Here is a 62997-nt window from a genome sequence, read left to right on the forward strand (position 1 = left end):
TATGCGAGCAAAATTGAAAGTTTGGAAAACTCATACAAACCAATATAAATATCCAAAGAAAACATAAGTAAACAACTAGTGAAGAGAAGTACTAAAGTCTACAATTCATTACACAATTATAAGATCGAACGCTATTAAAGAAGTACAGCAATGTAGGTAAGTACATAGAGTCATCTTGTTAAGTATGACTCATGTTTCACATTCTATTACCAATGAACACAGGGTCTGGGAAGGCCACCCGACGGAGTTGTGGGGGCAGTGCCCCTAGAGCTTGTAGAGGTCCTACGTCCTTAGGTGGAGAGAGAAGCTTTGGGAAGCTTTGGAGAAGAAAGAGAAAATGGTAAATAGAGTGAACATTCACTGAAAATTCGAAGGTTAGCGATATATGGCTGATTTCTCGGTGATATATCATCGACTGGAAATCTCATGTTGATCACATTTTTTGAGTCATCCTCCATTGACAAGGCAATATATCACCGACATAATATATCATGGCAGCAACCCAACCTTGGTCAGTAGTGCAATTTGTGAGAGGGCATGCTTGGGAAATTCTTTTTCTCCTCTGTTGAAGGTGTTGGGTTTAATTATGTGCAACTAAAGGGTTCACATCCTCTAGAATTCTCACCCCGTGCAATTCCCTGTAATTCCTATCTAAGATTGCGACACGTGACAATTAATTATTCAAGGGTCAGGATTATAACCCAATTAATAATTGAATCTAATAAATCCCTAAAATTAAGCCTGAAGAAAATTAGGGATTTATTAGATTCAATTCTTAATTGGGTTCTAATTCTGACCCTTGAATAATGAATTGCCACGCGTCACAATCCTAGATAGGAATTACAGAAAATTGCAAGGGGGGGGGGGGTGAGAATTGTAGAGGATGTGAACCATCTACTAACTAAGTGTGAGGCTTTGCCGGTTAGAAAGCATTGCTTATCATTCATGTTAATGGCCACATTTGGAGAAAAAAATAAAATAAAAATTTAATTAATTTATTTATTTCCCTATAAAATTATTCTATTCCACTCTTTTTTTTTTTTTTTTTGAATCCGAATAGTTTATATATAGGGTGGGGGAATATTATTAATATAGGTGCCGCCGGATGGGTGCGAACTTAGGACCTCCCCGTGAGAAGTTGGGCTTTTTAACCGCTCTACTATTCCACCATTGGCTCTAATCCTCAAATTGCATTATCATCATCATCAACCAGTCTCAAACTATGTTGAAGAAAATTAAACAATTGCCCATCTTTAATGAGATCATATAAACTTAATTGGTTTCATGATGAACAACTTAACTAAAAGGACTAAATTTTTTTTGTATTTAATGAGATGATCTTGGAAGCTGTGGATTTGGCAACCGCAGCAACAGCTGGGGAAGAGAGGACAATGGTGGTGTTAGGACTGGAAGGCTTGCAGACAGTAGAAATTAATCTGAAGTCTGATCCTTCACCTTTTCGAATGCAATTAATCGCCTCACAGATCTAGTAGTCTCTTCCACATGCTGCTCCATCACCCCAAATGTCTTCTCCTGCTGCTCCGAACAGAGAGCTTTGAACAAACTCGCTGCTCATAACATTACGGTAACAAGCCGTCGCTGTATGATTGACTACTTCCATTATTATCATCACATCAGACTCAGAAACATTATTTGTGACGATCAAATAAGATTTCTCACATATGAGTTCTAGTTTTGTCTGTACACAGTCAAATACATGTCCGTCAAGAACACCAATTTAGGTGATGTTTTAGGTCAAACTAACAATATCAGTATGTTTATTACCATCAATTAGGCTAGACATCAAATTTAAGCCCAAAATAACCTAAAATACCTCTCAAAATGGGGGGCTAAAATTTCGGCAAATTTTATTGTTTTGCTAGTTTCTCCAAAGGGCGAAAGGCGAAACTCACCAAACTTTCGCACCTTGGATAAAAGATATAATTGTTTGCAATTATACGATTATATGTAATTTATTTTACTACTTGACTAAGAGATATTAGGTTTTTCGAATTGGGTGTAAGTGTAACATCTTTGACTCTAAGTGGTGCAAAGAAGAATAAAAGGAATGTTTATTTTGTTTAGGGTAATTTTCATCTGGACCCTGAGGTTTGGTCTATGTAATTTCTAGTGCAAAAAAGCTTCAACTTTGCATCTGCCTCCATTGAATGACAAATTATCATTTTTATGACTAATTTGCCTTTTTTTTTTTTTTTTTTTTAATTTAAATTCTTTACGTACGCACCCCCACCTGCTATGAAACTCTTGACTCCCCTTTTAGTCCAAAAATTATAGAAAAGTCCTAGAATTCAATTTAAAAATATGACCAAAATACCCTTATATGTTAAAATGACTCAAGTACCCCTTAGCTTAAACCCTATTTGCAAAGATTAACCTTAAATGGAAATGAGTGTTTGCTCCTTAGTTGAGTTGAGGAAATGGAAGATCAAGAAGATGGGTGAAGGGAGAATCTCTTCATCCATCTCAGCTAAGATTCTACTTTGCAAATAGGGTTTAAGCTAAGGGGTATTTGAGTTATTTTAACATATAAGGAAACTTTGATCATATTTTTAAATTTATTTGAATTGTAGAATTTTTCTATAATTTTTTGACTAAAAGGGGAGTCACGAGTTTCATGGCACTTGGGGACCTTGGGGTGTGTATGTGAAAAAATTTAATTAAAAAAAATAAGGGCAAATTGGTCATGGAAGTGATAATTAAATTGACTTTTCCTATAGTACAACGGAGGCAGATGCAGAGTCTTAGTTTTTATCTAAAAATAGACCAAATCTCAAGAGTCGGGATGAAAATTACCCTAAAATCACACGACACTCATTATATCAGGAGTGAAACTAATGACCACCCAATATTGTCTAAAAGATTACATGGCACCCACATGCATATTTACAAGTTGCTCACAGTTAAATTTGTAATTAAGAGGATTATATTACCAAAATGCCCTTACTTTTATTTAAGCCATTTAAATTTTTATTTTAAATTACCTAAATGCCCTTTAGACAGGAAAATGACAATAATACCTCCATTTTGATTTAAAAAATGATACTAATACCCTTATTGTCATTTTAGTGATTCAAAATCTGAAGTCATATTACGTAACCGCCTTTCAGTAAGCAAAATTCTCTCTCTCTCTCTCTCTCTCTCTCTCTCTAACCCATCTTCTCCGACCACCACTCTCCATTGTATAACTCGTCTTCTCCGGCCACAACACTGAGCACTGAAAGTCTTGCAACACTCATCAAAGTTAGAGTGATTCCATCGACTCTATTTACGCAGCCTCTACAACTCGCCTTGACCATGATTCCGTTGACTCCATTAGAGCAACTCAGTGAAGGAATCGCATCCACCGACTAGGTTTTTTTCTTTTTGCTCCTCACCTCAAGTCTGCAACACTCACTACCACTACATCATTGAAGTTTAAGATAAGATTAGGGTTTTTTCTACGCAAAAATGATTCGCAATGTTCCACCACTCCTGACATGAGCTTCTGTGACCATGCTATTGGTCACGTTGGGCCATTATAGGCAACCTAGTGCCCCACACATGGTGCACGCATGGTGCTCAACCAAATGCCTTTGTGAGCACCATGCGATGTACCCACCCAATGCACAGAATCAAGGCCATAGCCACCACCCTCACGCCCACTCCCACACCCTCACCCTCAACCCCACCTAGATTGTGTCACCACAAAACCACCATTTGAGTCCCAAATGATGATACCACGACTTGCAATTTTGTTGGACATTTTCCAAGAGCCATCAGTAAACAACTATACAAAGTCTTCATTTTCTACAAGGCCTAGATTCAACTTGTTATCTTCCAAGACGGTGTCAGTTGATTTGTTACACCACATACGTAATTCAGCACTAAGACAATGTAAGGGCAATTTTAGCAATAGGACCAGCATGACACATTTGTTCTACTTGAGTCATCATAACTACTTTTTCTAGCAGTAGTTACTCCATCATTGTGTTTTCCCTCATGCATTGTAATTTGAGATCATGTGAGGCTTTTTCAACATGCTTCCTCCAAGTACTTACACATCAAATTTCCTGTGAGTGAAAAATTGTACTGTAATAGTTTTTTAAACATGGATTAATTCTTAAAAAATGAAGTTAATCTCAAGGAGAATTTGGGGAAGAAGATAAGATGGACATGGATTAATTCTTAAAAACTCTAAATTGCAGAGTTTTGTGTCATTTTAGTGAGAATATTTGATAACCAGCTTCAGTTTAAGCCTCTGAGAAAACTTGAGTTCATATATTTATAGCTATTAACTTTTTTTTTTTTTCTTTTAATAAACATAATACACCATGTACCTACCTTAGATCCGTCAAACAAGTGTGCAAAACAATGTAAAAGAAAATACAGAACTTGGTAAGAACCTCAACAAATGTGATTTTTTTTATTGGGTAGTGCAAGAAACATGAATTTACTTCCATGAAAAATGAACTACAGAGAGCAGAATAATTTCTTTCAATTATGCAACAAACTGGAGTTAAAATATTTGGAACTGCTATAAAGTTCTCATCAATTATCGCAGAGCTAGAAAAAATAAAAACACACATGATAGTTAAAACCAAAAAATCCACGAACTTTAATTTCTTTGAAATTTTTATCTTAAAGGTCATTTCGCTTCAATCTGTTCCTTATACAGACCATAACGACCATTGAACTTGGTTACCGGAAAAACAAAAAATAGAAGGGACGATTGAACTTTGCCACCTGACCTAAACTTTGGGCCATCTGGCCCCTAACCCTAAAACCTCCCACTAGATTGATTTTGCTTGAAAGAGCTGCTCCCAGCAGTCAAAGGCCCAAATGTATTTTAGACTTCAAAGCAAATCTGAGCCATTAAAAATAAAGTGTTCATTCAACTGTCCAGATTTTTTCTAGACCCCAAATTGAACCCAACGCTGCTCCCAAGCACGATCCAAGTCTAGGTTACATATGACATCCACTGCAACTGAAGATGCAATCCTTTCCTTATTTGCCTTCTCAGCTCGAAAGCATTTGCCTGGTTGTGTTGTTGCCTAAGTTTGTGACTATTTATACATGGAAGAATACTAATGGTTCAATGCTAGTGTTAATATACCTTTATGCTATCACCCAAATCTTGGAAGATGGAGAGACTATAGTCAAATCAATGGCATTCATCCAATCGTCTCTTTTTGCGAGAACCCTTTGTTTTCCAAAGTTTTCTTTTTGACAAGATGGCTATAAAGTCAAGAAAGAGAAGGGATTCGTGTAAAATTGTAGTTTTAAGTGACAATAATATTATTGAAAATTTGAAATTATATAAAGAAATTTTAAAATCTTAGACATAAATTATTTATATACACTTATTAGTGATAATGGTTAATTTTGGAAAACTAGAAAATTTTTAGAAAAATTTGAGAGGCATATAAGAGAAGAAAATAAAAAAATCCAAGTAGAATTAGAAGATTTTTTTTTTGGTTAGTCAATGAGATTTGAAGATTGCATACAATTTCATTATTTATTAAACCAATCAATAGTATTTCTTAATATTAATTTAATTTAAATTAATATTAGTAAAATTATTGAATTATTATGAATACACTTACAATTATAAACATGTTAATTATGTTCATTTAGTTAATGAGACTAAGGGCATTCTAGCAAAGAAAATGTAGCTATCTTCTATTAGTTCATGTTTTTATTATAGTAGTATGATAATATGATATATACCTCTTCAAGATCAAGGTACGAAAAGTTGCCATGTTAATAGGTGCAGACACAAAACAAGGTTCTGACATTGGATTTGCCAAATGTTGGCAATATGTCACCAAAAAACAGGCGATATATCATCAAATGGTCAATTTTTCGATTTATTGCGATATTTTGACAATTTCTCATTATTTTGGCACATATATTAGTAATATTCCCCCCCCCCCTATATAAACTCGCCGGCTACAAAAAAAAATCTTGTTGTGTTTCACGATAAATTCAGCAATAATCTTAAAAATTATCTAAAAATTTATAAATATGAAAGGATTTTAAAGCAAAATCTTCAAGGTCAACAAAAAAATCTTACCAATTTTGTGCCAATGATTCAAGCATCAAAAGGCACGGTGCCAAATATGGTTAGGGAGGAGAATCTATATGAAACAATTTTTAGAAATAGTTCAAATTAAGAAGGCATTTTGTAGTGAATCTTCAATTTCAATGGGCAATCTTATCAATCCAATTATTTAGGACTTAATAAACAACATACCAAATATGATGAGGGAAAAGAATATATATGGAAGAATTTATGAAAACAATTCAAATTACAAAGAAATTTTATAACAAAAATTTCAAGGTCAACAAGTATTCTTTCCAATTATATCCCAATGATTCAAGCCTCAGAATATAACATGCCAAATGAGGATAAGGAGAAAATTTTATAAGAAATAAATTAAATTTGCCAAGTGCCAACTCTCCAATTGACCGACCCCCCTCTCCGAAATTTCAGAAAAATTATGCCGACATTTAGGGTTTCGGACTTTCAGTGGTGTCGACAGCCACCGACACAAGGGTGTCGGCAATATTTCGTATGTTGCCTAGGATTAGTGGAAATCCATGCAAAGTGGCCCAAACATCTCAATTCTAAAAAAGAATATTTTCTACACCATTTTTATATCCAACCGTAATTGCAAGCCCTCAAAGGCGAATAGAGAAATTCACTTGATAATAATGGGAAAAAAATCATCTTTTGTGCACAACAGTGCATTTTTATACCAAAAGATTGGCTGAGATTAAAAGCTTAATCTTAAATTTAAAAAATTCTCAATAGTCATATACTTTGTAAGTTTGTTTTCTCAGCCAATCATTTGGTACATAGCACTACTGTGCACAACAGAGACTTATGCACAGCAGAGGATGTTTTCCCGATAATAATGCTGTTAGTTCTACCCCCAAAAAAGATAATAATGCCGTTAGGCTACACCCTGTGTGACATACCTACACTCCATTGGGGCAAAGGGTCGTTAACACATGCAGAGATGCTCTAAAACATACCATACAAATGGGAATATGGTAACTCAAGCCCTATGGGCTTTAAAGCACATTCATTGGGAGGAGTTCAATCTCTTCATTGAGAGTCTGGAGATCCTTAGATGAATAAGTTATTGGAATCATGAGAAAGCTCATTCTTGGTTCAGAAGTCCAAGATGAAACTTCCGAACAACTAAATACATGACAAAAAAAGAAAGATGACACTGTCGACACGTTATTAGTACCAAATTGATACATGATCAATCAAATACGGTAATCATACTACTCAAGAAAAACATCGACAAACAATTTCAATCTCTTTTTTCTCAGTTACAACTATCGAATCATCTCAGACCAAACAAACAATAGTAACTTTTAATAATGAGCACACCTAACCATTACTCTGGAATTTTGTCTTTCAAATACTTCAACACAGCCTTAGTTCCCCTACTCAGGATGGCACGCCTAATACTGCAAAACAGTCAAAATGAGATCAATATGGTTAATAAAAAAACTATTGATTCTGTTTTGTCATTAAGATTTCTTTCTGCCAATGTCATTGAGTGTTTCTGTTCTTAATACTCTCAAAAACACAGTACTAAATCAAAAAACATGGCCTTCAAAAATTTTCAGAATTTACTTCACGGTTTAAGTTTTCCAAGGGTGTTTTCCTCTCTGCACAATACAAGTTCAGAGCTTTTGAAGATGTGAGTACAATCACAAGGTCAAATCACCAGGGGTGAGAGGATTCCTTCTCCACCGCAATTGCCGTTACTTTAGTTATCAGCAGGCCAATTTTCTTAGAAATAAGAACAGATTTACGGTGATAAGATGGTGGTATTAGAACACAAGAATATTATCAATATCAATATAAAGAACGGGTTTCTACAAGGGTCGGGAATCTGCACATTACAACCAACAGTGGGTTTAGAAATGGTACCATCCACATGGTAAGAATAGCAAAAGGGAAATGTTAGTGCGGGTCCCACTGTTTATTACGAGGAGAGCATATAAAGCAATGCAAAGGACAGTAGCAATCTTTTCTCAATAATGTATAGAAAAAGCAAATCAATAGAACAAGATACTTGACTTGATGGTCAAATTGGATACCAGCTTGGTTGTGATGGGCCTTGAAGACCAAACTATAACTCATTTCAAAACTGTGGGAATTCGGCTTTACTAAGCTGAATTTAAGATTCAATTAACAGTTCCCAAGTTGATTACGTACTCTACTATATTTGTGTTACTATAGTCACAAGTCTATAACAGTCTTTATGTCATATTCCCTGTTCAAGGAAAAAACAGAACATAATTACCTTCTTAATGGGTTTCCATCAAGTCTCAAGGCCTGTAGGCTGGGTTCAAGCAACCCCTGCTCAAGAAACATCCCGATTTAGAACAAGAAGAAATGGTCAAGAAATCATAACCAGATAGTGGTGGTTAGTTCATAAAATCCTTCACAAGCTAGTGTCAGTTGGGCACTTAAAGATAGTTCGAAGTACAGAGTAGGAGAAAAATAATAAAAAGGCACGCTTGGTTAAAAAACAGGACAGAGTCATTGTATTCAGTATGTGAAATTTCTTAATGATTTAATCTAAATAATGGTTGATCTAGGACCCCCTTTACTAACCCTTCCCCCCCCCCCACCCCCCCAAAAAGAAGGAAAGAAACATAAAAACAAATAACAAATTTTTTTTTTTTTAACAAATAACCAACAATCATTGGGAAACTGTCCTTACCAGTAAAATCAAGAGAAATAGCATATTAATTAGCAAGATCCAATGACTATTTGTAAAAGCAGAAATTTGATGTGGGTTCAGGACATCATGACATTGAGCACCACCTTATATATAAGATCTAGAAATTCAAACAAAAAAAGATGCAAAGAGGGCTCTACAATCTGACCAACTCAGGAGGCAACGTTCCAATGTTGTTATCAGAGAGGTTGAGATCAACAAGAGAAGTGAGGTTCTTGAATCCCTGCATCCCAATAAAACAACAGTATAAACAGAAAGTATCCACAAAACAAAACAACAACAACAAAAACAGAAAGAGGAAGAAGAAGAAGAGAAAGAAAAAAAGACTATAACATGTCTATGTGATCAGAAAAGATTATGGATGGCCATTTAGGATTAGTTTCATCATGATATAGTAACCACAACCTTATAATATGAATCCATCGTCCAGGGTGGTTAATCATATCAGCAAATAAGAGCAACAGTTGTAATGATATTTGTCAAAAGATGTGACACAAGAATCCGAATCCTCACAATGTAATTCTTTGAGCAATAGGAAATGACACCATCAATCATGTGTAACATGGTAACTGGATTGAATTCAAATTGATTGGACAACCCAAACTGACAAGCAACATGGCCAATGCCAAATTGTGTACTATTGGAGTTTTGGTTGGGGGGGAAGCTGTGTTTTGGACCTTGGTCGACCATAAATTTATCATATAGGCTATGGCAGCTTTTTTTCTGTGGAAACTATGATAGTTCATTAACTAATTACCAGCCTGTGATTGATCAAGTTGATTCAAATGGGTCTGAAGTTGGTTCATGTGATTGTTAATTCCTGTCTTCAGCATAGCAGTGCCTTTATTGGATGGTAGCAACTACAGTTTTGTTATCCTAGGCAATGATATTGACCCCTGGTCAAGGATTTAAACTGGGAGGATAGATTGTCCTGGATCAATTTTCCAAACCAAATCATTCTACATTGTTCACTGATTTATTCCAGACAAATTCATATCTTTCAGGATCCTCCAGAGCATTCAGATCCAATGCAGGTCTGGATCAAGGTATCCAGATAATCTGATTTCAATCTTTAAATCTGTGCGTCCACGCCGTCCAGTCCGTTCATCAGCTTACGAGGCAGACATTCTTTACACATAGATACAGCTAGGAGTTCTTGGAGTATGGATCAATTCAACTAAGAAGTATTAGGCTAGACAAGGAGGAAGAAGAAGAGGAATGAGACAAATCATGGTAAGTGGGAGATGTTCCCCTTTAACCTATAACGAAATAATGTCCTTGGAGTTGCCTCCTTAGGGAGGCAAAATAAAAATTAACAAAAATTTAAATTATAACCAAGTATACTTGCATTAAACCAGTGGTTGCAGTTTCCCTATTATCTAACTCGGTTAAAGTGGCGTACGAACTACTAGTTTATGTTGCTATGGGTATGTGACCCATAACCTCCTACAAACTTTCTATTTTGTTTAGTTTCTATTTTGCTCACTATTTTATGTAACTAGATTTTAGAATATTCCTTAATTCCACTATGTTGTATTCCCTGAATAAGTCAGTTGTGTGGGGGAGATATCGACTATTAAGTCTGCTTCTTCTCTTGGCAGTCTCTTCCTTATTTCTCTTCTTCTACTGGTTCTATTATTTTTGGTTTATCAACTTGCTTTATTGTCACCTAACTGTTAGCACTTAGACCATCCTGCCAAACTGATCTGAAACTATCCCACAACCTATGACTTTGGGTCACCGCTTACGAATTCAATATAAATAAGTTAAATTGGGTTGAACAAATAGCTCTTACCCTTGGTACACAGTCCATGCCGATTTTAATCACCTACAGAAGCTGGGATCTCACAGTTGGTCTATTCAAAACCCAAAGAAACCACTAACAACATCTGAAATGAAAAAATTGAGAAAATAGATTTACTTGTCAAGATCGAAAGGAGACACCCTTATTTATTGATAGATGAAGCGATTACAAATAGGGAATGTTATGTAAGGATGACTCAGCAAAACACATACGTGTACAATGAATCCAGACACCTGCATAACACACCTTCTCAACTGGTGCATATATATCTCTAATACCCAACTCGCATAAAATAGGGTGACATGCCTTACAATGAATGTAATCCTTTTGAAAACAGTGTCTTTGAGAACACATAAAGTTTCCATCCCGAAAGTTTGAACTGGTAGGTGGAGAAACTCCTAAGTATCTAAGGATTATTGTGGGCAAACTAGTAGCAGATATGGAACTAAACTCCCAAACACCCTGCCCTCCCCATGTCATAGTACATACCGCAGACACATGGATAAGGTGAAAAACCACTTAAGAAGAGATTGAGATAAAAGCTTGGTATGTCTAGATTGACAAAGGCCACCACAGGTTTTGCATTGCTCCTTCAGTCGGTTGATATGGGCTGCATCTTTACAAAGTTCTCTACTGAGAGGAGGGCAATCACAGGACTGAATGAAGCTGCCTTGTGGATGCGATACAAATGTGGCAGAGGAAACAAAATATGTGGAATGGTTGCATAACTTGCATTCTGTACAACTATTCCACAGATGTGGAGTCAAAGAAAATTTTCAATAATTAGAAACAGAATCAGATCAAAAGAGCAGATGGTGGCAGCAATTATGGAAGATGTCAAGACAAAGTCTGGTGCTGGTTTTATTGCAAGTGACAGAAATGTCCATTTTATTTATTTAGCTGAAAAGTGGAATATCCAAATAGACTGGAGACCGGTGTGCCTAGAGCTTGTTCTTGGGTTAATCCTCCTTCCTACATTATTGCTCTACACTGTGATGGAGCCTTCATAAACTCAACAGCCACCTTTGGGGGTCTAATCATATCTGCTATGGGCAAGCCTATAATAGCTTTTTCAGGAAGGGTGACTAGCTGTCAGTTCTAGCAATGATGGAAACGCAGACTATCCTTAGTAGGCTTCAAATCTGCACTCAAAAAGGATTCAAGGATATTTCCATTAGACCAGAATCCAAGCTGAGGCGAATTTCGTATTTAACTTCGAATCACCCAGAAAGAAGAAAAAGAAAAATAGATCAAGAAACTTGGGTCTGCAGTGTCCTTGTGACTTGTGAGTTTGGTGAACGGCTTTATGCCATTATTCTCTTCCTTTGTGTTGGCTGGGATCTGGCCTTCATCCCTTTGTATTCTTCCCCCACCCCACCCCCTTTTTTCCTTTTGGTTAATGAATGCTTTTGATGCAGCACAATTTTGAGATGTAGTTCCAATCACATGAACTTTTGGACACTTTCGAGGAACTAAATTGTCAAGACGATAACTAATTTGTGCAGGCCCATAGCTAGCCATTTGGGATCAAGACTAAAGTGGTTTCGCAAAAATAGGACTCTTGGTTACTGTCTATGCTACGAATAATTTTTTATGGGGTTTTTCCTTGGTTATTTTGGGATAATTATGTAAGCAGTATTTAATTTGAGTAGAAAATTAAGATTAGTTTTAGATAGTTTTTTATTGCTAGGAGTCCTAGTATGGTTGTTTTCTTAGTGGAGTATGCCTCCTTTTTCAGTTAAACACTAGTAATCAGCCCCTCTTTCTTTTTCTTTTTTTTTTGGGGGTGGGGGTGGGGGGATGAATAAAAGCTTTAGCTTTGCACATTTGTTGTAGCCCCCTCCTCCACCCCTTTTCTGTCTCTCTCTCCCCTCTTCTTTTCTTCTTCTTATGAGTTTTCTTCTCCATCATCCCCTTCTTCAAGTCTGATTCTTCTCAGACCCCCTACCTTCTTTAACCTTCTTCCTTCTCCATTCTGTCCCTCATTAGTTTCATTCATCCAAAAAAAAGTTGGCAATGGATATAATCAATGGGGTTGTTCATAGGCCATGGAAGAGAAGGGCACAAAAGGGAGAATTTTACAAGTGGCGGCCATGCTTCATGACAAGGAATTTAGGCATGTGTAGCAAGAATAAAACAAGAAAGCAGATTACATGGCATGGACACAGCTGGTACAAAATCATATACATTGAGAACGTATGGAGTTCCCTGGAGAGTTTTGAGGATCTAATTAAGAAGGATACAGAAGCACATGTTTATTTTAGTGTCATTGAGCCTGCTTTCCTACTTGGGTTACTGGATAGGATGGAATGCCCTCCTTTGTATGGGGGTTCTAGGAGAACACCATTAGTTAATGATTCCTTTCTAATACAATATGATTACCAATTAAACAATACTAAAAAATAAATTAAAAAAAAGGAGGAAGTGATGCAGATTTCAGAGCCAAAATGGGCTTATTTTCCTCCATTCCATGGTTTCAATGGTAAACCGATTTAATGCATCTAAAACCTGGGTATATGAGTTAGTACAACAATCCCATACTTAGTTTATTTCACAGGCGGACGATTTTTTGGTGGACTTTTTCAACATATACATTTGTGGCTCATGCTGATAATAAAGACTCAACTATTTCCTTTCCGCACTCACTACTTTACTTAGACTTAAGCCTAACAAGCTGCTGACCCAACATTTATTAGTTCAATCAACATATAGACTCATACATTCATTCGCTTTCTTTCTCTAAAGACTGATTTTAATGTGGTATTCCTTTATATACTATACGTTTCCTTTAGTTTGTTAGCGTAACTTTTTCTAGACTTATACATTCATTCGCTTTCTTTCTCTAAAGACTGATTTTAATGTGGTATTCCTTTATATACTATATGTTTCCTTTGGTTTGTTAGCGTACACTTTTTCTTCTTATATATTCCTCTTTTATGTTTTGAAGAGAATCTTGGTCTAACTTATCCATTTTTTTCAAGTTCTAATCCAAATTTAGTCAAGGTCAATTAGGTCATTTTTGTTCTTACTTAAATTAGTATTAGGACCTGTTAAAGTCCCTACACATGGGAGGAATTCTTTCCATTTTATTCTAAGACTCTAAGGCAATAAGCCCTTCATTTAATACCCCTGCATGGCAATAAACACTACACTTGAGTAAGTGATTTTTCTATTGAGCAAACGTGGCTGCTGTTTCCTTCATTATAAGAGAGCATATTCTGGTGCTTGAAGTGCAGACTACTCCGCTGCTGGTGGTTAAAGTCCAGGTAGCTGATGGTGCCTGTTCTTAAAGACCAAAACACTGTCTTCCTCTATGTTTAAAGTCCAAGAGGAGAGTGGTGTTAGGTGGCTAAAGTCATAACTCCAGTACTGGCTGTCGAATCAGCCATGATTGAAGATCCATGCTAAATGACTGCCACCAGTAGAGGACTGCAAAAGAAGGTAAGGAGATCCAACACCCATACCCTAGTTTCCCCCTTCTTTTGTTTGTTGATCATCCAAGAATGCCCCTCTCCCTCATCCCAGCACCCAACCCTCTCCCCCTTCCTTGAAAAGGAAAAAAAATGCTCAAACCCATTCAAGAACAGAGCTGCAGATTCATTAATCCATCAAAGCAGCCACTAGTTTACCTTAGGATGAACATTCCCCAGGTCCTCCCTGTTCCCCACATCAGACCCATAATTGTACTCCCCTTCTCTATTGAGAGAGAGAGAGAGAGAGAGAGAAGGAAAACCCAAAAACCACCCTTTCTTGAATTTCTGGATTCCCCAAGAAATCCAAATTTCTGTCAAACCTGTCCTTAACTTGAAGCATTATCCCCCATCCCCTAAGTTCAGCCCAAGGTTCAGGTCAATCAGTCCACAAGAACCCTATTTCTTGGTTGCCCTGTCATCTCCCAAGAACCTTACCTAGTTTCAAGAAACTAACTTTTGCCCAACCATTGTGGCTTCAAATTTGAAACACCATCTCTAATGAAGACTACAGACATCCTCCAAAATTCTTGGCAGACCCTAATTCCCTGGGATGGATTCTAAACTACCTTTTCACCCAAATTCAGGTAGGTTCTTAATAAGGTTGAAGATTTTGTTTCGTCTTGAGGTTTCAGCCACCTTGAGACAACCAAAATCTCGCCAAAACTTGGTGCAAATTCTGCCAGGTTTCAGTCATATGTTTAAGTGGGTTTTATACATTTTATGGGTCTAGTTCTTTTTGGAAAACCTATTTTAGAGCACCTACAATGAAAGAAGAAAAAAAAAAGAACAACCCACAATGGTCTTTTGTTTGTGTCTACGTGGTCATATATGAATGTTACTTCACACATCTAAATATTCTTAAAGAATAAGTTTGCATTCATGGAAACCTTTTTTAGGCAATATTAACACATTTAAATGATCATATTGCAAAAACAATTACCCAAATAGGTCTTTTGTAATCACCCTTGATTGGTTGTATACTGTTACCTCCCATGCACAATTCCCAAGATTTCAGCCAAAATTTTGGAGATTTGACTGAAACTTATGAAATTTTGAGATTTTGGACTGAAATACCAAAATTTCATCAAAATTCCAGTCAACCGGTCAATTTCGTTTCACATGTATGTTTCTCCTTGGAGACCTCAAAACATCCAAAATCTTGCAATATTTCAAACCATGGTTCTTATACAGATCCAGGTAGTTGGTGCTCATTCTTACTGAGGCTACATCATGATGAGTCAAAATGCTTCAATCATTCTAGACACATAATGTAAACAATATCTACAAAGTATAAGAGATCGAGGAGAAGAAATTTGCTGAACAACAATAAATCCAAATTCTCTCTATCATGGACTGCAACCTTTAGTTTCCTTCTTGTGCGGGATGAGATTGACCAGATGAGACAGCTGATACCGAACTACCGCTTTAACAGTAAAACAAATAGGCTAATAGTATACATCAGTGATGTAGTATCAATAGACTGGTTCAATCGGTTCTGGTCCAACCCCAAAAAGAACCACCCCTATTGGGTTTGGTCCAACAAGAGTTGGACCTGGTTAAATAAATTAGTTCAGTTTCAAATCTTAGTATAATTTGTTTTAGTATTCCTAAGTAAAAGTGAGTTAGACTTCGGTTTGTATTTGTTTTGGGTTTCACATTTCAAGTAGGATTTTTGTTTCTTCTTTTAAATAGCTTGTATTAGGATGCAATTACAGATTGAATAGAATGAATTGAAAGATAAGCTGAGTGTTATTTAATTGTGAGATTTCCTTCCCCTGACTCTACTTTCCCCTCCTCTTCTTCTAATTCCCCACCCATGAAAGCCCACAACAGAAGACCATTCCTACATCAATCAGACAAACCTAAGATTAACTACCAGAAGCTCCATATTAACAAGAAGAATGGATAATATAGTAACACCAGTCCTGAATATAGCCAGCAGTTGTAGAAGTCAATGAGTGCAGAAAACTTCATTCGAATAGTAATATCAATCCAAGCACACCAATCATCAGTAGCAACGGAGAACAAAAATCTCAGGTCAATTACTTCCGCACAAGCATCACCAACACACAATTTAAGTGGTAGAGAACACCAACTGCAATCCCAAAATCATAGCGGCAAAATAACATCATAAGCCCTTCTCAGAGAAGGCAGGTAGTAGACTATCAGCTTCACAACGAAGATAGATAATATTACAAATAGCAATGGCTGGTAAAAACTGCAGCATTTTTGGTGCAAATTGGGAAAAAGTGTGGTATCAATTAATAACATCAGGTTGCTGGGAACCAAACAACACAAGGTTCTTGTCAACCAAACAACACAAGGTTCTTGTCAACCAAACAGCATAAGGTTGTTGTGGACCAGTCATAAATTGCATTATTACTAGATACCAGAAAGAACCATCTTCATAGATAAAACTAAAAAGAGGTAGCATGGCTGTCTTCTTCTCCTTTACAGTCATGCACCTGACAAACCATTGATTACATCAACCTCAAAACGAATAAATCAAACGAAGGAATGGAAAGAGAACAATGAAACCTGCAGGAAAAGCAGTGAAAAACAGGGAGGAAAGCTAGTTTAGCAGACATGTTTGGAGATGAAAGAAGGTAACAGAGAAAATGAAAGGCACATTTGAAACCAGCAACCACCATCAGCTCTTCTCTCAGTTGTAGCTACAGTATATCAATTAGCAGAAAATAAATCTATGATCAACTAGACAACCCTAGATACTCAGAAGGTAGCATTCACAAAACCCAAGTCCATTTACCAAGTAAACAACAACAATATGTCCAAAGGCTATGGGAGTTATATCTCAGACACACATCAAAAGTAAGAAGTCATTTGTTTTCTCCAAATAAAAGAAGAAAAAATCAAGAGAAAAATGCTCTCACTTCCTCCTCTACTTCTTTATGGCTGTCAAAACAGATGTCAAATAGAATCAGTTACTAGTTTCAGATGAATCACAATATGAAACCAGCACATGTCAAGTAAAAGAAAGGGGAGAGACGGTCCTGCAGAAGGAAATAAGAGATTTGTTGAACCATGATAGATACAACTTGGCCCTATCATGGACCACAACCTACATTGATTGCAGTAGAACAAATAGACTCCTAGTAGGAATCTACCCTGGACAAACATAAAACTAGCCACCAAGTAAGGAGACACAGAAAGAAAAACATGTTACCAATCCCAATAGGAACCCCCCTCCCCCACCCCAAAAAAAATATATCATGACCACTAACTAATCCTAATACCATTGAGCACCACAACTTGACTCTATCATGGGCTAGAACCTATACTGATTCCAGTAGAACAAATAGACTCCTCGTAGGAATATACATTGGACAAACCTAAGACTAGCCACCAGCTAAGAAGGAGACACAAAAAAAGAAAAACATGTTACAAATCACAACAAGGAGACCCCCCCCCCCCCCCAAAAAAAAAATGAGAAAGAAAAAAATATGACCACTAACTAATCCTAATACTAATTAAGCACCAAAACTTAACAAATACATTGGTTTCATATTGGACATTTATATTTTACACTACCCAACTAACTCAAGTCAATCCAAATAAGACCCATTGCCTCCTTTACGTTAAAATCCCTATGGTAGATTTCTAAGTCATGCATATTTCTGGACATTGGATGTAGGCTCCTTTATCAACTAGAATGCTACCTCAGGTACTGATTGAAGGCAATTTTGGCTCAAGTCCAGAATCCGCAGTTGATGGAGGCTCAGTAACTCTGGAGGGACTTCATGTAGCTGCATTTTTCTGTGGATCAAAAGAGGGGGGAAAAACAAATTGATAAAGAAAGAAAAGAACATATCAACATAAATGCAGAAAATTTCTATATTTTAAAGACCAAACCTCAGGTAAAGCTCTTGCAGATGTGGCAAGCTGGCAAATGCAGAATCTTCTGGCAAAGAAGTTGCATTACCACTTAAATCCAGAATCTGGAGCTTCGAGAGGATTTGAAAGCCGTCAGATGGGATCTGTGTTAACAGACAAGAATATCCAGTAAATAACCAAGGACCTGATGAAAAGCTACAGCTACACATTAAATAAGACAGCATAGTTATTTTAGATTGAACAGGAATTGTGGCCTCACAAAGAGTTCAAAGTGACAAGTACATTTACTTTGAGTTATCAAGTTTCCCGAGGGATTGAATTGTTTGAAACCTTCCTAATGCTTGAATGGCTGGAAATCGAGTAACAATGCAGCTTCTGTTTTAGAGTTCAATAGGGCTCTATTCAGTTAGATGGAGAATGGGAGAAAGTCTGGCAAAGTGCAAAAGCTGGTTTCCGTCCTGCACCTTCCAAACATACTAAACACTTCTTGCTCACATGCCCAAACCCTTCAACATGCACACTCTTCTACTACAGTGCCAATTTTGTTTTCCTCTCAATCAGAGGAAAGTTGAGTCAAGTCAAACTTTCCCTTGTTTTGCATGCATCCATTTAAAAATCATAATTTCCTTTGCCTCCATCTATTTCAACATAAAATGCTTAGACATTAAAAAATATTAGACATTAAAAATAAAGTGAGGGAATTTCACATTTTCTCAACATATAACAGCCATGCTACTGTAAGACTTAATGTTCCTTATATTTTACCTCTGAACAAGCAAACCTTTTAATAAGATTTAACTGTAACTCATCTTCTGCCAATTTTGCATCAAAAGATTAACTAACTTCTTTTCTTTACTTCTTCCAAACTGCCTGTTATTCCATTTCCTTAAACTTTCAACCAACCTGTCAAGGATGGCAGTTCTGTCCCTAATAGTTCATTGTACAATATAAAGTAATTATCACATCTATCCATCTCATAGTACAACAGCATATCAAAATCAAATGTGAATCACCTTTCTGAGTGGATTATTGTCCAGCTTCAAACATGAAAGACTTGAAAGTGACTGCAAAACAGCACCTGGCCATTCTTCTATCTTGTTCCCAGACAAAATAAGAGCCTGCACATTGTGGTAAGCGTGATGGAATCAGAAGCAAACCAAAATATATAGATGTGGCTTTGAAACCGCTCTAAGTTTTCTGACTGACTTGAACCTAAGCCAACTGAACCAGATTTTGCCAACCAAACGGAATCCTCACGAAGTATATGCACACCTGATGTAAATAGTGGGGAACAAGAACATAAAAGAATGATTGAAAGGTTTCACCAACATTATCAATCATAAGAAAGTAATAAGTACAAAGAATTTGATGACTTATGTTTTTAGAACATATTGTCATGTGTGGGTGAACATAATTAAGAGTAGAAGTGAAATTACTCAGCTTGAGTAATTAATCTATTACAAATATAAGATGTTGCTACCGATTGGAAGTACCTGACTCCTTTCTTCAAATTGGCAGTTCTTTTATCCATTATGTTCTTTTCTTCCTGTCCATTGTATGAAAGAAGCACTATCCATTCCCAAGGCGAATAGTGCCCTAGGGGCCCGACACCGACCGAGTGATACTCCCACTCAGTAGGAGTGGACTGAGTTGGTATTTGTCTAAAGGCACACTCGTATACCTTTTGAGGCTTCCCCCTTGGTTTATTATCAGGTAAGTAAGCAGAACCTCACCAGATCGACTGCAACTGCTGATTCAACTTCAAGTAAAACAAAAAAAACCCACACTGCAACCTAGGATGCATATGGAGGCCAGAGTTTCTTTTTGAACTTTAATGGACTACCACTTAGGAGGCATTATGGCAGCACAGAACTCTAATTTTCTCCCCAGGGTTCAGTTAATCAAGGAAGACTAAGTAAATGATTGACAGATGAAGATGCTCATATTTAACCAATAGTCCAGAGGTATAACAGTGAACATAAAATGCAGTTAAATATTATGGAATGATCTTTTCACATATTCTGACTGGTTGTCTTCCATAGCAATGTTCCAATGCTCATGAATAGAAAAGTAAAGCATTTGATTACCTGGAGGGAACCACACAGCGACAACTCAGTTGGTAGCTGTTGGATTGAATTTCTAGAAAGATCAACCTTAATAATTTCTCCTGATTCCCATACTGCTGGTGGTACAGCAGTCAAGTCCAAACCAACTAAAGAGAGTTCCTGAAGATGGAATACGAGGGGGGGGGGGGAATAACAGAAATAAGCACACATGTAGAACCTTAACACTCCTGGGGTTAGTCATACATGTGATGCACATGCAATGGAATTGGACTTTGGAGTTAGAACTGGGGGACCCCATTCATGAAATCTCCCATCTGAAAAGCAGGATAACTAAACAAAAATAACTGTACTGCCCAAACTATGAAAATAGTGACAGCAGTCCTAGCCCTATTGCAACCTAGTTGGTCATGGGTTGAAGTCAGGAAACAGCCTTTCACTGAAACAAGGGTAAGGCTGCCTATATATGACAATCCCAAACCCCCATAGCGGAGAAAGCCTCATGCACTGGGTATACCTTTTGCTGTGTCCAAGACCACAGGACAAGCAGGAAACATTTGTTAACTGCTCCCGTGAATACATAAATGAAATAAAATGATAGCAGATATATGGTCAACAAAATTTCAGTGCTGGCGAGAGGCCAGGTCAGGTGGGATAAACAGAATAAAAGGTCACAACCTCCAACTATCTACCAAGAGCATGGTTATATTAACAGTAAATGTATCTGTCATCCATGCCAAAGGAGATTAATCTTTTTTTGGATGAATGAAGGAGAATAATCCTATCCAATGCTGAACATGCGCAAATGACAAACCTTTGATGAGACAGATGATCGAGCTGCCATAGTAATTTGCTGTTTTATTGGAGTAGCAGCCACAGATCCAGATTCTGCATGAGAAAATTTTTCTTCAATCACTTAAACCATCATTCATCATAATGACATCAAGACTGATGCTCAGTAAACCAGCCTCATAATCATGACATTAAGACAGGATGTTCAGTTAGGAACCACAAGCGTAAGATTTGGTCACCAACCACCCTTCCAGATCAGACTCAATTTAATACTTCGGTATTCCTTGGCTTTTCTGGACCCAATTGAATCCCCCTAAAGAGATTTGTAATTTCATGGGGTTTTGGCAACTACCCCCCATGGTAGCAGGGGTAAATCCATTTGGCAGTTCATTTTCACAAATGGAATCTGGACAATTTGGAAGAATGAAACAATAGGATCTTTAGAGTACGAGTGAGATCCATGTTATCTCCACTGGTTTATCTTTTGAGCCACTGGGAACTTGTGGCTGCCTTTAGAGCTGATCTATTTGCAACCTCAGCATACTAGGGTTCCCTCCTGATTCCATAGGCTGAACATGAATAATAGTTCCATGGAATAGAGGGGCTTTGGCTTATGTTATGTTCAATATCCCTTGCACATTTTCATTTTCAGGGAAATAAAATTTGTACTATCCCAGGAAAACAAAATCTTACCTTCATCAGTAGAAAGTCTACTACGCAGATACTTCAATAAAGTGGATGTAGGCCCAGATACAAGTGAACTGAGGAAATCTAAATATCAGTTACATAGACTTATAAATTTGTGTACACTTAGCAAAGTAAATGACCAAACATTGCATCAAACCTTCGCAACGTTCGCAGAGGATTGCCAGCAAGCAGAAGCTTTCTAAGTGTCGTCATTGTTCCTGTAACATGATCAATGAGGACCAGAATGCTGCATCAAGAGGTCTATGGCAATAGTTATATCTGTCCAACCAAAAAACCATGTAATCTGAAAGAATGGCTGCAGTACCTTGTTCAAATGTATACGCAAAGTTCCTAATCTTACATGAAGATGTATCTATGTGCAAGCATCAGTATCAGTTAGTGAAGCTTTTGTTTGATTATGTACCATCATCCTATCACAGAGAGAGAATGAAACTCTCCTTGCTAGAGTGAAGTAATACGCACAAGCTTTGGACTGAGAAGTATGTACAGCTGTATGCACAAATTTCGGGCTAGGCCTGGGAATCAGCTAGCACATGAGAGTAGTTGTGCATTGTAATGGCATGGAAAACTGGTATTCTAAGCTAGGATTGTTTTAGGCTATAATGATCATGCACTTTGATGGAAAGAACCATTTAGAAAGCTATAACATGACACAGTTGTTGATGCAGCTTTGGCTGCATAAACAAGCCTCAAGTGTAGGTATTCCTCCCAACACCAGCACCACTAGGTGTAGCTTAGGTCTAGGGAGCACCAAAATAGTAGACTGTGCATAGTATGGTTGTTGTGATCTGAATTAGTCCTTCAGTTAAGTCTGGGATGTGTGATTTGACCTTTGACTTACCTGTGCATTGCTTAGCATCATGAGAGCTATTAGTTCCCCCCCCCCCCTCCATCAGATTTCATCTCTCCCCAAGCTGCTAAATTTGATCTCCATTTTTATTTTATTTTTTTGGTTAGGGTGAGGGAATCCTTCAAATTGCTGGGCACCTTCAAATATTCAACCTGCTATTCTTCTTAAAACTGTAAGTTCAATCATCCCCCCCCCCCCAATCATCTTCTTCTAAATCCAATTCTCTACAACCCCAAACCCTGGCTTCACCTTTTGCGTTTTTAGTTTCCCTCAAACTAATCCTGCCGTTCATTCCCCCCCCCCGAAATCTCCCCAAAATTCCCTTGGATCATCCCCGCATCCATTCAATCCAGCACTCAAGCCCATCTCCTCATTTGAGCCCTAGATTCCTCCACCCCCACCTCCACGGGGGGGGGGGGGGGGGGGGGGTGGGGGGGGGGTTTGGGGGGGGGGGGGGGGGGGTGGGGGGGGGGGGGGGGGGGGGGGGGGGGGGGTTGGGGGGGGGGCGGGGGGGGTGGGGTCCCCCCCCTCCCCTTTTGGGTTTTTTTTTCCTTCTCTAGTGTGGATTGTGGGACTTTGTTGAGAACCGGCCCCCAAAATCAAATTGAAAGGTGAGGAATATACTTAACCATGTCTTGTATGTGATAATGTTATTTTAATTTCAGTATATATATCTTGCTATATTTTTTATAATTATCATGTGATTGTGTATGACTTTGCATAAATGAAAGGTAAGAATGTACGATTGATTATTCTCTTTTCTTTACAAATCTTATGTTGATGATATGAGAATGTGTGGGATTGGTTTGAGATTAGTTTCTCTTATTCTATTTACCAACTAGGGCTGTGGGTACGACCATTAACCTAGTGACCTTATGTGAATATGCATTTAGACCTAGGTATATGAGTGCTAGGTGTCTAGAAGTGTTGGGCTAAATGACCATATGAGTGCTAATACCCTTCCGGTAGGGGTATTGAAGCTGGTTAACCCGTGATGTCAGTGGTTGGGTCCTGTGAGTGCCGAACAGACCCACTAACATCATAGAATGGTAAAGTTACCCATAATAGATAAAGGCTCATGGGAGCTTAAGACCGGTAACCAACCCATGAGAGGACATGGAGAGCATCATGTCCATTACATGTGGATGACCATTGGGTCAAGGAATGGGAACCAACAGATGCCTCCTGTTAAAGATATCATTCATAGGTGGGAAGTTATCGAACCAAAAGGGCACTAGGCATGAGGAGCGATATCTTGACCATATGTAGTACAAGACCGTATGACTGTGCATTGGGCCTAGAGTTGTCCTTAACACAAACCAAATCTCATGCCAAACAATGATGTGAGAGAGTGGTGACTTATACCCCAACCATGCATTGGCATGACCTTACCCAACAACCACGGAGAACCCAATACACGTCTCTTGCTGAGGGAGAGTGACTGACACCGCCCAGAGGAGATTGATGTTTAACTTAAAGCATGTCTACCATAGAGACTTCATGATGGAGTTAGGAGCATAACATCATAACTATTCATTTATCATATTATTGTCATTGATTACATAATTAATCTTTTATGTGTGACGTGGAAATTGTGAACAAATACATGACATGATTGTTGAGTTGACCTCACTAAGTTCTGTGGAACTCATTCCTTTGTATGTTTCTTTAGATTATTCTACAAATAATAAGGACTCCATTCAAATGGAGGATCCGTCGCCAGGAGATTATCTTGAGGTAGCGATTGGAGAGGAAGTGGACACGCATGAAGCTCCGTGCCTATGCCACGACTGCTCCGATGGAGCCGGATTCCAATAGAGACCTCGCCATTCTTAGGGATTCTATAATGTCATTTATGTATTTATACTCTTATATCTTTTGAGAGAGGAAAGGGTATCTTCTATCAAGATACTTAATCATTTTTTGCCCTGCAAACAACTATTCTTTTCTTCCAAACTTTGATATTTATTTGGATTAACCTTAATCATGGATGATTGTAAACAATGATTATTTCAGATGTTATGATTGAACATTTAAACTTGATTTATTCATGTCCTTAGATTATGCAATATCATATACTTGTATGGGTTTGTCTCTAAACCTTGGTCCTGTAGTGTATCACTCCCACAAGTATTCGGGTACGACCGGATCTAGCTGGGTGGGGTGTGACACTCCCTCTCAAGCTGGAGTATGCACAAACAACGCTCTAGCTTGGACACATAAGAATAACCTTGAAAGGTAGCAACTAGAAACCAACACGCCTCAAATCAACATCCCAATCCATGTCTTCACAACAACAAACAAGAACGAACACCAAATACCGTTCCCAATGAACAAAAGTCCATCAAATGTAGCACCAACCAACGATAAAAATTCCACCAAAATCTAGCATCCTAACGGCTACATAAAAGTCCATAAATTGCAGCTCCAATGCATCCACAAAAGAAAATATATCGAAAGTGTAACTCCCATGGTTACGTAAAAGTCTCCATAACAGTATAGCTCCAGTTACTACACAAAATCCAGAAAAGTTTCTTGCACATCTTCCTCCCCCTCATGTATCATTAAAAATTACCAAAAGTAACCAATAATTACCTCAACTTTCATAGCGAAGATCCCATGAATAAAATCCCAATGTCTTCAATCATCCTCAACAACAAATAAATCCCAAATGGATGTGATGTCCACCAAATTAAGATAATGGCAAAAACCAGAATTTTCAAGGACTTAAATGGGAAATAAAGAAAAATAATGGCAAATCTGAAAATAACCCAAGATTAAAACGAGAATGGAATGAATGTAATTAGAGAAATCCCTGAAGGAAACAAAAACAAAAGCCAAAGAGTAAAACTTGGAAGCCTAAATTTAAGAAAACACTGTGGGAACCAATCCTAATTAAATATGGAAACAAATAACACAAAGTAAAGCAAGTCTAGGAATCAGGAACATAATCAGAAAATAGAATCAAGAACAGAACCGAATCAGAAAACAGAATCAGGAAATAGAACCAGAAATTTAACCAGAATTGATCCCAAAACTAAACCAAAAATTAAACCCAAAACTGAACCAGAAATTCAAACCAACTTCAACATACCAGAACTGAACCAACAGCTTAAACCAAATAAGATCAAACCAACTGACCCAAACACCAATCGAACCAGTAGTTTTAAAAATAAACTGCAAACCTTCATCTTCTTCCTCACGGAACTATCTTTCCACCAAAAGTTTGAGACAAAGAACAGCCAGAGCTGCTTTGGAGCTCCAATCAACAGATCAAAACTAGCCGACATAAATCCTCAAATCCACCTCTCTGAATACTTCAATTCTCTTCCAAGATCTGACTGCAAAAGAGAGCCTGCAACTCCCTCTTCAATCACCAACCAAGATTTTTTTTTCCTTCCCTCATGGACTTTAGGGTTTTTTTTGTTTTCTTCCTTCCGATCACAACAGAGTCAACTCTCACAGTCTCACTCACAGTCAACTTCCTCCTTTTCTTTTCAATCGGAAAAACAAACCCCAACGCAAATCTGAAGTTCTTCTTCTTCTTCTTCTTGATTTCGGTTCACCATCAAAATCTCAAAATTGCATATTGCATATTGCAAGGTTGATAGAAATTGCACAGTGATAGAACTCCAAGCAAACTCCAACTGAAGCGAAACCTCAGAGCAAATTTCAAAAACCTTCAATGGAAGCAAAGCAAAAACGAAGTGCTGAAATTTTTATGGGAACCTTAGTTCATCTTCTTTATTGAACTAAGACCCCTTCTTCAAACAAAAAATCTAAATGGCTCTCAAACTGGCAATAGATTATGGCTCTAATACCATGTAGACAATCTCAAGATATGTAACAAGTACTAGGTAGAGAGAAGAAGAAGCAGAGAACTTGAGGGAGAAGAAGAGAGAATTATTGGAGAACACGACTAGGCGATAGAAGCTGTTTGTTCTACCGTACCAGGCTCACATATTTATAATAAACTAAAGTAGACTTACAAAAGGAAATGTAACTCAAGTATAACTCCTAACTCTTGCCTAATTAAACATAAAGCTAAATGGAAACTCACTTAGACTATGATACTAAAAACCATAGTCCTAATAAGGAAACCACTAACACCACAAACCCAATCCAATATGGAAACCAGTCTAGGGGGACTCCCCCTATCGTGTTATATAATATTTACTCTCATTATCTCTAACAATCAACAAAACCCCGAAACTTCACCAATAGAAACCTCTCCCCCTCCCCCATCATTTAAACCTAAACATGACCTAGTTTTGAACTAAAACCCTTTTTTGACTTACCCTCGAGCTCACCAGTTCATTCCAAATCCTGGATACGGGCTTCCTAGTTATTTCCTAGCAATCTATGACTTAATTGATCATACACGACATGCATACCAATTTTGTCAATCATATGTGTATATCTCATAGTTTTGGCCTGGATGTACTTGATCAAAAAATTCAGCTATTTTCAGGGCAGGCTGGTCTATCCTCAGGTAATATCCACACAAAAGCTTGCATTATGACCCACTCCAGCACTTCAAGCCAAGTGAGAACTACACATAACCCATGGTAGAAGATCTCGCTCTCGAGAGAGATCTTGCCACCTTGAAAAAGAGAGATCTCAACCATCTCGGTGAGATCTCGGTCAAGATATAAAATTTTTTGGCGTCAACTCGGTGGCCCATCTCGGTGGGTCCTAGAGTCCCAATTGGGTTGAAACTTGGTATTTAGCTTATTTAAGGCATTTTGAACACGTTGGTGGCCTTGGATTTGTTAGAAACAACCCTATGTATGATTTCTAAGTCTACCCATAGTGTGAAACCGAAATGTAGTAGGATTAGGGAATGCAATGTTATACAACATGTAATATAGAACCTTTAAGGCATATAAATGAAAAGCAAGTATATCAAATGCATCAACTAACTTAAATGTTATCAAAATTCCATCCATATGAGTATCACAATCTCAATTTTCAAGAATAAAATAATTATACAACCATTAGAAGTTCTATATAAGTCATTAAATCATAAATTCATAAGACAAGTAGAGAATGATTGATCTTCCTTGTTGTAGATGTGCTAAGAGTAGTTGCAAGTGAAAATTCAGCCAAAATCCACAAAAAAAGGTAAAAATTGAGAGTTCCAGCGAGATCCAGGGCGAGATATCCCAACTCTCTGCTCTCGCCCTCCATCTCGTCTCGCCAAGGTGAAAAAACGAGATATCTAGATCTCGCGAGATCTCCCACCATGACATAACCTATATTGATTTCTACAAAATAGTTTCCTGTTAGATTTCTTACTATAGAATAGCTTTGCCAGCATTCCCCCCCCCATGCAGTGGTTTCCTTCTCCTTTCTAAAGTAAGAATGTAGATAACCTTATATTGTTTTTTACTTCTGACAAACAACTATAAGACCTGCTATAGTAAATTTTTAAAATTATATATATTTCTTCTAAAGTTTGGTGATCAATTTCCCCTTTATGGCTTAATCAGAAGTTATAGACTTAAATGGGGAGGAAAGGTGGGGGAAAAGGAAGATAATAATTCCTCCTAATGAAGAACCAGGATGAAATCCCCTTCCAAATAAATTGCAATACATATAACACATGCTGAACCATAGATTATGGAAAATGAACTCCTAAAGACATGTTTTGATATGACAATTCCAAGAGATCTGATGCTCCTCAGTTCATTCAATTGAATAAATTTTTTATGGCTTAATCAGAAGTTATAGACTTAAATGGGGAGGAAAGGTGGGGGAAAAGGAAGATAATAATTCCTCCTAATGAAGAACCAGGATGAAATCCCCTTCCAAATAAATTGCAATACATATAACACATGCTGAACCATAGATTATGGAAAATGAACTCCTAAAGACATGTTTTGATATGACAATTCCAAGAGATCTGATGCTCCTCAGTTCATTCAATTGAATAAATTTTTTGGTCTAGAAGATCTCATAGATAACAGTGTCAATAACAAAAAACTCTCATTCAAAGTTGAGACAAATAATATTACCAATCTCAGGTGGCAGACCAGACAATGAATTATTCGACAAATCTAGGACTGAGAGATGCAATCTACATGCCTCCACTGGATACTCCTTCAACTGCATTCATTAGGAACACTCAGCAGCTAGATTTGACGATTAGATATAATGATTTTTTTCACGTCAGTACTGCCATTAAGAAAAACCACTTAAGCTATAAACCAAAGAATCATGTCCATGCTTTCAGTTACAAAGTCAAATTAAGAATCCCAAACCATTCATTTAGGAGCCAAGATTGTGCAAGAGACACAAGGCAGAGACAGGACAGTCATCATCTTTCTGACTCTCTCCATCGTGTCTGTTGTCAAGTTCGCATCATTGATAGAAAGATAGTTTGGGTATTGTTTTGGATACACTAGGATACCTTTGGGTTTTATTTTGGGATATGGTTAGTAAAATAAATACACCCTCATAAAAAATGAAATAGACGAGATCTCTGCAACCACATTTCCAGCTATATTCTGTCATGACTCACAGAAGATCACTTCCTGATGAATTTTAAACAGACATGGGCCTTTACAGCAGTGTTGTCAAAGCATCTGCCTAGGCAGCAAGGCAGTTTTTCAACCGCTTAATTGACGTGCGGTTCTTTTGCTGCTTTGTCATCTTGTGTGCCTTATTGCCACCTAACGCTAAAGCAGCCACTTTTTTAACATTTTGTATATAATATTTTACTCTTAACTTTTTTTAAATCAAAATTCATTCTACAAAGCCATATAAAAATTTAATAACTTAGTGATTTCGAAATCGAGACCCAAGTTGCAAAGGAACTCCGAGGCCCAAAGTGACATAGGACCTCTACAAGCTCCGGCAGCACTGCCCCCACACCCCGCCGGGGTGGCCTCCCCAGACCCTCATTAGTTCACCAGGGAGCGGGACCCCAATGCCCATCAACAACAGAATGTGAAGCATGAGCCATACTCAACATCAAGAGTCAATGAATCATTAAATGGACAATGAATTGAAAATCGGAATAATGTGATCTATTAATTTATCATGTTGGCCCTATTAGTACATAATCGTTGTTATGATGCTTGATGAGATGAACTTATGTTTGTGTTCTTTTTTGGATAATTTTTCATAATTATGATTCTTGAATGCTTTCTTTTTTGGATGAATGTGAATATTGAATGTTTGTTTTGTTTATTATAGAAAGTAGTTGCATTAGAAACTAGAAAGTAGTTTAAAAGTAGTTGCATTGAAAATTTTTGACCCAACCACTTTGGTCGCCTTATTGCCCCCTACGCACTGCTTTGTTACCTAAACGCATAGGCGGAGCCCCAATCGCTTTGATCGCCTTGCTGCCTTGGCAACCTTGCTTTACAACACTCAAATGAAACTCACAACAATGGATCAATGGAAGTGAACGAAGGACCTCTTCGACAAAGAGACAGAGTGCAATAGCTTTGTTACAAGAGATACAACAGCCGCTGACACAAGATCTGAACAAAGACCATATCAAACGGCGGATCGACAAGAAGAATCGAAAAATCACTACTAACAGCAGACCACCTCAAGGGGAAAACTGAACAGCAAGAAAGAAAGCTGGAAGAGGAGCCTAGAGGAAGCTAGAATGTTTGGCTCTCCTGGGGCAAGAAAAACCATAAGAATGTGGTGTAGGACTTATTCAAATTTGATTATTTATATATAGATATAGAGTACCTTTATACAGCTGTACAACCAGAAAGAACAGTTTGCAAGAAGAATGACAACTCCGTCAACAAGAATGTGGAAGAATCAAACAACTACAACAAGACATTTGCTTGTGCCATACCAAGTCAACCAGGGCATATGAAGTCAAAGAATAACTATCTTTAACTTCCAGGTAATACAGCCCAAGATATGTTGGGTTGTGCAAAGACACAGGAAAGTGTCACATTGGATCAGAGTTTGTCACATATGATCATCTATTCAAGGTGACTTAGGAAACTATCAATTGAGTCGCCACAGTATGCTAACCATAAACAAAGATGGTTTTTGTTCCTCAGAAGATAACAGGTTGTATGAAATGGATAGTTCCATCAAGGCACTTATTACTTGTAAACCTAATACAGGGAAGATCATTTGAACCAAATACATTGCATATGAAAGGTAAAGAATTAAATACTACAGTAAAGCACCTGGTTTGAGTGAAGATTTAGTGTCCCTAAGGAGGACAGTGCCCCAAACTCAGCCGGCAAACTAGACAGCATATTGTTTCTGGAATAAAATGAAAGAATGAGTAAGAAAGGTATACAAGGAGGGGAGAGGGGGGAAAATTAAATGTAAGTTCATTAAATCTACAGCTGTCGCATGTAAGAATGAAAGAAAGCCCAACCCCATATAGAATTCTGTGAGAGACCGGCAACCACCGATTGATGATGGAATAGATGATATTCCTGCGCAAATTCCATGTACATTCACATCGTATCAACAGAGCATACAAGGAAAACAATCAAACATACCAAAACCTGGAAGTACATTTTTCTGCTTGCTTAAAGTAGTTTATATAAGGATCTATAATAATCTGTTGAAAGTGAACAGCAGATTTCACTCACTATTCTGATGCAAGTCAAGACGAATCATTCGTGAAAGGATTCCAATATTTTCAGGGATACTGTTCAGTAAATTTTTAGCTGCAAAAAACAGAAAAATACACATTCAGAGTTGTACTCCAAGAAAGACTAAGAGAACAATTGGCATTGGAAAACCAACTTACAAGCATTGAGTTCTGTAAGCATGGTCCATGATGCAAGCACATTTTCAGATATCACTGTTAGTTTGTTCCCCTGAAGTATTATAATTAAATAACTCAGGCCCTGAATGAACTAAAACAAAAAGTATAAAAGTGACTGCCATCAAGTTTAGATTGTAATAGTGGGAATACCGCCACATCCAGTTTCATCATTTTTGAACAGTTAGCCAATTCCTCTGGCAATCTGGTAATACCATTGTTGGATGCCTAAAAAGAACAAGTCATAACAAACTATAAGGTCTGCAACTATTATTGATCTACAAGAAGCAATAGCATACTCTGGACATTTCAAATTTCTTTCATAATGATTCAATTTTTTAGGAATTAAAGATGGTCTAGTAACAGCAATTAGCAGTTCATATAGCCCAGGCCCAGGTCTAGCATTTCTTAAGTATTGCACAGGCCCAACTCAATCTTATTCAAATTCAAACATGGACTACTTCATGGCCCAGGTGTAGCTTCTACTTCTGCTTTGCATTTTAAATAGAGAGAAAGCGTTCAATACAAACAGATGAACAAGACCAACCATCAAGTGTAGTATGTTATGCATCCTTCAATACAGAGGAGCAGTGATCCATAATGCTAGAAACTCATTTTACCCAATAACCATAATGCTCAGTTAGGAAAGGACAAAACATAACTATGTACTTTGGAAGCAGACACACACAGTATTACTTCCCAGAGAGATAACCTTTTTTCTTTTACTGGCAAACTTGCACACACCATCACCAAAAGATATTGACTTTCATTAACAAAAAATATGTAACCATACACCCATACATAGTTGGCAGATTTGTAGTAGCCAAGCATCCTTGTCCTAAGATTAAATTATCACATGGCTCTAATGCCCAGAACCTGCCTCCACAATCACAACATGCAATTTTAGCCAGAGATATCATTAATTGCCATCTTAATATGGGTCACAGGTGCTGTAGAGCTAATCCAAAACCCGGGAAATATGGTGGGAAATTAGCTTGCAACATGATCATAGGTACAGCCGTACAGCAATAATAAAACAAAATTCCTAAAATATTAACTCAACCCAAACAACATAAACTTTTGGGAGACAGCTCCAATCAGTCAGCATAAAAGGTTTGCAAAAGATGACCTGATTAAAGTAGAATATTTTACTGGAAATATAAATCTCTCCAACTATTAGGTATCCTAGTCAATCAAATACTTAACCACCAATCCCATGTACTAACCTCACCCACATTTATGGGCTTACAGTGATGTAACCAGGATTGGCAACCACAGGGCCTTCATATTTTAGGCCTAAATTCAGCCCACAATCATGCAACACCAAGAGCTGGGCAAATCTGATCAGGGGAATTTTGGTCATTTTACCCTCTCTTTTGGTGCCCCAGTAGGGCTAGTTGGATGCAGACAGCTGTTAGGAGTGTATATCTACTTTATTGGCTTTGTTTTGGTCAAGTTATTGAAGAGTTTCAGGCTGATTAGGAGTCTAATTAGAGAGGGAATCCCTTAGTCCACTACTTACAAGAACTCTAGATCTACTTTAAGCTTATATAATTTGGATGGATCATTCCTTAGTAAGTTATGATGGAGTCTTTGATGGAGTGAGAGTACTTGTATAAGTAAGAGTCCCAGTTGAAATCAATTCAAGTAGGATTCCTTCTGGAAGTTGGTCGCTTCTTTGTTTAGAAAATAGTAAGTCTTACTTAAGAGTCCAGAAAGTCAAGTCTGGTTGTAATAGGGATTTCTAATCCAAACTGGATCACCTAAGTTGAGTCCAAGTAAGTTTCCTAAGTTGAATTCAAGTTGGTTTTCTTTTTTTAAGTCCTAGTTTAATTTTCCTTCAATGCAAGGCTATAAATAGAGCCACCCCCTCATGTAACAAGACTGATTATGAATATTGAATAAAGAATACATCGAAGGAAGACTCTGGGAGTCATGGGTTCCTAGGAGGAAGGAAGCCCACGGTCTTGAAGTTGAAGCTTTTCTGCAATTTTCCAGATGTCTTCCTTCTTCAAGCTTGCAGCAGCCATTGAACACCTTCAATTTTTGAAATTTTCCAACAGCCCCTTTCTCCTAAGAGTAAGCCCATTCCCTACTCCTCACCCAACCCTTCTGAGTTTTTCCCCTAAACCCTAGTCCCTACATTCCTTTTATTTTTCTAGAATTTTTCTGGAAATTTTGGACTTTATCTTAGGCCTAAAATTCAAGATCAGTTCCATGGCAATCTAACCATTAGATCTGTCCCTACAAACATCATTCTCTTAACCCTAGTGACCTTCCCTCCTAATTTCAGCCCAATCAGACCAAGCCCTAACCCTAACCAAAAGACCTAAGCCAACTTGGAAACCTAGTTTTGAACCCTAGCCTTAAGGAACCAATTCTGAAAACTACAAAACAACAGAGCAGAATTAAGTCTGTTAATTTCCCACTCAATCCTAGCCTGGCAGAACCCTAAAATGCTCCCCCACTTAACCCTAGACTTCCCAATCCTTAACCCTAAGGTCTGGAAGACCAATTCCCTTATCCACAGGACCTAATTGGAAACGTACAGCTGCTGTCCACATCAGAAAACTGGATTACAGAATTCTCAAACCCTAAAGTAGTTAAGAACCCTAAGCTACAGTAGGGTTTTTAACCCCAACTGTACTGCTGGTTCACTTTAGAGGGATCCTGAAGACTGGTCCAGACCCTGGGTTACATCATACAGATTAAGCTCACCACTGTGAACTCAAAATAAAAGCCATAACCTACAACATAACTACCCAAAGGTCAATTTCAGCCCACCACACGGCCACCAGCAGCTTGTGGCATCCCAACCTCATGCAACTGGCATCCTAATCTTATGCATATGCCTCCTCTTAACATCTATGTCAACTGCTTCACTAATGTTTTGCATGTAAATAAGTATGGGATGCATGAAGCTTCTTGTGGTTTATTCTGTCACTACGACATATTTCCCATCAAAATATCTACATAGTCGTTATTAAAGGCACAACTTTTCATGCCTAATTAATACAAATATTGCAAAGTCATAACACAAAGTTGTAGCAATCGCCAGAAAGCTAACTCTATCCATCAGGAATGTCCATAGTACACATTATATTGTGCATTGTATTAACAAGTATATAGAGGGAAATTTCAGAACCAAGAAACTGCACTGTTTTCCAAGGCGTTCTACATGCTATTAAACAAACAATGCCTTTACCGTGAGTTCTGACAAATCTGAACATCTTCCAAGGGAGCTTGGAAGGTCTTTAAGACAGTTGTTTGAACAATCAAATCTGGAATAACCACAATAGAAAATTGAACAAAATCAGTCATTCAGAGAGGGAGAGGAAACTAAGAATTTGTAGCTCCACAGTTTATGCAGATAAAACGCATCCTTTTGTAATGCTTCAAATAGACAAACTATGCACATGCACAGGCATTTATCAGTACTTCACACATGGTTTCTATATTTCTTTAGCAAAGAATGCTTATACTTCAAGTGATTCAAACAAGATAACAGCATACTGTGTTGAAGCATGTAATATAATAATAGGAATCACTTCCTATAGAAACCTTCTTAAAGCTTACAGCCAAATGCACCGACAGGTGACAACATGGTAGGATGACGGAATGTGCAATATGTTTATAGGGCAAATTTCACTTCCTATAAAAACCTTCTTAAAGCTTACAGCCAAATGCACCAACAGGTGACAACACGGTAGGATGACGGAATGTACATATGTTTATAGGGAAAATTTCATTATCCCTCATTTTAGATAGCATAGTATCATGGTCCAACCCATTTGCAAAAAATTATCAATCACACCCCGAAAACTAACACCGTCCACATTTAACTTAAGAGAGAGAGAGAGAGACTATACTATCCTCCTACCTCTTAGAAAACCACTCCCATGTTTCATATTCTGAATCTGCCACCACTTTCTTTCAACATCAACATTCCATCTCTCACTCTCTCTCAAACCTGTTGCTACCCTAATTTCCCATTGTTTCAATTCTTTTTAGATCACTGGGAGAAATGAGACTTTGGTGGTCTCATTCAGACATTTAAATAAAGCATTCTAAACGCTTTGACTAATAAAAATAACCATGTCTAATCAAACAGCAAGAAAATCAGGATTCCTTTTCTTTGTTTTACATCAACAAACTCCAATGAAACATGAGATTCTCATATACTATGGAATACAAAAATGCCATTAAAATTGGATCCAGTGCCAATCTATCATGCATCCATTAATAAATACCCAAATCAGTAAATTAATGCATGAAACTTCTACTTGGGCTTGTGTGAGACGGAAACAGAGAAACGTAAGACATGATGATTTGCAGAGGCGAAAGGAAGGAAATAACTGAAACCAAACTAGGAATATAGAGAAATATATACAAGATGAAAGAAGATTTTACAAAGAACAATTAAGAAGAGCAAGCGTGATCAAACTAGTAGTCTGCTACTCTAATGACTAGTTCTTTGCTGGTTCTCATTATCCTATAAACTAAGTTGATACTAAGCTTGAATTAGGGGCTTTATGGCAACGCTCCCGGCACACTAATTCTGTGCCATTTGCCCATTTTGGCACACAGACCAAAATCTTGTACGGCAAACGGGTCTAAAAAAAGTGTGTTGGTTCAGCAAATGTGGCTAAACTGGGTGTTTGGCACATATTTTCTGCGCCAACAAGAAGCTCCAAATTGCAGCTTCTTGGGCATGGGCACATTTCCATGTGAAAATGCGGCGCACAAGGGAGCAGCTGACAGTGAATGAGGGTATCGACGTCATTTTACATTCTATTACCAAAAGCCCTAAAATGGTGCCTTGCTCGACTCGCTGGTCTCTCTCAAGCCCTAAGCAAGAGAACCCTCTTGTCACTCTTTAATCTGCAAACGAAGCTGAAGCCCTAAAGCAAACGACTCTCTCGTCTCTCTCCTTCAATCTCGCCATTTCTCTACAACTGAAGCCGCAAACTCCCTCTATCGTTGAGTACAAGTTTGGTAGAGAACAAGTTCCAATTTCAGGTTTGTCCACTCGTTCGAGTTCCATTTTAATTTTCTTTGGGTGCTCGTGGAGATATTAAAAAATGGACTTGAATCGTTGAATAGTGTGATTGTTTTCAAGTTTTGGACTTGAATCATTTGAGATCATTTTAACTCTAGTTTCCACTTCTTCATCAGCGACTCTCTGGTTTCCACTTCTTCATCTTCATTCACCCACGACTGGAGTTATTTATCCATTAAATTGAATCGTGTGATTCCCTTTTTTGTGCATAAAACCAGTTTCTTTGTTGTTTCCCTTTTTCGTAAAATCTATCTCTTTCTGTAGTCTTTACCAAGCACTAGTTGCAAGTTTCAATGACTAAGCTAAAATTTCCTTTTTCTCCCTCTACCATAGTTTTTTTCCCCCTTTTTGAATGAGATTAAATGAATCTGCTATGATCTTTCAATTAGGAGTCTACTCTGTTTTTCTTTTTTGAAGGATATCCAAGGTTACCAGTTACTTGTTCATGTAAATGAGGTCCCTTTTTAGTGTTAGAGACAAATAAAGATAGAAAGAGAGTCCATTGTTATTCACAGGATGCCATTTTTTTAATTCTTTGTATGAGTAAATTGGTTAGTTCTAATGCTCACTTAGATAGATTTGGGTCATTTGATGGGGGTCAGGTGTTTGGCTGGTGCCCAGAAAACATCTTTCTAATGACTATTGTTCCACGTGGGTGGTGGAACATATTTGCCAGATTTTGCAATTTGATTTGATTGCCTCTATTTACAGGTTTAGCAGTATATTCGACCTGTCCAACTTAGTTCCAGTAATATCACTCTTTGAATCTTCTTCTGTACAAGCCTGGTTCTATGATATATTTGAAGTTATTACTAGTTCATATATCCTATATATTATTGCTATTAGTTATTACCATGTGAATTTTTACATCATTACTTCACAACTTATCATTACCGAAGTTAAGATCGATCTGTCCAAAAGAGGAGATGAAAACTCTATAGATGATTGCTACTTTAGTTGAAAAACCATCTTTTGTAAGGAGGTCTAGGAGTAAAGGTTTTGTAATGTTTCCTTTCAAGATGATGCTACCTTGATTTATTACTTAGTCATGGATGTGTAGCTCATCTTGGTGATGAATTATGTAAACTTTTGTGTTCTATGATCCTTAATTTTTTTTTTTTTATTAACTACCAATATGCTATGTTCTTAATTCTTAGCCAGACTTGATATTAACTGTTAGAAATGATCAACTATTATATATTTATATTACTTGATTGGCAACTATAATTCATGCATGGAGACGATTAAAGATGCCAAGATCGGTAAGTATTGCTACACTGAATAGAAACACAATGCCATATAGTTTTGAGGTGTTTGGGCCCGGGGTGTGTGTGGGCAGCACTAGTGCAGGTGAATCATTTTTGGACACTTTTCTAGGGCTATATTTTAAATATCTTCAGTTCATCCTCTATTGGTCACCAGTGAGACAATCCAATAACTATACTGAGACAAGTAATACAGATTTGGATTCCCCTTCCCCATCCTTTTTTTTTTTCTCCAATGGTAATGCATATCATCACACAAACAGTTCAAGGTCTATGACCAGTCATTTCGATTGCCCTTCTCTGACCCACCATTGTCCAACATGAGAATGAACAGAGTTAATGCATTCCACTAGTTGATTCTAGATATTGGGGAAAGAAAGAAGAAAAAAAAAGAAAGAGGGACAGAATTCAAATAGCCCAAACATACATCAGGGCTGTTCATGGAACTGATTAGATCTTCTGGAGAGAACCCTACTTTTGTTATAATGAATGTCACTAGGGAGGCAGTTCTTTTAAGGTCCTGTCATGGTCACCCTTCATATGTTGATCCCCTCACCCAGTTCCTTGCAATCTCTAGGCGGCCAAAGCATCTAATGAGTTGTTCGGATTCTGATTTAGAACCAGCTTCAGTTTTTTATTACATTTGTCTTTTATCAAGACATAAATAAGTGTGATTTATTATGAGTGTCCTACTCTCAACATTTTCTTACACTGATTGATTTCTACTAGTTTAGTGTAATAAATCCATTAGTTAAAAGAGGCTGAAGAAGATAACAAAGAGAATATTCATGAAAACCCATAGAAGCTTCAAGTAAGTCATCTTCACCTTTTCTTAATTTTAGAAAAGGCTATGAGCTTTTCACGGTACTGAGTGTTAAGAGGTTTGATACAGGTCACAACAATATAATTTTATCTCAAGTTTGATGCTTCTCATTGTGTATTGTACATTATTTGCTACTATATCATATTACTGAGTGAGTTCTTGCTATAAGTTTTGGGTGTTTTTGAAAGATCTCCAACTTTGCTTGTGGATGCTTAAGTATTATATTATTGTTCTGTGTCATTCTAATATGTTCTATTCACTTCATGTTTGCTGGTGATTTGCGTTAAAAATTCATTATGTCAACTTTTCAATTTTTGACACTAGCTGGAAGATATTGTTGTATTTTTCTATTGATTGCATCTTTCTGGACTCAGTTAAATCATCTTTATGGACTTAGTTAAATCCTCTATTGTTCACTTGTGGCTACCATTAGATCAGATCAATTGTGTCTACCCTCCTAGACTTTTCCTTGTTTTTTCTTTTTTTGGGTAAACCAACTTTCATCCAAGACACACAATCATAGATTTGTTTATATTGCATATTTGTTAATTAACACACAATTAGTTTGATTAAGAAGCTTATCTTATTTGTTTTCAACTGTGATGTTCTCATTATTCAAAATGGGTGGTATTTGTGCTATCTACTATGCGTCTCCGTATCAGGATGTCAATATCCAGTGTGAATGATGTAAGAAGTTCTTATTTGAAGTTCAGCAACACAAATTGCAGATGTGGGAACCTGGCAGCAATCAGGATTTCAACATCAATACGGCATCCTAATAGGTTGTATCAAGTATGTACATCATTTCCGAGGGGATGTAGTTTCTTTCAATTGTGTGAACCAATAGCAAAAGTGACAACACCCACTCCTTCACGTGGGATGGAACCAAGACAAGACCCATTAATTAGGGCACTGTTGAAGTCCAAAAAAAAAAAAAAAATGTATGGAGAACATAGAGAAGGATGTAACGTTAATTAAACATGTAGTGATAGGAGTATTTGTATTATATGGTGTACTTCTATTCCTATTGGGTTCACTTGCTTGGTTGTATTTTGTTATATTGTTATAGAATGCTAACTGTTATCATTGATGCTTTCATTAATAATTTGAATGTCTTTATTATTTGCCAGCACCTTTAGTAGTTGTACTATGATTATTATGTTGTTAGTAACTGGTATGACACATCATCATAATTTATATGAGTTAGTAATTTCTTGAAAATGTTAAGGCTTCAAACAAACATCCAACATTCAATAAAGTAGGCTAGAAAAACATTTGGAGAAATTTGGAACCAGGTCAAAGATAAATTATGAAATGAAGCAACTAACAAACAAGTTCAACAAGCTAAGGCAGCAATATGCCAGTTTCAAAAAATAACTGGAAACTACGGGATATGGTGGAACCCTATCAACAAAACTGCCACTGTTGACAATGAGTCATTATGGGAAATTCATATCAAGGTAATTTCAGCTGTATTTTTATTCTACTTATTTAATAATTTTTTTTGTGGTATTAGTGCTTTATTTAAAACAATATAATATGGATCATAGACTTATGTACTCATTTGTGCAATGTTTATGATAGGTTAATCCAAGTTGGGCTAAGTTTAGGCGGCATGGCCTTGCTGGGTGGGAAAACTTATCTATAATTTTTGTAGGTACAAATGCTATATGTGAAGAAGTGATAACTCCTAATACTACACTGCAGCCTACAGTGGCCCTGAGCAGGGATGTTGACGAGTCTGTGGATGATGCTAACTCAAATGAAGGTACTAACATCATTTATGATGTCGATTCGTTCATACACCCAGCGGACCCGTCCCTCCTACTAAAAGGCATGACAAGACTCCAAATGCAAAGAGAAGGAAGAGAAAGAGCACAAGCCTAGAATTTAGCAATTCAAGTGCAATTCAATCCTTCTCAAAAATGTTCTTGGCAAAGTGGGACAAATATTTAAAGGATATTATTGATTCAAGTGGCAATAATGATTTCAACATTGCTAAGCATAAATGTTCTTGTGATAATGAATTTGGATACCCCCACATTAGGCAAGGCAATCTTATGTATCAAGTCGGACCCAACATTTAGAGAGGTATTAATATCTTCTCCCCCTCCCCCCCCCGAAGTTAAGGAGGTTGCTCTTAATACAATGCTTGAATCTACCCAACCACCCCAGTGATCCTTCTCAAACTTGAACAATTTGCGGATGAATTTGCGGATGGTGGTTTTTTTTTCTTTTTTTCAGATGGATTTTATTTTCTTCATGGATAATATTAATAGTTGGTGTGACATTATATTTGGATTTTTTTTTTTTTTTTTTGGTTAAGGATTGTGTGGATTATGTGTGCTTTTTAATAGGGTATGGACTATGAAAAATTAACTATGTATTGTATGAATTATGTGTGCTTTTTAATAAGGTATGGACTATAAAATTTTGGCTATGCATTGCATGGATTATGTGTGCTTTTTAATAGGGTATGGATTATAAAAATTTTGTTATGGAGGGTATGGATTGTTATGAAATGTAGATGGATGTTATCTCTTTTTTTTTTTTATTTGAATAGGTTTGTGTGATTGTTTTCAGGGGTTAGAGTTATAATATGGATACATCTAATAATTCAAATGAAGAGATTTTTGTGGAGTATTTGGGTTTGGAGATGTTGATGGGTCAACCACAAGTGACCCGTGTCCCTGAGCCAATACGAAATAGCAAATCACGGGACGGGAACGTGTTAGAAAAATCTTAAATGGACATGTAGATCGCGTCTATAAGAGATTCAAGACAGAGCGACACATACTCTATAACCTAAAGTCCAAAATGCGACATCAAGGATGGTTAGATGATACTAGGTACATTCGTGTAGATGAACAACTTGGGATTTTTTTATGTTTACTTAGCTGTGACTTTAAATATAGGGATATCGCAAAAGATTTCTAATGTTCACTAGAGACAATCACAAGAGTATTCAAGAGAGTGTTAGATTCTTCATTAATGTTAATCAAAGAAAACATAAGGCCTCTTAACCTTGGTGCAATTCCAACAGAGATCGACGTCTATTAACGAATTTGAGAATATTCATTGTACTAGGATTGTATTTATGCCATCGATGGCACCTATATGCATACAGTGGTACCGACTGAGAGACAAGTACCATATCGTGGAAGAAAATGAATCACCACACAAAATGTCATGTGTGCGTGTTCCTTCGACATGAAAATCACGTTTATATATGCTAGCTAAGAAGGTTCTGCAAATGATTGTAGGGTTTTTAGCCAAGAAATTACAGACCCAAGTTTAAATTTTCTCCATCCTCCTCCTGATATTTAATACAACTGGTTCATCAATTCTTTTTAACCCTTCATCGGATCTAATCGGATGAGACTGACTTATATTATTTTGTATTGTCATAGGTAAGTATTATATGGTTGACTCTGGATACCCGACTATGATTGGATTCATGACACCATTAAAGGGTACTAGATATCATTTGCGAGATTTCAAGGGGAGAGGTCGAGGGCCAAGGACTGCAGTTGAACTTTTCAACCACAAGCACTCTTCAGTAAGGAATGTTATAAAAAGGTGTTTTGGGTGCCTAAAGGGCAAGTTTCCAATTTTGTCTATATTGCGTCACAGGTTTACATTACGTACTCAATCCAAAATTGTCATTATTTGTTATGCTATTCATAACTATACCCGCAACAAGTAATTTGTTGACAAAAAGTTTCAACAGTACGGAGACCCGCATTGGATACCTAAAGAAGTCATATCGGATCCTTATGTTCCCATTGAAAACACTCAAAATGAAGCAAGACAAATGTAGGAGCCAAAGAAGGTGATTGCAAATTAGTTGGCAATAACACTAAGATTGCCACTAATCACTTCAAGCATTATACCCCTGATTTTATGTGAGTAACTATGTATTAAGTACTTGTATTTATCTTTTTTATTTATTTAATTAAAAAAAAATTGCACGTGCACATTTTGTACATACCATACAAGATTTTATGCCCATTTTGCCAGAGAACTGTGTGCATCTGTGCCCAACCATACAAAATTGCAGTACTCATTTTGTGCTCAATTTGCCCAATTCAGCACAGAAGAATAAAAAGTTCAATATGTGTCGAATTGGGCAAATTGGCATAGAATTATTGTCATACGACCCCTTAGTGAGTGCTAATTGGATTATAGGCAACTAAGATTAGAACACAAAAGCACAAGATGGCTTACTCTATCTCTACAAATTTGCTTAAGTGCACATTAGAACACATTGGTGCAAGGTCTAACTAGGAAGACGATCTTTTTTTTGGATTTTCATGATTTAGGGACTCCAGCATAGAGGGTAAAAGGGTAACTTATTCTTTGTCAAGGGCAATTTACTGACTAAGTTAGACGTAAACTGCTGATGCCATCACCTAACAGAAATCTACTAATAGAGTGGGCTAATCTGATATTTGAGCACAGAATGGTAGTACATGATATTTTTGCAATACCTAAAATGGGGTTACATAAAATTTACCCTCTCTACATTGAGGCAATAGACTTTCCATTAATTAATATCCATTCACAATGTAATAAACTTAGCGGCTTTTAGCAGCTTAAATATATCATTGGTGGATATGAGAAAAAGATAATTTGTACTAAACGCAATTTTTCAAAATACTACACAGAAGGACAAAAATATAAATAAATAGATAGGCCAGGACAGAGAATTTCATACAATTTAGATAATATTGCTTGAAGCCTTGTATATATAATATATGCTTCACAAAATGAACAGGAAAAGGCAGGGAAGAGATCCTACTTGACAAGGGATGATGCTGATCCAATCTCTTCAGGTATACTGACTATCAAATTAAATGACACGTCAAGTGATTTTAGCAAGGAGAGCCTGTCAAGAATACAAGTATCTCACTGCTCTATATAGGAAATCACAAAGAATATAATGGTTATATCATTAATGCCAAATGTAGATCACTTACTCTCCTATGGTGGCTGGAAGATGAGAAAGCTTGTTGTGACTGATATTCAAGACAGCTAATGTCGACAAATTTCTTACATCGTCTTTCAATACTTCAATGTCATTATGAGCTAAGATAAGCTTCTGCATCTCAGCGGCCTGAAAACATAGTATAAACCACTTACATTCACTACAAGACAAAAGTTATGGGGAGAGGAAGAGAAGAATCATCCAACGCATTTTTGCAGGCTATACTTAATAAACTCTTCAAAAAGGAGCCAAATCTCTGTACAATACGTGTAGACAATACTACCAAAAGGGCACAGAATTGACTTTACAGGCGTATCTAATGGCAAAGAGAAATTCATTTTTAAAGAAGACAGACAGAGAGGGAAAGACAGATGTGGCGGAAGCTTGCAAAACTTTACACAGTATATACGAGGATCAAGTGTAGTTCATCTATTTGCAGAGATAAAGTTTGTGAAAGTATCCTAATGATTGTTAAAGAAAGGAAAGAAAAACAAAGTGAGAAGAGTACCTCCCACCATTTTCCACCGTCATCAGTTCCATCCAGATTTTGATAAACTTCATTGGGCACTTCCCTGGGGAAAAAGATGAACAACACCACTAAGACACAAAACTGTCGTTGTAAGATAACCCATTGCATTATCATGATACTCAGTGACATTCATTAAAATACGCAAGAGATTTCGAGAAAATGATGATAGCAGTAGATTTCCTGCTTCAAAATATAATAACACTACTAGCTGGAGGGTCATCTTTGCTACTAAATGACAAGTAAACTTTTTCAAACAAGTTCCATTCAGCGTAGAAGCTCAAAATAATCTATTGCAAACAAATCAGAGAGGGGATTCAAAGTTCAAGCAAAGATAGATACTAAGAGAAAGACATGATGAATCTTATTAATGCACCTGTACCTGAATAGCACTATCCAATCGAGCCATCTAACCAGATTATGATGAAATGGATGTTTAAAAGAAAACCAAAAATAACAGTCACTGAACAGAGGTCTGTATTACCACATTTGGAATTTCAGAAAAAAATTATTTCTAGTTCCTGAAGAATTCAGTGTTCAAAGATCTCTGATCCACGAATGAGTAAACAATCACGGAAATTAAGCCGTAATATCAGAGCATTTTTGGAATTATAAGTTGAAAATAAAGAACGCCTTATTGACCAACCTGAGCGAGCGATTTGAGAGATTAAGAGAACCAGAAGCTCTTGCCGCTTTCAGTATTCGATCCATATTCAAACTAACATTGCTCCCTCTTCGATCTCTGTTGATCTCCTCAGAGATCTATGGCAACGTCGTCCGATGCCTGAAACTGCTTTCAAATTCAACCCCCGTCCCGTGACTGGAGGTACATCCGCCCCACTCTCTCCGGTTGGGGCTTGGGACGTGGGAGTTGAGGAGCACTGTTGGTCGAAATGACCGCCTTACCCTCCTGAAACGACATTATGTCAATATTCAGCCAGTTATTTATGATTACAACGTGTGGCATTCGAACCAAGGGAGAGGTGTCGACTCTCAATCGCAGTTAGAATAGAGGCATCAACGTAAATGAGGTGATATTTTTTCTGGTAAAATAGATATGATTATATTTTTTTGAGAATGAAATTTTTGTATTGGAATTTCATTTGGTGGATTTATCCATTTTTTAAGACTAAGCTCCAAAGACTAAAATTATCATTAAATGATAATGATGACATTTTTTTTTGGTAAAATAGATATGATTATATTTTTTAGAGAAAATTTTTATATTGGAATTTCATTAGGTGGATTATCCATTTTTTAAGATTAAGGTCTAAAGATTAAGATTAAATTAAAATAAAAAATATTATATTCATTTTCTTTGGATAAAGGACACATATCCATCAATCATATTCAAAGGTTAGGGACTAAATTAGAATAAAAATTATATTGTTTTAAATTTTACATCAACCTTTAGATGTGATTAATGGACATGAATCCTTCATCCAAAAATAAATAAACCTCATAAAACTGTTTTATACTAGGGGATAGAGGGATTTTTGTAGTCAATCCCTTGAAAATCAATGTTTCTAGTTTTAGTTTTCTTCATTTAGATTTGTTTATTAGTTTTTTGAGTTTTATCTAATGGTGAGTGTTAACTTAGATTTTCTTGATATTGGTGATCATTTTTCAAGTTGAGGCGTCGAAAGTGGAAAAAGCACTACAGAAGGCTCTGATGGAGGTTGAAGGAAAGCTCAAAAGTGATCATTTCATGAAGAATAGTATTATTCAAGATTTTTTTTTTTTTTGGTACATTAAATAATTTGTTCTTCTTAGGTTCTCCACAAGAAGGATTTTGGATCGATGCATAAAGTAAGAGGAGGTGGTGGTGAATCAATGTTGTCGAAGCCTAAGAGGAATAGACAAACGAGAATAGAGAGGAGATAGAAAATGTTAGAGAAAAATGATTAAGAGTGACAGAACATTAACCATAGGATTAGAATATAACACGTGTTTTATCATCCGACGATGCACTGGATGAAACTGGAGCGTATCAGGACAGGAGTCGGTAAAAATCTGGGATGGAGACTATTACCTATATGGCGGGGAAGAGTCAAATCTATAACCTCTTCACTAAAGTGTGGTAGTCATTGTTGATTGAACAACAACCCTTTAATGGTCAAATATGATTATTTGATTTCACGATGAATAAAATGCTAAATTTGACTGGCATTTCTTAGTGAAGAGGTAACGGGTGCAACTCTCTATGTAGTATACATAATAGCCCCCCACCCGCTAACATAATACATAAGAGTACCAAATTTAAACAAAAAAGTTAAATTTGAAAGAGGTGCTTCTGGTATAATTATATTAACCTTATATATAGAGATAATAAGAAGTCTAAAAAAATAATAATAAATCTAAGATTTAAACCTCCATCCCTTCACATCTATGTTTCAAAGAGTATGAAAACCATTCACACACCCACAGTCGACTCCTTCAACTACCTATGCTTATCTAAGATGCCCAACGAGTAGATCTATTGGCAACAAGGTTCCAAACATGTCTTAAAGCGCTACCAAGTTGCTCTTTGATAAAAGGAAATCATGATCAATAGTTAAGTGCTTCCCATTAACGATCCCACATCCGTACCCACTCTCTCTGTTGAAGTTTGAGGCAAGGAAACGTCTAATTGCTTGCAAAAGAATTTAATAAAATGGTTTGTACTCATCATGCAATAAATTTCATCAAATAATTATAAGAATGACATTTTTTTTTTTATTTTTTTGTCAAAATTGGACTTGGTACCCAATGTTGTTAAGACAGTTTTTTTTTTTTTTTTTTTTTTTTTTATCAGAAAGACTGAAATTCAAAAGTACAAGCATCCAAAAGTGACTGGTTGTAGGGTTCACATCCAAACAAGAGTCTAAGTTAGTTCTAGCATTAGGGTTTGCAGTCTACTCATTCAAAGTCGCCATTTTAACCAGCAAACTAGGAGCATGGGGGATTGGACATTGGAGCATTTGGTATCTTTTAACTTTGTTGCTATGGCCAATAGTAGCTTCATGTGTTGTAGAGGCCAGACTTTTGTTGGAGACTTTGGAATTAAGCTAGTGATTCTATCATCATTGCACCATATCTGAGATATTTGCCCCCTTAGCTAATTCCAATCATTCATTTATTGCAAACAAAACAACTCCCATCGGATAATTTTGACCAAAGCAACCAGCCTTCACTCTAACTAATTTGCCATCTACACAAATCCCCGTACTCTAGCCTGTGTCCTTTAGAAATTCATTAGAAACAGCCAAGCATAGACAATTCATTATAAATATGATATGCTCCTTTGTCTATTGTTGGGGTTGTTTTTAAAGGATGGTTGGGCCTCTTTTGGTAGATCTTGGGTCGAGCACCACAAATGAGTTTCATTAGTCCATCGAAAAATATTATTCAAAACTCTATATGGATTAGGTCTTTGCTTATTAAGCACCACAATGTTCCTTTCTACCCATAGGAAATGACAAGTAATAATAAAATCAAAGAAAAACCACTGAGTTACTTTTGTGTCTAATTGTGTGTCAACTAACATGGAAGCATATAAGTGGAGAAAAGATTATTTAGTCAGATGTTGAGTTTTGAGTCCTAGAGGTCTTGCCGCCCAAATCCTCTTGGTCCATTCACACCATTAGAAAACATGCCATAGAGTTTCTGCCTTATCTCCACATAATTCAAGACAATATCCATTTTCGACCATCGGGATAGAATAGACTTAATTGGAAGTCTTGCATTCAATAGACGCAAAAATAAAATTTTAAATTTCGGGTGGAGGGGTAATTTCTAGAAGAATTTCCACCAATGTTTGAAGATATTGCAATTTCCTAGGTATTTTGGTCTTCGCTATGCATGCCCACCAACTTAGTAGAGAACTCGCCATTGGAAGAGATCTCTAATACCCACCTATTATGTGAAGATGTTAGAGAAATGTGGGAGAAAATAGAGCTAGGAAGATCAACTGAGCTCATTTGCTTTCAACTGAGTCCACTTGCTAATAGCGTGTTTTGTTTGTCCACTCTCAAGTGTGTTTTCCTCTTTTTGAAACCTTCATTTTCTTTCTTTTTTCTTTCAATGTTCATTGTTCTCTTCTCTTCTCTTTTTCCTTACTTAGCAACCATGAATGATAAAGGAAAAGGAATAGCTTTTCAAGAAAAAAACTCAAACAAAGTGGAGACCTACTGCTAACCATGGTACAACAGAGAAAGCTAGCCCTTCTCCTCATCGTTCTTCATCTTGGAGAACTTCAGAAAGAGATGATATTTTAGTTTTTGATGAGGAAGAAGAGTCCTTGTTGCATTCAGACTTTGACCTTGCCTTAGTGGGCAAGGTGGTAGGTCTATGGCCATATTGGAAGCAAGCAATAACTAATGGACTTGTTGGGGTTTGGAAGACTCAAAAAGAAACTGAAGTTATCCCTCTAGAGAATGATGAATTTGTCTTCCATTTTGGCCATCTAGTTGATTTGCAAAATGTTCTTCATACAGGACCTTGGTCGGTGAATGGCAACATCTTATTGTTAGAAAAATGGAACATGAATGAATCTTATTCTTTCAATGAATTCCAAATATGGGTTCAAATACACTTAGTTCCTATGGTGTTCGGAAAGACTCGAAGATTGTAGAGTTAGCATCAAAGTTGGGAAAAGTTCATATTTTGCAAGAACTCTCAGGTTTTGAGAATGGACAACGTATTGTCCTTTATCGTTGTCGTGTTACACTTACTATTTCTCAACCTTTGATGCTGGTATTGTTCATTCAACGAAGTAATGGCCAACGTATTCCACTGAAAATCTTGTACGAACGTGTTCCAAACTATTGTTACTTCTATGGTTTCATCACACATGAATACCTAAAGTGTCCTTATTATTATGATTGTTGTCAAGATCATAGTACCATTCATGGTTGCAACATTATGCATGGAGGATTGTCCGAGTAAACCAATATTGCAATTTTTAGGTCTGCGTGCCATTCCTCCTTCTACAATAGTGTTGGATACTACTCTTAATTTGATGGTGGAATCATTGAAGCCAATAGAATCAATGGGTTCCTCTATAGAAGCTACTCCTTTGGTTGTCGGAGAAAGTAGGTTCTGTCGGACTAGTCATCAAATGAAAAGGAGGTGGTTACAAGTCAGTTAAGCGTTACCAAATCAAATTATTGATCAAGCGGTTACAAGTCATGATCTACATGTACCTGTGACAAAAACACAACACAAAGGTGAACATGGTAGTTATCAAAAACTACCTCTTGCTAATTACCCAATGGAGTGCTTCTCTAACTCCCAACTATTGCAACACATGGGCCCACAAAATGGTTATAAATCACAGAATTTTATGTTGCCAAAGATAACCACTCAACTTTGTGATCCACAAAGTGGCTATGATTCAAATAATGTTATGCTGCCAAGGATAACCACTCAACATCGTGGCAATCAAGAGTTGATTCAACAACCTATTCAAGCTCTGTTACACCTCTATGTGATGTTCAACTAAACCACCAAGATTACTCTACTGTTGAAGCACCAAATATTGTGCAATGTTTGGATATTGTTATCACCTTATCCAATTCTCCATTTATCTTATGATAATAATAAAAGAAGCTAGCTAGATGTGGATGACATGTATCATGACTTGGACACCTCTTCATTCTCTTTACACTCTACACTTGTGGGCTCTGATTTGCAAGTCCATAGGCAGCCATGAAAATTTTAAGCTGGAACTGTCAGGGACTTGGAAATCCCTTGACAGTTCGTATGCTTAGAGTTCTTTCCCATGATAATAATGTAGACGTTATTTTTCTTATGGAAACTAAGTGTAGTGTTGCCAATGTGAAGAGACACTGTCAGACTTTGAGGATGAATTATTGTATTGGAATATGACTCTCTTGGTGCTTCAGGTGGTTTGGTTATTTTGTGGAAACATTTTGTGAAAATTCAAACACACTCGATATCGTCTCGCCTCATTGATGTTCAGATTAATTACTCCTTCAAATTCCATTTTTTCATCTTTCATGTGTTTATGGTGATCCAGTAAGATCACAACGCAAAGGAATTCACCATGGCTTCTTGTAGATGATTTTAATTCTTAGTTGCAATGGTGTGAGAAACATGGTGGCACCCCTACTTCATTTGGTGAACTCTTTCATTTTCATTCATTTGTTAATAATTGTGAGTTAGCAGATGTTCCAACACATGGGCCTAGATTCACTTGGTCAAACAAGTGTGTTGGGGACACAAATGTACAAATTCGACTAAATAGGGCTCTTGTGAACTCGGAATGGAAAATTCTTTATCCTAATGCAACAAATTTTGTTAAAGCTCCAATAGGATCTGATCATTTTCCCATATTATTGGATATGCATGGTGGTCACTTTATTGGTCAAAAACCTTTTCCGTTTGAGGCAATTTGGTTATCTCACCCAAATTGTGGAGAGGTTGTTAAAGATTCTTGGTCATCGCATTTGGGTGGGACCCCTCTAATATTATTCATAATAAATTAAGCAAGTACTGCAACAAGAAGTATAAGCACTAGAATCATACTGTATTTGGAAATCTTCATAGCAAAATTAAATCAACTACGAATTCTATTGCTAAATTTGAATGCTATCCATTGACTGATGGTATTGCCATTCAAATCAAACGCTTAAAGCAGAATCTATCTGATTTATTGGAGCAAGAGGATATTTTTTGGAAACATAAATCAAGGAATCAATGGTTATCTGAAGGTGACCGAAATACCCGATATTTCCATTTATCTACAATCAAAGAAGGCAACAAAATTGAGTTCTCTCTCTCCCTGCAAGATCAAGAGGGCAATTGGACGTCTAATTTGGAAAAAATTTATCAAACTTTCCTTACTTCTCATTCTGGACTCTACCAAGCGGAGCGAATTAATATGGGAGCGCTAGAGACAATCTTGCAAACAATATCCGATTATTTCGGATGAGATGAATGCTAATCTATGTGCAACTCCAACTATTGAAGAGGTGAAGAATATTCTCTTTGAGATGAGTTTGTGGAAGTCTCCAGAGAATGATGGTTTTCCTTCAACTTTTTTTCAAAAATATTGGGAGATAATTAAACAAGATCTTTATTGAGTGGTTCTGGAATTTTTTTTCTACTAGCATTATTCCTTTTGTTCTAAATGAAACTCTTCTTTGTCTTATCCCAAAGGTTTCTTTGCCGGAAAATGCATCTCAATTCCGCCAATTGCTTTATTCATGGTGGTGAGCAAGGTAATGACAAAGATTATTGTTTCTCGCTTGAAGGGAATTCTTGAGATGAGCAAGGTAATGACAAAGATTATGGCTTCTCGCTTGAAGGGAATTCTTGAGGATGTTATAAGTCCTTTCCAGTCTAAATTTATTCATGGTCGATGCATTTTGGATAATGTCTTTATTGCTCACGATCTGTTCCATTATATTCGGCATTATAAAAAAACAAGACAAAATATATGGTTGTGAGGTTGGATATGATGAAGGCGTATGATAAAGTGGATTGGGTATTCTTGGAGAATCTTTTACAGAAGATGGGTTTTTGCCAATTATTTGTGAATATGATTAAGGAAAGTCTTCGATATATATCTTTTCAACTTCTCATTAATGGAGCTGCTCGTGGTGTTGTGAATTCGCCCCGTTGTATTCGTCAAAACGATCCATTGTCTCTAGCTTTATTTATCTTATGTACTTCATGCTTTTACCTATCTACCTCAACATGCACAGGTAAATGGTGATATTGTGGGTGTAAGAGTTCAGAATAGGGGACCATGCATTTATCATTTGCTATTTGCAAATGATTCACTGCTATTTACAAAAGCTTCTCTTCAACAAGTACATGCAATTAAAACCTTGCTTCAAGTGTACTGTAATGGTTCTAGTCAGGCTATAAATTTGCAAAAGTCATCTCTAACTTTCTCCTCAAACACTCAACTTCGATTCCAATGTTGGTTCTCTCGTGTGTTGCATATTCCATATAATTCAAGACCAAAAAAATATCTTGGATTGCCAATTGATCTTGGTAGATCAAAAGCATAGTTGTTTAAAAATCTTGAAGAACGAGTGGATGTCAAGATCAATGGTTGGAAGTCAAAGCTGCTAAGCCATGCTGGGAAAGAAATTTTTCTCAAGTCAGTAGTTTCAGGGATACGAGCGTATGCTTCATCTCATTTTAAACTTCCTCAATCGATCCATAAAGAAATCAAGAGATCATTTGCAAGGTTTTATTGGGGAGATTTAGAAAATCAAGGGAAAATTCATTGGCTAAATTGGGATAAGATTTGCAAATCAAAACAATCGAGGATGCGTGGGTTTTAGAGATTCAAGTCTTCATAATCAATCCTTGCTCTATAAAACGGCATTTAGGATTTGGTCTAATCTAAATTCTCTTCTTTCTTCATTCTTGAAGGTTGTTTATTTTCCACGTACAAATTTCTTAAATGCTACAGTGGAAATAATGTTGATCGGGGATGGCGAAGAAATAATGCTAGTTGAGGATGGCGAAACATAATTTGGGGGAAGGAAGCTCTATCTAAAAATTAGGGGAGGGGGGGGAAGGTATAACCCTTGGGGATAACTGCCGTTGATGGAGGTAGAACTAGCACCCCTCTTAATCCTTTCTCCACGTGCATCTATTGAGTTTTATTGCCATGATATGAGATCTGGGTGATGTGTTCCGGCACATGTGATTCTTCTCTGTGGTCATTTTTCTATAATTTGGTATCTTCCAACATGAAGATGAACAATGTTGGTGTGCATCTCATAATGGAATTTTTTCAGTGAAGAGTTGTTATCATATGTTAAGAAAATGTTGGGGGCAGCATCTTCTTCACGCAGAGTGGTGTTTCAACAATTCCAAAATCTGTGCAGAAGACTTGGTTGTGCCAAACCTTACCCAAAATCAACAGGTTATTGTGGAGATGTTGTGTGGAAGCTATAGCAATTGGTGATGCCTTGCAAAGGAGACGAGTCCCATTAGATCCATCTTGTAATCGTTGTGGAGAGCTTGAAATAGTGGGACATATTTTTCTGGGTTGTAGCTTTGCAAGAGCCCTTTGGTATGGTAGTTCGGTTGGGTACTCACCACCGCTAGGTTCCTCTCCTTCTCTACCTAATTTTATTTTTGAATGGATGAATTTTCATTGATTGGGTAAGGAGGAATTTCGTGCATTCTATACAAGATTCGGTTCCTAATATGGCATATATGGCTTGCTCATAATTTGTTGATTTTTCGACAAAAGGACACTCCTCCGATTGTGGTTGCTCAACAAGCACAAAGGGCTGCAAATGAATTCTTGAAGATTTTGCAAGAAAAAAAAGGAACTAATGGTCAACGGGTGGATTCTCAACAAGTTGACAACAATTTAAATCAGGTGTCTTCCCTTCTTTTTTCTTCCCAATCTATATCTACAATGCTTACAGTGTTGTGTGATGCTAATTTTACAACATCTGAAGAGAGAAATGGGATTGGTTATGCTTTTCTTTTCTCCAAGTGGAATTTTGGTGCATGTTGTTTCGGAACCAAAAAAAAATTCATCTATTCTAATGGGCAAAGCTTTGTGTCTACGTGATGCTCTACATGATCCAATTGATGCGGATATAGGTGGATTCAGATATGTTCTAATAATCAAGCGATTATCCGCTTCTTAAATGGCATCAATTTGGACTTAGACTGGGATGTTTGTCTTATTTTAGGAGACATTTACGGCTATGTCAGGTTATTGATGTATATAATTTTCTTTTTATTTAGCAAACATCTTGGTTAGGAGGGCCCGGTCAGTGCCGAGTTTGACTGTTTGGCCCATTTCCTCTCCCTGGCTAGTGGATTTCCTACCACTAGGTTGTATCTTTTGGTAGCCTTTTTATGAATGTAGTTCTCTTACCCAAAAAAAAAAAAAAGAACTCCAGATTTCAAAGCATCAATGCAACCGTTGTTTCTGGATGCCAAAATCAAAGTATCTTGGTATTCCTTAACAATAGAACTACCCTCAAGGAGCCATGGATCAAACCATAATGAGGTTTCACTTCCATCTCCCACCATTCTTTTGACCGTCCCCTCAAGCTGGGGAATAATACTATAGATAATATTCCAAGGCCAAGACCCCTTTTAAGTACGCACCTTGGGGTTGAAGATAGAAGTCTTAGGAAAGTATTTGGCTTTAAATGTCAAAGCCCATACACTCTCGAGCTCATTAAGTAGTTGCCGACCCTACTTAAGTAACAAGGCGGAATTAACATCTTCCACCCTATTGAAACCTAGACATCCGTCCGATTTAGGTTGACAATAGTTCTCCCAGTTGAAAAGGGTAAGTTGCTTAATTTTAGAAGAACTCCTATGCAAAAATCTTTGGCAAATAGAATCAAGCTTCCTATAGAAAGAATTAGGAAAACGGAAGCATTGCATATGGTAAACAGATAAGGGCTGCAACACAAATTGAATGTGCAAAGTTTGTTTAAATTAAGTAAATATTTATCAAGTATGAGAATGTTGATTAAGTATTATTATATTTATCAAGAGGTATTTTTTTGCATATCAACTAAATACCAACCCAAAAAAAGACAAATTTCATAGAAGAGAAAAAAAATCAACATTCTCACAAAACAAGAACCCAATTTCAAGACAATCAATTATAGCACAAGTTAGAATTTAAAAAGGTTTTTGGTTTGAAGATTTGTTTAAGGACTATCCGGTGGAGCCTAAGGAATGAGTTTGTAGTTTCTATGATACTACTTAAATAGAGTTCTTGATTTCTATAAGGTGGGTGGGATTTCTACAACGTGAAATGACTTTTTATTTTTTAATGAAAATGGATCAATAACAATTTTGTTTTTCATAGAATTTTGGCTCTTATTATAGGATGCTCGACCCAAACCGTTAGTCAACCCGAGTATAGACCTTTAGCCTAAACCGTTAGTTAGCCCAAACCCAAACTGCACTAAACCGAAACCAGCCCGAAACCGTTATTTTACTAATGGGCCGTGTTTGGGCTGATTGTTTTTTAGCCTGAAAACGCCCCAAACCGCGCCGTTGACATCCCTAAGGGTGGGTAAAGAAGCAGGTTCTTTCGCTAGTTGGGGAGGAGGTGAGGTTGATAAAGGTGGATCCGAAGAGATGGAAAACTTTTAGTTTTTAGAGCTGCAGTGGGTAAAAGGCAATGATTGGAATGATAATTTTAAAAAAAATTCAATAAATGTGGCATCACGTCTAACATAAACCTTATATGTTTGTAAATCATAAATCGTATATGTTTTTCATGCATACGGATACCCAATGAAAATATATGGAATGCTCGATGATCATATTTATGACGAATTGATGAATGTTTATAACCATAACAAAGGTGTCCAGAAGTTTGAAGATGGGAATATGAAGGAATTTTGCTAAATAGGACATGAAGGAGTGACTTGCCATGGAGCAATGGGGCTACATGCAATTCCCAATATGGATAATAACTAATAAGAGCAAAGCCACAATTTAGAAGACGAATAGATTGGGTGTGGTGAATAAGACTACCATGATGAAATAAAGTCAAATCAAGAACCATATAGAGTTTGGCATAGGAGTCAATAACCCATAAGGAAGATGCCTTATGTGCAACATTTGCCAAGGGAGGAAAATTACCATATTCAAGCAAAGAGAGAAATTTATGAAACTGATCTGTGGAAAAAGATGGCACAACAACGAGGGCAACTATGGTTATAGTAGTTATGGAGGAAACGAACAAGTGATGACGAAGGTTCAGAATTGTTTGTTAGGCTAATACTACACTAGGATGAAACTTCACTAGGAAAAATGGTTGAATAAATTTCATAAGAGAAGATTCTGAAATAAGTAAAACATACATCCCATGCTATTAGGAAAACAATAAACAATAAAAGAAGGGTAAATATAATACCAAATAACAAAAAAATGTATCATTTACCTCCTCATTTATTTGACTAAATAACATTTGAACCCCTCTTACTTAGATAATATCACTTTTCTTTCCTTTCACTTGGCAAATTTATCGAATACTTCCCATCTATTAACTTTTATCAGTTATGTTCAACTTTTACTTATAAATATTTTTCTAAAACTCCAAACTACTTTTGGCTGAAAACATGTTTTAGTTTAAACCTTATAGCAGTATTACCCTCAATTAAAAGAAAAAATCACCTTCGACTAATTTTAGTATTAAAACCCTAAAATACCTCTATATTTTAATTTAATAATCATGAATTTCATGTCAACTGAGCTATACATTTTCTCCATCTTGTCTCCCTGTCTTCTTCTTCTGGCATAATTTTTGGAATGAAAACCAATAAACAGAGCTGACAAAGACACATTAAATTAAATATACCACCAAAGCTCCAACCCCAAGTCCCATAACACCCAAACCCATTATAATGAAATCATATCATTACCAATGAAATTCCAAAACTGAAAACGAATTGAAAGACCGGAGTATCTGTAGCCAATCTGTAACCAATCTCTTCCATTTCGAACATACCTAATAATTTCACTACAATATGGGTTCACCGTTCACATCCTCCACAATATCCTGGAAATAAAGGTTTCATTCATTTCAGTTACAGTTTGATTTGCAATTTGATTAGGCACAAATCAAAACCAAATTGGGTATAAACAATCCAAAATTAGAGCTAATTAGTGCTTCTAATACAACGATTTACACTTCTGGTTGCAATTGCAATCTACAGTGTATTTTATTATTATTTTCTCATATGATCCCCAAGTTAATTTACGTCTGGCAGTTAATTTCTGTTATCCACTGTAGAGAAGAACTAACGAATGTGCAGAGAGATAAAGAACTCATAATACCTCCAAACACAGATTTATTAGAACAAACAAAAAAGGGGTCCCCACAAAACTTACATAACAGAGCGCTCTCTCTCTCCTTTGGAGAGGGGCTACAGATCTACTACACATTCTACACTCACGGCCTTAACAGCATTTACGCTAAGAAAAAAAAAAAGTTACAAGCTGCAGGAAGCCATGTAATTTCACAAACTAAGGATAAAAAGAAGAAGAAGAAGAAGAAAGAAAGAAAGAAACAGCAGCAGCAGCATCGGATACTGCTTTTCCAGTTTCCAACGGGTACTACTCTTCTTTGTAAAAGCAAACCGACAACAATGGCTGCTACTTTTTCCTTTCTTCTGAACACAGGGCACACTGTAGAGAAAACTGTTACTTGTAGTTGCTTTTCACCGAAAAGGGTTCTTTATATATATACCCCTTTCCTTTCTCTCTTCAAGTCTTGAATAGTAAAGTAGATGATGACGATGATCAGAAGAAATTAAGGCGAGAGGTGTAAGTCGCCTTTGGAGACCAGTTCCTTGGTATGACATCTCTTGCAGAGAGAGCTCTTCCTGTCGCCAGTGTTGTTAGTTTCACTGAGAATGGTCCCTGTAAGGGTCCCCCAATTATGCACCAAGTCGCTCCCCACAAGTGCTTCATCTCCATCCACTCACTCGATCTTGCCTGCCATCACCATCACCATATATCTTCCTTCAAATTAATATTACTATAGTATCCACCCAACCCATGAATCATGAACAAGCAAGAAACCATTTACAGAAAAGCTAGAATACTGGATTCAAGAGCATTACCTCTCTTATGTGCATCGTTCCAACATCTCCATCTGCGTCTTCAAACTCCACTAGCAGTGATAACCAGAAATCCGTTGAGCCTTCGTTCACATGGAAGGCGATATTTTTTCCTGGGTACTTGCACGGAGTCCTACAAAAGTACAACACCAGCATTAAAGTAGAAATTCTACCAAATTCCCAGAGATCTTTAATGAGTCAAACGACTCGTGTAAAAAGGGTTTAGAGAATTAGGAACACGATTAGCATATTTTTATTTTAATTACAAAACGACGAAAGAGAAGGAACAGTGACCGTTACAGAAAGTGTATATTTTTTCTTCTAACCTTCGGTAAATGACAGAGATCTCGCCTCGGTTCCTGAGCTGGCCATTGTTACCGGCAATGGCCATCCTGCCAAAAGCAGAGCCGCTGAGGTCGAAGTGAGTACGGCCGGCAGAGCAGTAACCGCCGGGACATTCGTCGGTGACGATGATCGTAACGGCTCGTCTGGAACATATCTCTTCGTCAAGGCATTTTACCTTGTAACAAGCTCCACAACCTTCTCCATCTCTGAACAAAATCGGACTCACAGCTCCCACTCTTGCCCTAAATGGTTTTACATCTACAAGGGATCCGTACCCACATGCCCCACCTACGTACACATACATATACACATACATACATAAATACATACATCTATACATATACATACATAATGAGAGCTCGAATGGGTGAAGAGATACCGTCGCTGCCGTCGCCTTCGGGGTCGCCGTACCAAGTAGCGGTGGCGGGAAGCCAATGTGAGTCGGGTACTTGGTGGAGTGATAGTGTGGAGGTCAGAAGAGAAGCACAGACGGCAAAAAAGAAGTCGACGGCTAGGATTTCGCCGGAGCGGCGGTGGCGCTGCATCTCGTGAGGGGAGAATGAGGTGGAGCGCCGCCGCTTGGGGGTGTTTCCTTGGGCGGAGAGAGTGAGAAAATGCGAATCTGTTCGCCAAGCCTTGTTCTGCCGACAGTTTCCTCCTCTCTAGTGTGCAGACTTGAGAGTGTGAGAAGCTTGGCTTCGTTGTATATATAACGGAAACACTAGCGCAGGGACAAGAGCTAACCAATAACGATTTAACGGCTCATCATCTCCATTTCTCTCTCTCTCTTCTACCCTTTTTAATAGTCTCAAATAAACCCTTCACATTTTACTATTGCCTAAGGTGTCCTGACTCGTTAGCCCTAAGCCTAAAGCCCTACGCGACCGTTAAGCCGTTAATTCCGGGAATTGGGAGAAAATTGGATGGATTCGGGTCAAGACTTTTCCACCGCTCCAGTCTTGTTGGTATTCTTAAACGAATTTAATTTTATCAAAAAAAATAATAATAAAAATAAAAAAAGGAATACATAGATGATAGTGATGCGTGGTAGAAGTAGAATAGAACAGGGCCTACTAACTACTTCCTCACCTTTTAGAGTGCACGCAATTCAATTTGGGGGATTAAGGCTCTTTTTGGTATCAATTCTCATTCTCTATTATGCCTATTTAAAATAAATAAGTACAAGAATTTATTTTTGGTCAAGAATGAAAAATGGTTTGGTGAATTTTATCGAAAATAAATTATGAAATGGAAAATAAGTTTGGTGTCAAGATAAAAAATTGTTAAAATGATGTAAACAAGTGAGAAAAGAAGGAAAAGTATGGTTGTTAGTGTGTATTGACTATTTTACCTCATCTTCTTTGACTTTGTAACTTCACAATGAGATAATGAATTCTCATCATAATCCTTGGACAAAAGTTCTTTGGATTTTGGGGTTTTTCTTTTTTTTATAAAATTCAGAATAGATGCACTTTTTGAATTTCTCTTTGCTGTTTGTCCGGCCTAAGTTTCGGTTAGGTTGGTTAATACTTATTATTACTCCTTAGTTCCTATCTTCAATTATCAAAATAGATCTACTCTGCCGTCAATATTTTAATAGAATAAGTCTTAATTAATTTATATTTTCTTTTAGTAGAAAAAATTGGATAAAATAAATTGGTCATTCCATTCGGTTTGGGTCTTATTAATTCATCTTAATCGACACTGACACTTTGCTTACGCCCAAAATTGCTTCAATCATGCACGTTAACGGTCAAACATAATTTGGAATTGTCAAATCCAAAATTTTGGTCGAGGGTGTTGCATAGTTGTAGTCAGCTTGTGCCATAAGATGTTGGGTTAAGTCTTGTAACGAACTCAACCCTCGTGTTTAGTTGTCACCATTGAGTTTAGAACCATGAACAAACTATCGATAATAAATCGGAGGAAAGTGAGGATGACGTCAATGTCCCTCATGCCCTGGGCAACACACATGCTACAATGGATGGAACAAAGGGTCGCAATCACATGAGGGTGCGCTAACTCCAAAAACTCGTCTTCAGTTTGGATTGCAGGCTGCAACTTGTCTACATGCCATTGAATTCGATCCAACGGTCACAAATGTATCGCATAACGGTCCTGGATGTTAAATGCACAGAAAACAAAGTACCAATTGGACATTTGGCTTAAGGGTTTTTACATAATTAGCGGAAGAGGGAGGGTTATTACCCCCCCCTTTCAAAAGAAAAAGAAAAAGAAGAGAGAGAAAGAGGGAGGGTCATTGAAAGTGGGACCCAATTAGAGTATTGGGATTGTAGACCACATGCTGGTAGAGGCCACGTATGAGACATGACAAGAGAAGGGAAGGTCTAGCAAGATTTGATCCGATGTGGGGAAAAGAGGATTGAGACAGAACAAAATCACGTGATTGAAAAGGGAGGAACAAAGTCACGTTCGCCATGATTTGTTTTTTTTTTTCTATTTTTTTTCTCTATTTTTTTTCTCCTCTTTTAATTGCAAGAACCGGTACCTAAAAGTCTAGTAGATGGGAACAGAGAGAAAATGTGGAGGGATGGAATTTAGGGATAGGAAAGGGAGGAAAGACATGGAGAGACATAAGGTTCTACTCAAAACTTCTTCAAATTTACATTGTCTTCACATAGGAAGCTACCAACCCTAAGGTGGCTCCATTGATAAAAAATCAATCAAATTCCCTCTGGATAAGGCAAAGTCCTGTCTCATCTTCAACGTATAAAATTACTTATCACAGAAGAAGAAAAAAATACATAGAAGACTGTCACTGTTGTATCAAAAATACATTTATTTTTATCTTTTTCACACTGCACAAGTAATTAAAGCAATAAATTTCTTGGTAGAAAATTAAAAGTGGTAAGTTCACAGTGAATTTTCAAAAAAAGAAACTTTACGATCAATAAAATGACCATACCTTGATAAGTAATCTATCTAGCTTGAATTATTAAGTCATTTTATCCTTTCCCAGTGAAAATGAGAAATTCTCTACCAAGTATGATTGATGTTTGTCAAGTGTTAAAGGGAGTCTTTGGTTGCCATTTTATGCAGTTTTTTGAGACCATGACATGTGATATTTTGAAATCTAACATATTAAATTGGTAAAAGTAGGATATCATATTATCCAGCAGGGGTTCGGTCCAAACCTTGTGGATGCGCAAAAATCGCTTGTTGAGAGACTCACCACCACAACGGCCGGTGTGCGACCCGGATCAAACGGGTCGCACACCAGATTAGTCAAGGCAAAGCCTTGGAAACCGGGATTAGCAACAAAAAAAAAAAAAAAAAGTAGGATATCACATTCATTAGATTTTAAGAATATCACGTGTTAACAAATACAAATTTATAAAAATATGGTTTTGGTTTGGGGGCTTGATCCATAATTTTCTTTCTAATAGTTTGCTTTCTTTTTTTTTTTTTTAATTAATCTTAGTTTTTCATGTAATATACTAAAAATAATGTAAAAAATGAAAAGAAAAGAAAACACATAAATATGCATTATGAGAAAGGTATTTCACATCTCAATGGGCTAGTAACAAGATTGTTGATTTGCAAAAGCTCTCTCCCATAAACTATATTGGCTCTTAGTATTTTTATTAAGTTATTGATATTTTTCTCAAATGTCAACTATCCTAAAGCTAATGAGAAACTTTAATTGATAAGTTTTTTTTGGTAAGCAAACTTAATTGATCAGTTATGGTTTGGTTCATGTCCTTGCTTTGAATGTAGTTTGAGATATTGAGACCTAATCGTTCAATACTATCGATATTGCACATTTCTAAAGATAGTTGCAACCCCACCCAAATGAGAAAAAGCAAACATCAAATGATAATTTTAGATTCAATTCTAAGTGAAACGTCCAATCAAAGACAAGAATAAATCTTTAATTATTATAATAAATACTGATTAGTGATGATTTGAAAATATGTGGGTGGTTTTATGTCACTTCAAAGAAGGAACAATGCCACCTTTTTGGAAGACAACGCTTATAAAAATGATATTTGTAACAAAAAAATAAGAAAACTTGAAGTTCAAAAAATTCAGGCACAATTCAATTTGATAGAGGTAATCATTATATTAGAATGAAACACTTGAAAATAGGCTATCACACATTTTGAGGACATTGTTTTTCTTTTCTTCATTGTTCTCTTCCTCTCTTTTGGAAATGTTAGTACATGACCAAACAATGTAAGCTCCGTTTTTTAAGTTTGAGTTTCTTTTTTTTTGCCAAAACAGAAAAGCATATATATTTAAATAAAAAAGTTTAGGTCAAAAGACTTATACAAACAAGAATAATTCACAATAAACAAAAGTGGTATTCTACCAAGTCATGTTTAAGGAGAATTTACGAGCACCTCTAACAAGAAAATCATAAAAACCATTGTCAACCTAAAGAATATAATAACTAAACAAGATCCTCCTAAATAAAGAATAAAATCTCAAAATATCCATAACTAAACTGAAACTCATCCAATCTAAGAATAATTGGAAACATCTTGGAGAACAAAATCATAGGTAAGTAATCCAAATGAATATACAAATCGACAACTCCTAAAGAAGAGCATAGAAGAATGTCATCTATAATGGCTTCAAGTTCAACAATATTTGTTGAAGAACTATGTCCCTATTTACTTTGAGTCACCACAAAACCGCCATTATAGTCCCATATAATACAACCTCTATCTCCTTATGTGAAGTACTATCCCACGATTCATCTACAAAGATTTGAAAGAGATGAAGTTTCTTGATAATGACATAATTTGGTCCTGGATACCCCCACAAGCCCTTTGAGACTCCATAATGTGAAGTTGTATATCTACATATAGATAAGAGAAAGCATTTATTTTATTTTTATTATTATTTTTGGATGAGGTCACCGGCCAAACAAGCATCATGACACTTCCTCGGGAGATATAATAATAATTAATGCCCCCCGAACTACATTCCTAAGTGAGCCTTAACCTATATGGCACCATTATTTGAGGTTTGAAGCATCAACCCTTCTAAAGCGCATCCTAATGATCCACGCGCCCCATCTTATTCATCAAAGTTAAATTGTCACAATCATTGAACTTTATTTTGGTAAATTTCATCCAATCATATAAATATTTGCCCCTAGGAAATCAGATATATTAATACAAAGGGGGAAAATAGTCTCCAACATTCCTTTGCATGGGAACAGGAAAAACAAAGCATGACATGCATTCTCTGGACCAATGCCACAAATTAAACTAAAGGGGGTAAGTGAAATATTCCTCGAAAAAAGGGAGCTCCCAATTGCAATACCTCATATGAAGATTGCCACATAAAATGTTTAATCTTT

The 62997-nt window shown here is 36.9% G+C and overlaps 2 protein-coding genes across 4 annotated transcripts; both read right to left on the bottom strand.

The window, feature by feature from the left end:
- Positions 1–6507: 6507 nt before the first annotated feature.
- LOC149004652 (Leucine-rich repeat (LRR) family protein) lies at positions 6508–44633 on the bottom strand. Of its 3 annotated transcripts, XM_089168123.1 has the most exons (21): positions 44381–44633; positions 43717–43780; positions 43201–43337; positions 43023–43109; positions 34280–34355; positions 31228–31302; positions 31060–31129; positions 30899–30976; positions 30679–30739; positions 30482–30560; positions 28331–28421; positions 21600–21660; positions 21449–21516; positions 20778–20851; positions 19988–20125; positions 18914–19018; positions 17919–18043; positions 17726–17822; positions 8920–8994; positions 8331–8386; positions 6510–7485 (listed from the first exon to the last, which is right to left on the bottom strand). In XM_089168123.1, the coding sequence occupies exons 1-21, from the start codon at positions 44443–44445 to the stop codon at positions 7413–7415; spliced, it is 1755 nt and encodes a 584-aa protein (XP_089024249.1). In that variant the 5' UTR covers positions 44446–44633; the 3' UTR covers positions 6510–7412. The 3 variants fall into 3 exon arrangements, with proteins under 3 accessions (XP_089024250.1, XP_089024249.1, XP_089024251.1); XM_089168124.1 differs by lacking the exon at positions 8331–8386 and having other exon boundaries at positions 6508–7485; XM_089168125.1 differs by lacking the exons at positions 6510–7485; positions 8331–8386; positions 8920–8994 and adding an exon at positions 9004–10660.
- Positions 44634–56687: 12054 nt separating this feature from the next.
- On the bottom strand, positions 56688–58403 carry LOC149004653 (expansin-B3-like). The gene is made up of 4 exons (XM_089135587.1): positions 58045–58403; positions 57647–57953; positions 57324–57453; positions 56688–57195 (listed from the first exon to the last, which is right to left on the bottom strand). Exons 1-4 carry the CDS (start codon positions 58208–58210, stop codon positions 57001–57003), a joined length of 798 nt encoding a protein of 265 aa, XP_088991713.1. The 5' UTR covers positions 58211–58403; the 3' UTR covers positions 56688–57000.
- Positions 58404–62997: the final 4594 nt, after the last annotated feature.

Source organism: Hakea prostrata, chromosome 9, assembly GCF_041222555.1.
Source record: "Hakea prostrata isolate BN-2017 chromosome 9, UWA_Hpros_2, whole genome shotgun sequence".
Lineage (NCBI taxonomy): Eukaryota > Viridiplantae > Streptophyta > Magnoliopsida > Proteales > Proteaceae > Hakea > Hakea prostrata.

Bases quoted from the DNA above. Each gene is read 5' to 3' on its own strand.
- LOC149004652 (XM_089168123.1), bottom strand. From the start codon at position 44,445: ATGGATCGAATACTGAAAGCGGCAAGAGCTTCTGGTTCTCTTAATCTC. The intron at 43,110-43,200 runs GTAAGTGATCTA...TATTCTTGACAG, and splicing joins CTTCCAGCCACCATAGGAGA to GCTCTCCTTGCTAAAATCAC. The intron at 31,303-34,279 runs GTAAAGGCATTG...TGTTCTTTTTAG, and splicing joins CAGATTTGTCAGAACTCACG to GCATCCAACAATGGTATTAC.
- LOC149004653 (XM_089135587.1), bottom strand. From the start codon at position 58,210: ATGCAGCGCCACCGCCGCTCCGGCGAAATCCTAGCCGTCGACTTCTTT. The intron at 57,954-58,044 runs GTATCTCTTCAC...ATGTGTACGTAG, and splicing joins CGAAGGCGACGGCAGCGACG to GTGGGGCATGTGGGTACGGA. The intron at 57,454-57,646 runs GTTAGAAGAAAA...GTACTTTTGTAG, and splicing joins ATCTCTGTCATTTACCGAAG to GACTCCGTGCAAGTACCCAG.